Source organism: Camellia sinensis, chromosome 5, assembly GCF_055761805.1.
Source record: "Camellia sinensis isolate YWXY chromosome 5, ASM5576180v1, whole genome shotgun sequence".
Lineage (NCBI taxonomy): Eukaryota > Viridiplantae > Streptophyta > Magnoliopsida > Ericales > Theaceae > Camellia > Camellia sinensis.
Genome location: NC_138965.1, coordinates 157275214 through 157347302, shown reverse-complemented (window position 1 = coordinate 157347302; position 72089 = coordinate 157275214). Strand labels below are relative to the sequence as shown.

The 72089-nt window shown below is 35.7% G+C and overlaps 3 protein-coding genes across 4 annotated transcripts; 1 reads left to right on the top strand and 2 right to left on the bottom strand.

Annotated features, from left to right (window-relative positions):
- Positions 1 to 15623: 15623 nt before the first annotated feature.
- On the top strand, positions 15624 to 40879 carry PHT4;5 (phosphate transporter 4;5). The gene is made up of 15 exons (XM_028255817.2): positions 15624 to 16278; positions 17178 to 17323; positions 18577 to 18676; positions 18994 to 19046; positions 19643 to 19717; positions 34609 to 34689; positions 35110 to 35162; positions 35432 to 35499; positions 36860 to 36975; positions 37246 to 37282; positions 38139 to 38234; positions 39150 to 39291; positions 39381 to 39433; positions 40187 to 40273; positions 40481 to 40879. The coding sequence occupies exons 1-15, from the start codon at positions 15856 to 15858 to the stop codon at positions 40580 to 40582; spliced, it is 1632 nt and encodes a 543-aa protein (XP_028111618.2). The 5' UTR covers positions 15624 to 15855; the 3' UTR covers positions 40583 to 40879.
- A 482-nt stretch (positions 40880 to 41361) lies between these two features.
- On the bottom strand, positions 41362 to 47052 carry LOC114309939 (heparanase-like protein 3). The gene is made up of 9 exons (XM_028255818.2): positions 46411 to 47052; positions 45249 to 45285; positions 44940 to 45123; positions 44718 to 44866; positions 43744 to 43974; positions 43061 to 43250; positions 42845 to 42970; positions 41994 to 42093; positions 41362 to 41903 (listed from the first exon to the last, which is right to left on the bottom strand). The coding sequence occupies exons 1-9, from the start codon at positions 46654 to 46656 to the stop codon at positions 41535 to 41537; spliced, it is 1632 nt and encodes a 543-aa protein (XP_028111619.1). The 5' UTR covers positions 46657 to 47052; the 3' UTR covers positions 41362 to 41534.
- Positions 47053 to 56407: 9355 nt separating this feature from the next.
- LOC114309940 (heparanase-like protein 3) lies at positions 56408 to 62645 on the bottom strand. Of its 2 annotated transcripts, none has more exons than XM_028255820.2 (9): positions 61684 to 62645; positions 60204 to 60240; positions 59884 to 60067; positions 59643 to 59791; positions 58691 to 58921; positions 57910 to 58099; positions 57694 to 57819; positions 56935 to 57034; positions 56408 to 56839 (listed from the first exon to the last, which is right to left on the bottom strand). In XM_028255820.2, exons 1-9 carry the CDS (start codon positions 61927 to 61929, stop codon positions 56474 to 56476), a joined length of 1629 nt encoding a protein of 542 aa, XP_028111621.2. In that variant the 5' UTR covers positions 61930 to 62645; the 3' UTR covers positions 56408 to 56473. The 2 variants fall into 2 exon arrangements, with proteins under 2 accessions (XP_028111621.2, XP_028111620.2); XM_028255819.2 differs by having other exon boundaries at positions 56408 to 56842; positions 61684 to 62265.
- Between the last annotated feature and the right edge of the window lie 9444 nt (positions 62646 to 72089).

Here is a 72089-nt window from a genome sequence, read left to right as displayed (position 1 = left end):
TTAGAATAGAAGAGTTACCCTTTTGAAATATTTAAAGAAAAAGAGAATCTACTCACACTTCATATTAATAAGGAATATACTTACAAAGATTATATTACAGACTTTGAAATTCTGAAAGACTTAGTACACTTAGAAGTTTTTTAGAGGGGTTGGAGATTTTTACAAAGCAGAGTGAAGGGTTCATTCTTCTAAACAGGGCGGCTCTTCATCTTCATAGAGATAGGTCCATTGGTAAGCTATGCCGGGGCATTCAACTCTTGCTATGGAGAGGTCCTGAAGAAACTGTTGTATGGTGACTAGCTCACTATTATTGCTTTCTTCAGTTAAGGTGTATATATGGGGTTTGAGGTCCTCTATTTCTTGGCTTTTCTCGCAAAAAGATCGAATGATAGAATGCCTGAAGAAATACATTCTAGCACTCAATTGTTCAAATTCCTCACTGGTGAGTTGTCTGGTTTCTTGTTCAAGAAATGGAGCGGGTGCTTTTTCTGGAGCTAATTTTTTAAGCTGGTTGGTTAGGGTTCGAACGGTTGCTCTCAATTGTTTTTCTTCGTCTCAGAGCTGGTCTAGCTCTTCACTGACCCTTTTGCCTTTATCCATAATTTTCTTGAAATTTCTGGTAAGGCCTTCACAATGCCTGCACATTTGAAGAGGATTTTGAGAATCTATCTGAGGGTTAGGACTACTGCTTCCAGTTATCTGGTTAACTGGAACTCCACTAGTAGCAAGAATGGTTGACCGCATCTTGCTTAATGTGTCCAGGTAATCTTTAGCTATCTAGCTGATAAAGTAACTGGTTCCTATTTGTTTTCGGGCATAGGTACTGGCTGACTCAAAATCATAAAATCCTTTATATTGTGGTGTGGGAAAATTTTTAACTAAGGGTTCAACTTCTGTCTAGTCATAGTAAATACCAGGCTTGGTTCCTTTAGCTACTACATAGAAAGAAAAACTTTTAGACAGAGATTTATTTTGGATTTTAGAAAAATATATACTAAGAGAGTTTAGGGCTGACAGTCGTTTAGCTGGGTGGTTATGATTGTTCCAAAGGTTATCTAGGAGACATTGTTGAACTGGGTCTAACTCAATTCCTGTTAAAGATTTGAACTTGTTTCTGCCTTCATGAATGGGAAGAGAAAATCCCCCAAAGTTTATGGTTTTGCTGTTCTCCATTATCTGCACAAAAATTAAACTGGTTATTTTCTTTTTCTAAATAAATTTTCCTACTTAACCAATCTGTTAACCTATTATCACTCCCTTTAATATGTTCAAACTCTACTTTATATCATTGTCCTACTATACAGTCTAAAAATTTTGCCCATCTTCTAGTACTTAATTTTCGCTCGTTAAGTTTATTATGAAATCTAACTATGGCTTCACAGTCTGTCCTAATTGTAAAAGGTTTGTGCAAAAATAATCTAAATTTTTTTATTGCATATACTACTCCTAATATTTCAAAATCTAGGCTAGTCATGGTTGTGTCTTTTTCTTTAAATTTTCCAGAACTATATCTACAAATGCGTTCTTTATTTTTTCTATTATACTTATTAGGTTTAGCTAATAATATTGTTCCCCATCCTGATAGACGTGTGTCTGTTTCTACGATTACATATTCTGATTCTAAGGGAAGTTGTAGGTCTAGTAAATTTCTGCAAATGTCTTTAATTTTTCTAACTAAAGCTATATCTTGTTGATTGAAATATTTTTATCCTGTGGGTGTGGTCTTACTATATAGGGGTCCTATTATTTTACTAAGGTTAGGAATGTACATTCGTGTATAATTTAAAATTCCTAGAAATGATTGAAGTTGTTTTGTATCTTCCAATTTGTCTGGATAATCTAAAATTTTTTTAACTATGTGAGGTTGTAACCTAATTTTTCCATCTCCTAACTCCATTCCTAAAAATTCTATATGAGGTTTATTTAATACCATCTTTTTCTTGCTAATTATTATTCCATTATTTATGAATTCTTCTAATGTTATATATAAATGATCTATACGACTATTTTTATCTGGACTGAATACTAATATGTCATCTATGTATACCAGTATAAAATTATATTTATTAAATATGCTATCCATCTTACACTGAAATATGGAAGGTGCATTTTTTAGTCCAAAAGGCATAACTAGCCATTCGTAATGTCCTTGTGGGCAACAAAAGGCTGTCCAAGGTACGCTTTCCTTTTCCATTTTTATCTGCCAAAATCCCGACTTGCAGTCAAATTTACTAAATATTTTTGCTGTCTGTATTCTGTTTATGAGCTGATCTTTATCTGGTATATTATATTTATCGTCTTCTGTATTATCATTTAATCTTTTATAATTTATAACCATTCTGGCTTTTCCTCTTTTTATCTCTGCATGATTTCTAACCATAAATGCGGCGCTCCTATGCGGGCTATTACTAGATCTAATTACTCCTAAATCTAGTAATTCCTTAATCTGTGTTCTAAATTCTTCTATGTCTGCCGGTGTATGATCTATTTGTGCTGATGTAATCCTATAATCTTTATTTTTTATATCTAAACTAGCTAAACCTTTATTTCTTTCTCAATATTTCATGGGCTGTTCTCTTAAAATCTCTGTTGTTTCAGCTAATCTTATTATTTCATCTAAATCATTTTTTGTTCTTCTGTATACTGGTTTTTTCTTTAATTTCCCTATTTTTGCAAAAATTAATTCTAAGTTAATTGTTGCTTGAAAATCTTCTAGGTTCCAATAGTCTCTAAATTCTTCTAAATCTTCTAATTCATAATTTTCTATGTCTAAATTTTCTAAAGAAGTATTTGCTATCTCATCAGGTATATACTTTTGGGCTAACACAGGAAAAATGTTTCTACTAGGAAATAAAAAACTAGCGGGACCTGAATCTACTCCTATGATACCACCACGCTTTGCACGCAACTCTGATGAATGGGCTATGGTGCTAAGGGCATATGCTGTAGGTGTATGTACAGTGCGTTTGAAGAAACTAATGTTGTTTTGGTTGATAAACATGCCTCCCTGTAGGCTAAGTATGAAGTTAAGTCCTAAGATGAAAGGATGATTTTGTCGAGTATTTCCAATCCAAACTTGAGGTAATGAGAACCATTCTATATGTTGATCTTGAGAACCTAGATGATGAAAACTAATCTATGCTCCATTGATGCAATGTGTATATGTCTGTTTAGTGCCATCGGCCATACTGACTAAAGCTGAGGTTGTTAAAGCTGTGCTTCATCCTGGTGGAATGATGTGTTGTTCAATGTAGGATTTACTGGCTCCTGTATCTATCATTGCATCTATACTAAGGGCTTTTTCTATAAATTTAATTACACAAGAGATCTCAACTAAATTTGGCTTGGGTATAACAGGATAATTAAATGGTAAGTATGCATTATCTGGTTATGCTTGAGAGTATTGACTAAAGGGTTGAGAATCAACTAGGTGACTAATTCTATAGAATTCATATGTTCTTCAATCAGTTTACCTTTTAAAGGGTGTTTATTGTGAAATTGTTCTAGTTGCTGTTTAAGCTATCTATTTTCTAGTTCTAAACATTCTATGTCAAAACTAGTCTTAGTTTCTATCTCTCGTATTTGAAGTTTAAGTTCTCTTACTTGTACTTCTAGTTCTCTAATTGTTAGATGTAATTTCTACTTTCTATACTATGATCTTCTAGTATCTCGTTGTTATTACCTAATGTTATCTTGTGTGTCATGTTTAATTTTTCTAGACAAACTACACAATAGGTTATACTGCATAATAAACACTAAGCTCTCTTATTCGTGGCTGGAAACCAATTACAATAACTGTATCTAGTGGTATTAAATTCTAGTCCTATTTGAAAATTATGCTGGCATTCAGTATCGGCATTACATTCCATCATAAAGAAAGTATCATGAGAAGGAGTCGTTCCTATTTCTTGGTTGAGTTGTCCTAAAAGATTATCTACATCTGTATCACTTTCTGAATCACTTTCTAAACTTATGGCTTCTATTTGATATTCATAATCGCTGACTATGCTATAGACTTCTGAATCATCGCTATTTATGCTAACTATATCTTCTTCTAAGTCTTCTATAATATGTAATCTTTCTATTTGTTTATTAGTGTTAGGCCTTTGTCTTTTTGGGCAGTTTTTTGCAAAATGATTGGGTTCTCCACATATAAAACAATTGCATTTTTTACTGTTGGGTTTTCTAACATATCTTTGTTTTCTTTTATCTCTTTTTTCTTTGGGTAGTTGCTTATATTTTATTCTATTAAAAGTTCTACTCTTTCTAATGAATTTCTGTTTTTCCACGGTTTTCTATATTTTTTTCTTCCAATATTTTTCTTTTCTATATTTTGCATATTTTTTGTATTTTTTCCTATTATATTTATCTTCATATTGCTGAGGAATATATATTATATTGATACAAAAATCATAATTTTGTTTTTTCAAATATTTCTGTATTTTAACCTCTATATATTTTTCTCTGAACTTGAAAAACGTATAAACTATTCTAGGTCCTATTCCTAAAATTTCTCTTATTTTTACTTCTCCTGAGGCTATTTTAGCTGGTAAACTTGCATAATAAATTGACCATTTATTTTATATCTCTCTTCCTAGCTCTCTGGGTAGCTTTCTAAAATATTTATTTCCGATTTCTTCATCAAAACTTTTTTCAGTTCTAGCTGCTATGGCTAAGTATTTTTTACTAAATGGTACAATATATTTCCAACTTCCTAACGTTATCTGATCTAACTCGGTTAATGATATGCTTTGAGCGGAATCATTTCTTCTAGAAGGGTCATATCCTATAAGTATTTCTTTTATAAAACTAGTAAAATTTCATGGGTTATCTCCTAATTCTTTAAGCTGTTTAATTGTTTCTTCATATTTTTCTTTAAAAGTTAGATAAATATTATAAGCTGAATCTCCTAAAAGTGTTTCCATATATTCCCACATATCCGTTGATTCAAAGGGATTACTCGTCCATGCCTTTACCGTATCTTTTTCCCATTTTTCTATTACTTCTTGCCATATCTGAGGGTCGAATCTGGCTAAATTTAAAAGGGTTCCTTGATTATTGACTGGTTGTAATTGTATACTCATATCTGGTTGTCTACGCTTTCCATGAAATCTATAACTTTTATTTGGATCTGCTTTACTGCGTCCTGAACTAGCTAATGGTCTTCTTCCTCCTACTGCATAATGCATTGGTTCTACGAGATCTTCTATAGTTGGTTGTGTGTTACTAGTTCCTGTGCTTTCTGTATTTATGTAAAAAGTATCTTCTAAATTAGATTGTTTTGGCATTCTAAATATTTTGCTAAGATGTATTTTATCTTCTATGATATCATCTACATATTATGTATGGAATTCTTGGTCTAAAAATGACACTGCTTCGTCTTGGGTATCTGTCACGACCCAAACCCGGCCCTATGGGTTTAGCACCGTAACTGGCCAGTAATCCGAGATTACCGAAGGCCTGCTGAACAGTAATACAGTAAAACAGAGTACAGGGCCTGGCGGAAGCCAATACAGTAAATAAATAGTGTCCATTGAGCTGTGACAGTCTGTATGCGAAAAGGCTTTTCATGCATTCATACATAAACAGTACAGAACAGTATGTACAATATTGACATCCATGCAAACTAGGGACTCAACCCTACACAACAGTACAGAAAACATCCCGTCTGTACAAAACAGTACGGTCTATACAGAATTTACAGTCACACAGTACAGGGACCTAATCCCTTGGTAACAGTACAGTAAACCGTCAGTCTATACAGAACAGTTAGACAGTACAGAAGACAGGCGGGGGAAAACAAACAAAACACCCCCAAGCCAAAGCATGGCAACTCGGAACCTCGCAGTGAGGCACAAAGGCTGGCTTGACAAAACTGGAGTTACCCTGACGCTCCTAGCTCCGATCTGGTGCCTGTACACCTACATATATATATGAGCAGTGAGCTAAAGCCCAGTGAATAACATAAAGCGTAAAGGGGTTTAGAATGAATGTCCTTACAGTAATGAAAACAGTTCAATTCAATCAGTATTTCAGTTGTTCAGTACAGTAAACAGTCATATGTGGTACATCCATTAGCATAACAGTAACAGTAGGTCTTAAAAGACCGAACAGTAATGATGGCCATCAGTCAGTAAACAGTAGTGGTTCCACGAGGGAACCGACAGAGATCTCTGTAACAGTAACAGTAACAGTAAACCGTAGGTACTAAGGATGCCACAGTACAGTTCAGAAATAAAGGACATACATTCATTCAGTAATACCAGTTCAGTAAACAGTTCAGTTTAGTATTCAAAAGATATCAGTTGAACATATCTTTACACAATCATTACTCACAGAGTTCTGGGCTACAGTATGCTAGAGCGTGTCTCCCCAGTTGCCAACCCTACACAGTTCACAGGTGGAACACACACTAAGCTATACAGTTGGGAAATATAATAACTTAATCCCTAATTCCTCGGTGTGTTCTACATCTATATCCTCAACAAGATGCCTTAAACTAGGCCTAAGAATGCCTAGAATGGGATGAGGATGCACAGATGTACATTTAAAAGCATGTTCAGGATTTTCAGAAAAACAGAGTCCCGCTCGAGCTCAGGTTTCCCCGCTCGAGCGTACAGGCAAACAAAGGTACACGCTCGAGCGCAAACTTTCCCGCTCGAGCGTACTGTAAAAGTACTGGATGGGTGAAATCTCCGCTCGACGCCCGCTCGAGCTTGAGACATGACTCCGCTCGAGCGCCCAATACTCCGCTCGAGCGGACTGCAAAACAGTGCAGAGAGATGCTGGAAGCTCGATTTTCCCGCTCGAGCGGCATTTCCCCCGCTCGAGCGGACGACTGAAATCTGGAAATCCCAGATTCGAGCTCCAGGTTCAAAACCAAGCTCAAAAGCATCAAAGCCAATCCTCTTGGGCCCATTTTCTGGAAAACATTTATAAACACATAGAATATCATGTTTCAAAGCTCAATTTTTAAGAAATCAAAGCCCAAGGGTGTTTAATTCAAACTCAATTTAAACCATTTTTCCAAGGACAATCTTCAAACATGACATGCATGATCTTTAAATCATTTTCAAAGCTTTAATGCTGTTTCAAAAGAACTCAAGCCTTCAAAAACAAGATGAACTCATGGAGTATGACCAAAAGATGGACATGCATGTGAGGTATGATGAACCACAACCTCAAAACTTCAATAATACTAACATGCATGCAAAGATTGAGCTTCAATCCACCATTAATGAACCAAATCATGACTTAGCTCTACAAATGAGGCATGAACCATGCATGAATCAACTTAAGGACAAAATCAAAAGATGAAATTCATACCTAGGTTCCTCGAATGCAAGTCTAGAGGTTCAATATAGCAATCTACACTTCAATTCCAAGCAATTCAAGCCAAATCAACAAGAACAATTCTCTCTCTCTCTAACTCTCCTCTCAAGGTCGGCTAAGCTCGGGAGAAATGGCTGATGGAAATGTGTTTTTGATACAAGGTGTAATGAGGCTCAAACATGTATGTTGAGTGGGCCACTAAGGGTGGCAATATGGTAAATAAACCAAACTCTTTAATTAGCTTATTTTATCTAATTTAATCATACCTAATCAATTTTCAGATAAATATACCATAAAATCACATTAATTATGTGGATCATAAAACATCAATCAATTTCTAATTCGGCTGCCGATATGGCCTTCAATTAGTAGTTTAAACATATAAACATGAACAGATAATCAGACAATCAAACAGATAGAATGCAATTTAACTAACCTATACTCAATCAATTCAGTTTCAATTTCAGTCAGTCAGTTATCAGTCATTATCCGTTTCGTTTAACAGTAATCGGTGATTATCGGTAATCGGTCAGTCATTAATCAGTAAACAAACCCGGCCCTATGGGTTTAGCACCGTAACCGGCCAGTAATCCGAGATTACCGAAGGCCTGCTGAACAGTAATACAGTAAAACAGAGTACAGGGCCTGGCGGAAGCCAATACAGTAAATAAATAGTGTCCATTGAGCTGTGACAGTCTGTATGCGAAAAGGCTTTTCATGCATTCATACATAAACAGTACAGAACAGTATGTACAATATTGACATCCATGCAAACTAGGGACTCAACCCTACACAACAGTACAGAAAACATCCCGTCTGTACAAAACAGTACGGTCTATACAGAATTTACAGTCACACAGTACAGGGACCTAATCCCTTGGTAACAGTACAGTAAACCGTCAGTCTATACAGAACAGTTAGACAGTACAGAAGACAGGCGGGGGAAAACAAACAAAACACCCCCAAGCCAAAGCATGGCAACTCGGAACCTCGCAGTGAGGCACAAAGGCTGGCTTGACAAAACTGGAGTTACCCTGACGCTCCTAGCTCCGATCTGGTGCCTGTACACCTACATATATATATGAGCAGTGAGCTAAAGCCCAGTGAATAACATAAAGCGTAAAGGGGTTTAGAATGAATGTCCTTACAGTAATGAAAACAGTTCAATTCAATCAGTATTTCAGTTGTTCAGTACAGTAAACAGTCATATGTGGTACATCCATTAGCATAACAGTAACAGTAGGTCTTAAAAGACCGAACAGTAATGATGGCCATCAGTCAGTAAACAGTAGTGGTTCCACGAGGGAACCGACAGAGATCTCTGTAACAGTAACAGTAACAGTAAACCGTAGGTACTAAGGATGCCACAGTACAGTTCAGAAATAAAGGACATACATTCATTCAGTAATACCAGTTCAGTAAACAGTTCAGTTTAGTATTCAAAAGATATCAGTTGAACATATCTTTACACAATCATTACTCACAGAGTTCTGGGCTACAGTATGCTAGAGCGTGTCTCCCCAGTTGCCAACCCTACACAGTTCACAGGTGGAACACACACTAAGCTATACAGTTGGGAAATATAATAACTTAATCCCTAATTCCTCGGTGTGTTCTACATCTATATCCTCAACAAGATGCCTTAAACTAGGCCTAAGAATGCCTAGAATGGGATGAGGATGCACAGATGTACATTTAAAAGCATGTTCAGGATTTTCAGAAAAACAGAGTCCCGCTCGAGCTCAGGTTTCCCCGCTCGAGCGTACAGGCAAACAAAGGTACACGCTCGAGCGCAAACTTTCCCGCTCGAGCGTACTGTAAAAGTACTGGATGGGTGAAATCTCCGCTCGACGCCCGCTCGAGCTTGAGACATGACTCCGCTCGAGCGCCCAATACTCCGCTCGAGCGGACTGCAAAACAGTGCAGAGAGATGCTGGAAGCTCGATTTTCCCGCTCGAGCGGCATTTCCCCCGCTCGAGCGGACGACTGAAATCTGGAAATCCCAGATTCGAGCTCCAGGTTCAAAACCAAGCTCAAAAGCATCAAAGCCAATCCTCTTGGGCCCATTTTCTGGAAAACATTTATAAACACATAGAATATCATGTTTCAAAGCTCAATTTTTAAGAAATCAAAGCCCAAGGGTGTTTAATTCAAACTCAATTTAAACCATTTTTCCAAGGACAATCTTCAAACATGACATGCATGATCTTTAAATCATTTTCAAAGCTTTAATGCTGTTTCAAAAGAACTCAAGCCTTCAAAAACAAGATGAACTCATGGAGTATGACCAAAAGATGGACATGCATGTGAGGTATGATGAACCACAACCTCAAAACTTCAATAATACTAACATGCATGCAAAGATTGAGCTTCAATCCACCATTAATGAACCAAATCATGACTTAGCTCTACAAATGAGGCATGAACCATGCATGAATCAACTTAAGGACAAAATCAAAAGATGAAATTCATACCTAGGTTCCTCGAATGCAAGTCTAGAGGTTCAATATAGCAATCTACACTTCAATTCCAAGCAATTCAAGCCAAATCAACAAGAACAATTCTCTCTCTCTCTAACTCTCCTCTCAAGGTCGGCTAAGCTCGGGAGAAATGGCTGATGGAAATGTGTTTTTGATACAAGGTGTAATGAGGCTCAAACATGTATGTTGAGTGGGCCACTAAGGGTGGCAATATGGTAAATAAACCAAACTCTTTAATTAGCTTATTTTATCTAATTTAATCATACCTAATCAATTTTCAGATAAATATACCATAAAATCACATTAATTATGTGGATCATAAAACATCAATCAATTTCTAATTCGGCTGCCGATATGGCCTTCAATTAGTAGTTTAAACATATAAACATGAACAGATAATCAGACAATCAAACAGATAGAATGCAATTTAACTAACCTATACTCAATCAATTCAGTTTCAATTTCAGTCAGTCAGTTATCAGTCATTATCCGTTTCGTTTAACAGTAATCGGTGATTATCGGTAATCGGTCAGTCATTAATCAGTAAACAAACCCGGCCCTATGGGTTTAGCACCGTAACCGGCCAGTAATCCGAGATTACCGAAGGCCTGCTGAACAGTAATACAGTAAAACAGAGTACAGGGCCTGGCGGAAGCCAATACAGTAAATAAATAGTGTCCATTGAGCTGTGACAGTCTGTATGCGAAAAGGCTTTTCATGCATTCATACATAAACAGTACAGAACAGTATGTACAATATTGACATCCATGCAAACTAGGGACTCAACCCTACACAACAGTACAGAAAACATCCCGTCTGTACAAAACAGTACGGTCTATACAGAATTTACAGTCACACAGTACAGGGACCTAATCCCTTGGTAACAGTACAGTAAACCGTCAGTCTATACAGAACAGTTAGACAGTACAGAAGACAGGCGGGGGAAAACAAACAAAACACCCCCAAGCCAAAGCATGGCAACTCGGAACCTCGCAGTGAGGCACAAAGGCTGGCTTGACAAAACTGGAGTTACCCTGACGCTCCTAGCTCCGATCTGGTGCCTGTACACCTACATATATATATGAGCAGTGAGCTAAAGCCCAGTGAATAACATAAAGCGTAAAGGGGTTTAGAATGAATGTCCTTACAGTAATGAAAACAGTTCAATTCAATCAGTATTTCAGTTGTTCAGTACAGTAAACAGTCATATGTGGTACATCCATTAGCATAACAGTAACAGTAGGTCTTAAAAGACCGAACAGTAATGATGGCCATCAGTCAGTAAACAGTAGTGGTTCCACGAGGGAACCGACAGAGATCTCTGTAACAGTAACAGTAACAGTAAACCGTAGGTACTAAGGATGCCACAGTACAGTTCAGAAATAAAGGACATACATTCATTCAGTAATACCAGTTCAGTAAACAGTTCAGTTTAGTATTCAAAAGATATCAGTTGAACATATCTTTACACAATCATTACTCACAGAGTTCTGGGCTACAGTATGCTAGAGCGTGTCTCCCCAGTTGCCAACCCTACACAGTTCACCCATTTTCTGGAAAACATTTATAAACACATAGAATATCATGTTTCAAAGCTCAATTTTTAAGAAATCAAAGCCCAAGGGTGTTTAATTCAAACTCAATTTAAACCATTTTTCCAAGGACAATCTTCAAACATGACATGCATGATCTTTAAATCATTTTCAAAGCTTTAATGCTGTTTCAAAAGAACTCAAGCCTTCAAAAACAAGATGAACTCATGGAGTATGACCAAAAGATGGACATGCATGTGAGGTATGATGAACCACAACCTCAAAACTTCAATAATACTAACATGCATGCAAAGATTGAGCTTCAATCCACCATTAATGAACCAAATCATGACTTAGCTCTACAAATGAGGCATGAACCATGCATGAATCAACTTAAGGACAAAATCAAAAGATGAAATTCATACCTAGGTTCCTCGAATGCAAGTCTAGAGGTTCAATATAGCAATCTACACTTCAATTCCAAGCAATTCAAGCCAAATCAACAAGAACAATTCTCTCTCTCTCTAACTCTCCTCTCAAGGTCGGCTAAGCTCGGGAGAAATGGCTGATGGAAATGTGTTTTTGATACAAGGTGTAATGAGGCTCAAACATGTATGTTGAGTGGGCCACTAAGGGTGGCAATATGGTAAATAAACCAAACTCTTTAATTAGCTTATTTTATCTAATTTAATCATACCTAATCAGTTTTCAGATAAATATACCATAAAATCACATTAATTATGTGGATCATAAAACATCAATCAATTTCTAATTCGGCTGCCGATATGGCCTTCAATTAGTAGTTTAAACATATAAACATGAACAGATAATCAGACAATCAAACAGATAGAATGCAATTTAACTAACCTATACTCAATCAATTCAGTTTCAATTTCAGTCAGTCAGTTATCAGTCATTATCCGTTTCGTTTAACAGTAATCGGTGATTATCGGTAATCGGTCAGTCATTAATCAGTAAACAGTATGAGGGTTGTTACAGTATCTCCGCTGGCTAAATATTCATAATATCTTGTATCTAATATTTTATTCATATCAGTTAGGGTGAAATTTTCTAAATCTATCTCATCAATATTATATATCTTATTTTGTGATATTATTTTTTCTTCTGTCATTACATAAAGTTGATTTATGTCACTACGGTTATCTTGATTTTCTTCCCTATCTATACTATTAAATTCATCATCTTCTGATTTTTCTAGTGCTACATATGTATATTAAGTGAATCTTACTGCATAATTTCTATCTGCTCTTTGATATAATAAGTTATCTTGAGGGGCTAACCTTTTTTGTCCTAGAAAATCTCCTAAATTCCAATCTAGTTCTGCATTATCTTCGGAATTAAATTTTTTAGCTGGTAGTGCCTTTATTCCTTTTGCTCCCAATAACTTAACTATCTGATCATTTGTAAGTCTATAATGAGTATTACTTTATGAGACTGCTAAGCCTAAAAATCCTGTGTAGACTAATAAATTATTTTCTCTCCTTTTCAATTTGTATCCCCTACTTTCTATTCCTATTTTTATCTTTTTATGAAAGGTCGATGTTGGTAATAGGAAATTTGGTGTAAAATAAACTATTCATCCTTTTGAATTCATATCTAATTCATAGCTGTCTAAAATACTTTGTCCTACATCATCAAACCTATCATCATAAAGACATTCAAAAACTTTAGTTTCTAAATTTTCTCTGGTTAAAGGCTTAACTCATCCTACAATTAATCCTAAGTGGGTCATTTTAAGGTGTTCATTTACTGCATATTTATAGCTTTCTTTGTCTATTAAATTTAGCTCTATTTTTTCGTCTTCATGAGTTACACTAATCATCTGTTCGCCATAGTGTTTAAATAGATATTGTTTTTTTATGAACCTTTCCTAGCTTATATACATATTTAGCTGGAATTAATTCTAATTTTTTTTCTTAAATTTTTCTATTTGTTATTCTACGTCTATAAATTCTTCCATTTTAATATCTTCATCTTCATTACGTTTTTTGCTACTACTACCTTTTACTAGATGTTTAAACATTTTTATTTTCTGTAAATTCTAAAATGGGTTTCTTCGGTAATTTAAGCTTTTCGAAATATCTTGCTATAGCTTCTTCGTTTATCTGAGATTGGGGTTTGTTTACTGATCCTTCTATTTCTTTTTCTTTTTGAAGTATTATTCTTTTTAAAGAAGCTAAACAATTTTCTAAACTGTGTAATTGTTCTGATAGTTCTTCAAATTTTTCACACAATCTGATTAGAAATAAAATTTATATATTATTTTGTCTTACTGATATTTTATCTGACTGATTTATTCTTTGATAGTTACTGATTCCTTCTAGGTTATTATGAAAATCTTCTGCTTGTTTTAAAATAATCTGGTAGTCCCTATTTGCTTTTTTTATCACTACGAAGATCTTATTAGTTGTTCTAAAATTTTTAATTTCTGTTTTAAATTATCTTGAATTTGGTGAATTTGTTCTGTTTGTTTAGCTATTTGATTTATCTGGCTATGAATTTTTTTAATTAATTGTTTAAATTCTAACTCTATTTGTTTTGAGCTGCTAGCATTTATAACTGAGATTAGAGTTTATATTTCTAGCTTAGTAGGAAATTTTTCTAAATTTATATTTGTTTGTTTTTTGTATAATTGAATTGCACTAGTCTTGGATATAATCTAATTTTTTATCTTGATCTTTAATTATACTGCGAGTATTACGAAGATAGTTTATAGATGAAGTCAAAAGACTACTAATTTTATCTACGTCCTTTTTAATATTTTCTGCAAAATTAATCTGATAATCTACAAAACTATTTAACTGAGGATTATGTTCACTATGAAGCTAATGTGTAAAAGTACTTTCAAAATTACAATGAAATTTATTTTTACTTATGTTAAGATGATGGTTATGATTGCTAAGTTCTAAATCTAAATATTCTACTCTTTTCATACACAAAATTAACTCCTATTTTAAAATTATTAAAAGCTACTATAACATGAAATTTATAACTAAATTGTCCGAAAATAAAAACTACTCTATCACCATAGGCAAAGTGCATAAACTAACTTAAACTGTCCTAAAACTGAACAATATAATTGTATGGAGAGAGGATAAGGAGAAATTCTGTATTATTGATCATAATCTTATGATACAAGAGAGAGCCATAGAGTAGGTAAAGAAAAAGAAAGTTCTAAACAGGAAAGCAATAGAATAGTAATCTTAGGCCATGTTTGTTTGGGTGGACATGAGCTTGGGATTAGACTAATAGTCCAATAAAATTATTAATCCGATATTTGGTTAAACAATTGAAGTACGGACTAATTATTTTAAACTTGACTATTAGTTAAGATAGGATACATAATCCAACGGATTCGCAGTCCTAGGAGTATTAGTCATGGGAATGCTAATCCAGTCCGCCCAAACAAACATGGCCTTAGAGTGTGTTTGTTTGGACGGACTGGATAAGGGGGGATTGCAATTCATTGGGCTGTTAGTCTCGGGATATATTGCCCCCGGACTATTTGGTTGGATTGGATTTGTATCCTATGTTTGTTTAGTCATGGGATTAGATGTCTGGATTGGACTATTTTTAGTGAATCCAATGTTTGGTTAGACGGACTGGATAAGGATAAATGTTCAAAGACTATTTTATCCTTGTAATTTATAATTTTTATTTAATATATAATTTTAAATTTGTAATCTATAATTTATAATTTAACAACACTAAAAAAAAATTTATTTAATATGTAAATTTAATTTTTTAACAACACTAAAAAATTTAATTTATAAGACCATAATTTTTAATTTATTATTTTTAATTAAATTAAATTTATAATTTAAATTTTTTATTTAATATATAATTTTAAATTAACAACACTAAAAAAATAATTTATAAATATTTAAAAGACTATTTTACCCTTTTCTAATTGTTTGCCAAGTAATAGCATGAGGGTAAAATAGATATTTCAGAGCCTAATTCTATGGAATATCAATCTACCCTCTCATGTGATAAGATAGTCCCACAAATATGAGACTAATAGTTCGAGAAGATTATTAATCCAGAGCAAAAAAAATTGAAACAAACAATGGACTATTAATTTGGTAAAACTAATAATCCAATCTTACACTCTAATCCTTCAAAACAAACACACCCCAGGGCTAGCCGAGTACCAAATGAGACCTTAAGATATGTTTGGGCATGTTCGATCCGACCCGATCCGAACTTGTGGGTTCCACAAACAAAACTGATGAATCCAAAACCAAGTATTACATCATTACAATCCCCCGTTCAATCGGAGCCACAAGCAACTACCTTCCGTGGCAACCTCAGATCCTCTTACCACTCTCTTCAACTCTGTATATGGACTCTCTCTCTCTCTCTCGCCTTCCTGGTCAGCCTTGCACACACACGAAACAAAGCGTAACACGCCACATTTCAACACCCATTTATTAGTACCTACTTCCTCCTCCTTCAACCCAACAACAATAAAACAGAGCAACACAACAATGGCGAAATTCACATTCACAGCAGACCATAACTTGTTCTGTCTTTCACACCAAACCCCATCATCGTCATCATCATCTCACACCTCTATCTTTAACCCTTCTTCTCTCAAACGCCATCACTTGCGTGTTGTGTTCCCCTCAAAACCCATCTCCAAATTCGCAGTTTCTTGCAGTATCAAAGAGAAGGAAAATGTTAAAGACAGCAAGGAAGAATCCACTGGACTAGTACTGAAGAAGGGGCTTCAAGTCGATGATGAATTGGAATTGGAATTGGAGCAGACTTCTGTGGGTCGATTGGGGGATGAAAGTAGCTCTCACAAATTGGGTTTTGATTGGACTTGGCCGCCATGGAAGAACGTTCCTCTAAGATATAAAATCATTGGCACAACCTCGCTGGCCTTCGTTATTTGTAACATGGATAAGGTATAGTCTATTTTTGTGCATTTCTTCATACAGTTTGTTGTCTTTGGGAAATTGGGTTTTATTAATAGTTCTATTTTTTGATTGGATTGTTAGATTGTAAGGTCATCTCCAATCCTTTTACTTTAATTGAGTACAAGTTTGAGTGTAAAAAAAACTTCATTTGATATCAAGCACTCTAATGGATAAAACTCAAATTCGAGTAAAGTTGTCAAAAGTGTTTAGTTTGAGTGGAAGGTTGGACTTAAGGAGATTAGTGGAAAGTTTGGGTGAAAATGATCCATAGCTTCTGTTTCCACTCACAGCTTTCTCTCAATTCATACACCAGTTTTCATTCGGAAGTTAATTTCCGAACAAAGTTTCATGGTTCAGAAATCAACTTCCAAATGTAAACCAATGGTTCAGAAATTAACTTTGGAATCATAAGGTTTTGTTTGGAAGTTGATATCAGAACCAAAAAAATGTGAACTGAGGAAATTTGTTGTGTGAAAATGAAGGCTCCCACAATGCCCAAGTGTCAAGTTTGGATTGGATAGAAATTTGAGAAAAGGAAATGGATTCCCTTGATTTGAGTAAAAGTTTTGAGTGAAACTCAATTTGGTATAGGTTTGAGTGAAGGAGGGGATTTTAATGTCTTTTTACTCAAATTTAATTTTGAATCTAGATTTCAGTAAGGGTTGGAGATGCCCTAAGTGCATTTTGGGAAAAGTGAAGAAGAGTTGTGTAATGATAACATTGATTATTGAATAATTTGTGTTGTGATTGGTTTAAATTTGTTGAGAGACATGATAGCAAAAATTTATGGCAAAAATATATGTAAAGGATTGCTTGTTGGGTTATTTATTTATGTATTTTCAATTTCAGATTGAGTTAATTTGTTTGTATCAATGTCTGATGGGTAGGTGAACTTGAGTATTGCAATAATTCCAATGTCACACCAGTTTGGATGGAGTTCATCTGTTGCCGGATTGGTGCAATCGTCTTTCTTTTGGGGTTACGCATTAAGTCAGTTGCCTGGGGGGTGGCTTGCAAAGACATTTGGTGGGAGGTTAGTTATTCAAGTTCCAAGTTATTTGTAATTTGATTACATGTATTGGATGTCTAGCTTGACTACTGTGAATTTTGCTTGCCAGCTGTTGTTGAGGACCTTTCTCGGATTATCAGATATTATCTGTTGAAAATACTGATACACACACGTTATGAGTTCTTTCCATTATAGAAATTTAATGAACTCAATGAAGCTGAGTTATTGCCACTATACGTGTAGTGAACTCAAAGAAGCTCATGCATTCTATGCAATGTATTACTTAACATAGGTACACATATTATCAAAGCAAAGTGAGAGAAAACAATAGTTTGTGTAGGAGTGAAAATGGCAAAACTATGTCACTACATCCTGTTAAAAATTGTGTGTGTGTGTGAGAGAGAGAGAGAGAGAGAGAAATTTCATGATGGGTGAAACTTTCCTTTTCTGTTTTTTTTTTTTTTTTTTTTTTTGGTTCTCATACTGGCTGCATAGGGGTAATGCTACTTATCAACAACAATCAAATACTAATCCAGAAGTTTACTTACTGTCAGTTGATGGATTCAAAGGCTACAGAAATTTAATTTAGATTTTCCTAGTTATGCTTAAATTGATTAGCTAAAAAGGCTAGTATTCACTTCAATGGACAAGCATCAGTGACAATCTGCAATTTTTTATGTGGTTCAATGTAACATAAAAACATTTATCAGAAGCGGCCAAGAAAAACAAAAAAAAAAAAAACCTGAGAACTCTCTTCATGTTCAATCTTTTTCATCCATCCATCAAATTCCACTCTTGCTTAATTTCTTTTGTCACCAAATAGTTGCCTAGGTTATGCTAGTAGAGACAAATGTTGCATACTCATCATCACTCATAGATATTGTGCTTATTGAGCTTTCTTTTTGCCTGAACTCTCATTTTTGTCACTTTTTTTTTTCCGCCTCAACTATCCAATGTTAAGGTATTTGTTCAGATTGCACAAGTGGTTGGTCCACAGGAATCAGATCCTCTTATAGTCAATTCCCACATCTCGATTCTGATAAATCACAAGGATTTCCCACATATATTTATATGGGATTAAGCAGACAATCACACAACTTAAGTAACTCAAGTTTGTTGGGGAGTTATTTCCTGAACCTAGTTTTGTAAAGAGTCAGAAATGACTGCAACAACAGTACATGCACAGACATACTTGAAGCATTCTGTCTTTGTTTTTTTGGGTTAATTTTGGTAGTGTGATCTAGATATTAGATTAACTAGTTTTCTTCTTGTTGCAGAAAAGTTCTTGAGATTGGAGTCTTGATCTGGTCACTAGCTACAGCACTTGTTCCTGTTCTTGCTGGATTTATGCCTGGACTAGTTTTGTCAAGGATATTGGTAAGTTGGAATTTAAGTCCTTTTCATCAACTTACGCTATTCTGGTCCGACATCCCTAGTACCCTACGCATTTTTCATAGATTGAATTTTTTTAAACTGCCACTGATATCATCCTTGCACAGACGTGTAACTGATTTCATTGACTGGTTCAGTTTTGTTTCATCCATGCTCACATTACCTCATGTATGACTACTTGGTAAATCTTAATTTTTTTAGATATGAATGATGCCGCATTCAAATTTTTTATGTTCTATAGTTCAGCCTAACATTTGGACCCTAACCATCTTATTCATTATTTCTCTTTTGTACAAACATAGGTTGGAATAGGAGAAGGTGTTTCCCCATCAGCTGCAACCGATCTGATTGCCAGGCATGTTTGACATTGAAAAGTAATTTAGAGGCATGTTTTTCAATGAACTGTGTCAACTGATATTTGACTAAGATCTTGGATATACTTTTCTCTAATGTGGTTCATGTATTAGATCATTGGTTGGCATTTGTGTTTTTCAGGTGTTCTAATCTTGTCATTTGTGAAATTTTCCTTGAAATTATTTTGGAGTTGAGATTACTTTTTTTCGATTGGCTACTGTAACATTTGTGTGTGCCAAACATGTATACATGTTTCCTATTATAAAAAAAGATAATAATAATAAATATATAAAAACGGAAAACGTTACCAAAAGCAAGTATTCTTCATTATTTCTTGGAAGTATTCTAGGAATTTTTCAAGACCATTTCCATGAATTTTGCAGAGGTTCATGCTTTGATTGCAGTGTCTTTATTGGAACTTGGAAGGATCTTTTACTATTACTGCTGCTATATGCTCTCTTGATCATACTCGTGATAGACATTTTTTGTTTCTGGTCTTCTGAAATGCTAAACCCCTTTTTTTTTAATCTCTGTTTTACTTCATTAATTTGTTTTGCGTTCTGTTGACATTTTTGGTATTATCTACCCTGTATGCAGGACAATACCATTGGAAGAGCGCTCACGAGCAGTATCATTTGTCTTTGGTGGTTTAAGTGTTGGAAGTGTCGCAGGGTATGTTTCCATCAGAATGTAGCAAGCATTCTGCCTAATAACTTCTCTTTTGGCATTGTAGTTATTACTGTATAGTGCATACTTCAGCAGATTTATGTTCAATAAAAAATTCCAGGCATGGAAATCTAATTACAAGGAGTCTCCCCATTCTTATTGTTAGATGCATAATATTTGATTAGGAATAGAGATAACTTTTTGAAGCTTGGGTAACCAGCTTGGGGAATGATAGAATATCACCCCTTATTTATAGATGAAGATTAGGGTTTACAAGGAAGGCAATTTACAAGATGATCCCTGAGTGCTATCCCTGAGTGCAAAAAATGATTACAGACAAACCCTAGTGTACCTTTCGGCTAATATAATATGCTAACACTCCCCCTCAAGCTGGTGCGAAGATATCTCTCATGCCCAGCTTGCCTAATATGTCATGAAATGGTTTATTCCCAATCCCCTTGGTGAGAATGTCAGCAAGTTGTTCACCAGACTGGACAAAGGGAGTACAAATGATACCACTAGTGAGTTTCGCCTTAATGAAGTGGCGATCAATCTCAACATGTTTTGTCCTGTCATGTTGCACTGGATTGTGAGCGATGTTGATGGCGGCCTTATTATCACAGTATAACCGCATGGAGTCTGTCTGAGCAATACCTAGATCATGCAACAATAATTTGATCCATAAAAGTTCACACACACCTTGTGCCATAGCTCTAAACTCAGCTTCTGCGCTTGACCTGGCAACCACATTCTGTTTCTTACTCCTCCAAGTAACTAGGTTGCCGCCAACAAATGTGCAATACCCTGAAGTTGATCTCCTGTCAGTTACTGACCCAGCCCAGTCAGCATCTGTATAGGCTTCTACACGAAGATGATCATACTTTGAAAAATACAGACCCTTACCAGGAGCAGACTTCAAATACCTCAAGATTCTCATGACAGCCTCAAGGTGAATCTGATGAGGAGCATGCATAAACTGACTAACTATACTGACAGCAACAGCAATATCAGGACGGGAGTGAGATAGGTAAATGAGCTTACCCACTAATCGTTGATAGCTCCCCTTATCCACAACTTCTCCTCCTTCATCATCTCCTAATTTCTGATTGGGTTCCAGGGGGGTGGCACATGCCTTGCAGCCAAGCATCCCAGTTTCCTTCAATAGGTCAAGCACATATTTTCTCTGTGAGATAAATATCCCATCCTTAGAGCGAGCAACTTCAATTCCCAGAAAATACTTCAAGCTGCCCAAGTCTTTGATTTCAAACTCTTTAGCTAAATATTTCTTCAACAGAGGTATTTCCCCACTATCATTGCCTGTAAGAACTATGTCATCTACATAAACAATAAGTGCTGTAGTTTTACCATGTGAGGAATGTTTCACAAACAATGTGTGATCTGCCTGACTTTGTTTGAAGCCATATTTAAACATAGCCTGAGTGAATCTCTCAAACCAAGCCCTTGGAGACTGTTTGAGACCATATAATGACTTCCGAAGTTTGCATACTTTGCCTTCTGTTTGATGATCCTCAAAACCCGGAGGAATGTCCATATATACTTCTTCTTCGAGGTCACCATGGAGAAAAGCATTCTTGACATCAAACTGATAAAGCGGCCAATCTAGATTAGCTGCTAGAGAGAGAAGTACTCTGACTGAATTCATTTTAGCCACGGGTGCGAAGGTCTCCTGATAATCAATGCCATATGTCTGAGTAAACCCTTTTGTCACAAGTCTTGCCTTGTAACGCTCAATAGACCCATCTGCTTTGTGTTTCACAGTATATACCCATTTACATCCCACAGGTCGTTTGCCCGGAGGTAATTCAGTCAATTCCTAAGTGCCATTCTTCCTAAGTGCTTTCATTTCCTCAATCATGGCTAGTTTCCATTCAGAGGTAGCAAGGGCATCCTGAAAATGGTTAGGAATGCTAACAGAGGAAATATTGGACACAAACGCTCTATATGAGGATGACAAATGAGAGTATGATACAAACTGTGAGATAGGATGTTGAGTACAAGATCTCACACCCTTCCTCTTGGCAATAGGAACATCAAGATCAATGGACTCGAGAGATTCAAAGTTACCTCGACTCTCATCAGAAGCAGGAGATGGCAGTGGGGTAGCAGAAACGGTCCCGTGTATCCAGTTAACTTGTTTTCTGTCTATGTCCCGGACATAAACATGCCCGTCCGTATTCTTGGTGACAGTGGGTTCTATAGTCCCAGTAGAAGAGGGGGGTTCAAGAACAACTGGTTCCACCATAGGAGGCACAGAGGGTGGTGCAAGAATAACTGGTTCCACCATAGGAGGCACAGGACTCACTTCACACCAAGGCTCCCCCGGAAATGAGGACGGTGACACCGGAGAGGACAAGAAAAAGGACTGGGATTCAAAGAAAGTTACATCCATGGACACAAACCACTGACGAGAAGAAGGGTGGTAACATTTATACCCCTTTTGAGTAGGAGAGTAACCAAGGAAAACACACTTAAGGGAGCGAGGGTCCAACTTACCACGAGAGGGGGAGTGATTATGGACAAAACAGACACAACCAAATATTTTGGGAGGAATAGAAAACAAGGACGGAGAACCGAGGAGGACATGAAGCGGAGCCTGTTTGTCCAAGACCTGGGTAGGGAGACGATTAATAAGATGGGCAGCGGTGAGAACAGCGTCGCCCCAATAGGGCCGAGGCACATTCATAAAAAAACACATGCACCGAGCCATGTCAAGAAGGTGCCGATTCTTGCGTTCGGCCACCCCATTTTGTTGAGGGGTATTGGTGCAAGAGGTCTGATGGATAATGCCATGAGTAGAGAAATATTGCCCTAACCCTGAATCGATGTATTCCCCGCCATTATCAGAACGAAATATTTTGATAGTGGCCCCAAACTGAGTACAAATCATCTTATGAAAAGTGCGAAACACAGAGAAAACCTCACTCTTATCTTTCATGAGATACACCCAAGTAGCACGAGAAAAATCATCAATAAATGTAACAAACCAGCGATGACCTTTTACAGACAGAACACGAGAGGGACCCCAAACATCAGAATGTATTAATGAAAAAGGAACGGAGCTTTTATTCAAACTGGGAGCAAAAGAAGCTCTATGTTGTTTTCCAAGTTGACAAGACTCACAAAGAAAGTCAGACACATGATGATTTGCGAAACTAGAAGGAAATAAATGCTTAAGTAAATGAAATGAGGGGTGCCCAAGACGCCGATGCCACAGCCATAAATCAGCGGGGGTAGTAGAAGATGTGGTGGAAGAATAAGCAAGTGTGTCCGGTTGATCTAGGAAGTAGAGACCATTTTCGGCACTACCACTGCCAATCGTCCTCCCCGTGACAAGGTCCTGAAAAAGACAATGATCAGGAAAAAACGTCACACTACAATTCAAATCTTGGGTAAGACGACTTAAGGATAACAGATTAACAGAAAACTTGGGAACATGGAGAACAGAAGATAGATGTATGGTAGGAGTGACTTGGACTAAACCTTTTCCAGAAATGGAAGAAACAGTACCATCGGCAATCCTAACTTTGTCCTGACCTGAAGAGGGCTTATAGACAGAGAAAAGATCAGAGGAGCCAGACATATGATCTGAGGCACCAGAATCAATAATCCAAGGCAAGGATGTATGACACAGGAAAGCACAAGGAGAAGATGCTAAGTTACCTGAGCGGGCAAAGGACGAGGAAGCGGTACTGAGAGCAGTAGAAGATCGGCGTTCCAACAATTGGCGCAATGCATCCTCCAGCTCAGTATCAGAAGTTTGGGTAACAGAAGTAGAATTAGAATCAAGGGTATCGACGGCACTAGACTGATGAGCCCGGGAATAGGAACCACGTCCTCTAGATTGGCCTGACCGACCTCCTCGAGAACCAGACCGATCACCTCGACCCCCGGATGGAGTCCCATGAAGCTTCCAACACGTCTCACGAGTATGTCGCGGCTTTTTGCAATAATCACAGAATACAGATTCCTTATGAGCAGACGGAGGAGGCAGGCTGAGGCTATCTCGAGGAGTAGACAGTAATGCGGAACGGTCAGTAGAGACAGGGGACATCATGGCAGACCGGCGACTCTCCTCATTTTGTACATAGGCAAATGCCTCCTGAAGTGAAGGAAGAGTATCCATACTCAGAACTCGACCCCTAACTGGATCATACTCCACATTTAGGCCGGCCAAAAATTTAAAGACCCGTTCCCGTGCGATGAACTTTTTGTACCCGATAGAATCAGTAGGGCAAACGGGCTTATAGTCTTCCAGGTGGTCAAGGCGTTTCCAGCCGTTGGTGAGGAAAGTGAAGTACTGAAGAACAGTTTGCTCCCCCTGAAGTGAGCTCTCAATAGAGCGGCGCAACTCAAATGCCTGTGAAAAATTTCCTTTGCGGGAATAGGTAACAGCCACAGCCTCCCAAACGTCCTGGGCAGTCTCCATAGACAAGTATCCCTCACCAAGTTCTGGAACCATTGAATGGATAAGCCAACTCATAATCAAAGAGTTGGTAATCTCCCATTGGTCATAACCTGAGTCAGTGGTACTAGGTGCCTGTATCCTGCCATCAACATACCCCATCTTTCCTCTGCTTTTCAAAAACAAAGTCAAACTTTGAGACCATGCTAGGTAGTTTTGACCATTAAATAGAGAGGTGGTGATTTTCAGACTAGGATTGGGGTTCTCAGTCATGGTAGTAGGTAGAATGGGACTCTCACTCTTTGGTGTTTGAGAAGAAGGGGAGACACTGGTGGAATCTGTCATGGATACAATACTACCGAACCCGCAACAAAACTAGTGACAATCACAAACCCGGAAGGTGGTAGTGAGATAACAGGCACAATGACTACTATAAAGACATAACAAAAACTTAAGAAACCATTTTTTTTTTTTTTTTTTTTTTTTTTTTTTTTTTTTGTTTGGTTTTTTTGTTTTTTTTTTTGTTTTTTTTTGTTTTTTTTTTTGTTTTTTTTTTATATATATATATATTGAGTTATTTATATATATATAAATATATATATCAGGTTATATTTATATATATATCAGCATATATATCTATATATATATTTATATATTAAGTGTGTGAGATACCAGAGTGACGGGCTGAGGCGAAGCAGGGCGATGTCGACAGAGAGAGGCGAAGACGACAAGGGCGATGGCGGCGGGAGGAGATCGACGGGCTGAGGCAGGAAGACGAAGCAGACGAAGCAGACGACCAGACGAAGATGAAGCAGACGAGCTGAGGGACGAAGACGAAGCAGACGAAGACGATCCAGACGAAGACGAAGACGACAGAGGATGGCTGGAGGAGATCGACCTAGCAGATGATCCAACTAGGTACGTTTTGAACCCTAACCCTAGAGGTGTAGCTCTGATACCATGAAGCTTGGGTAACCAGCTTGGGGAATGATAGAATATCACCCCTTATTTATAGATGAAGATTAGGGTTTACAAGGAAGGCAATTTACAAGATGATCCCTGAGTGCTATCCCTGAGTGCAAAAAATGATTACAGACAAACCCTAGTGTACCTTTCGGCTAATATAATATGCTAACACTTTTTTCTTCTTTACACTTACAGTGTTATACCAAGCAGCAATTGTTAGAAGGCTCAAGTATGGGAAGGATGTAATGAGATGGAAAAATAGTAGAGGGAGATTCTCTGTTAGATCCTTTTATGCTTGCTAGACTGGAAATGGTCAAAATTTATTTTTGTGGATGAGAATTTGGAAAACAGGGGTTCCCACAACCGTGTTTTTTTTTTTTTTTTTTTTGGGATAGCAGCATTAAACTCTATGCTCCCTAATTGGTGTTTTATGTGTTGGAAGGTGGAGGAGTCAGTGGATCATTGATTATCCCACTCTACTGTGGCAGGAGATTTGTTAAAATCCACCTACTCTCCACCTACTTCACCCACTTAAACCTACTCCACTAAACCTAACCCACTACACCACTACCACCTCCACTTCACCTACTCCTTACCTACTACACACTCACCCTCTTCTATATATAGGAATCATGAATCATTGTAATTGATATAACATTACATCAAGCAATAATAATACATACAATTTATTCTCTCTCTTTCTCTATACATTATTTTTTACATGGTATCAGAGCGATAAGATTTAAGCCTGTATTTCTTTCTCATCGGCGGGCAGCCGGCCGACACCTTTGCCTTTGCTGCCCGCTGGAATTTTTCTACACATACCTTCCACTCTCCACAGCCGTAACTCTGCAAGAAGAGAAACTTCGCTCCATCATTTTCTTCCACGAATCTTCTTCGTGGCTTTCGAGCTCGTCTCTCACTATCTCGTGCAATCGATCTTTGCACTTCATCGCCACATGTGAGCAACCGTGGCCGTCGTAAACGCCGAAAAAGTGCAAATCCGCCGGATTCTGACTACTCCGGCGGCAAAGCAAGGGGTGAATGGCCACAGCGTCTTCCATATCTCTCCTCCTTCCACGCACAGAAGTCATGCCTAACTTAGGGCATTTCTGAGCCACCTCAGGCTCGTTTGTCACATTTGAAGTCGGAGATGCACACTGTTTCGCAGACGTCGTCTCTGATTCACCGTTCTCCACCAAACGACCTTCACTAATCACGCAATTCTCAACTGCTTTTCCGCACTCAGACAGCTTCGAATCTGCCACCAAAACATCCAATTTCTGACGTTTTCTACCGTGCTCTTCCAGATTCTTCTCAGCTTGGTGATAGATTTTTCATAATGGTTGCTACCGCCGCTACTTCTGCATTTTTTCCAGTTGCATCTCCTCCACCCGATTCTGGTGCCAAGACATCCAGCAAGCTTGGAGGACCTCCAGCAAATGTGGATGCACGAGGGATTAAATCAAAATCTGCTGCCACTGGGGGTTTGCAGGTTAAGGCCAATGCACAAGCCCCTTCCAAGGTAAACGGTACCAAAGTTGGTGTAATGGAAGGGCTCAAGAGTGAGGATGATTTGCCATCACTTCACCAAAGGACTTTTATCAACCAACTGTTCACCCACGTTGGGCAGTGTTACAGCTGCAAATTTGTCTTCTTATCACGTGAGGTGATGATGAGATTTGTGAATTATTTGAAGTGGTTTGAGCTGGAATGCATATCTTCAGAAAAGGAATGTGCCGGTAAACCTAAGATAAACTATGTTAATATGTTACGGTGTGTCTCTCTCTCACTTTACTTTTTCCACCACCCACAACACATTATCATCGCCATTCCCTAACCCACATGGACTTGTTCCCATCGTTTCATACAACTCATCATTCATCCCACTAGAATATATAGAATATATATATATATTTAAAAAAAAAAAAAAATACAAATTTGCACACCAAACCTTCCCTTATTTTATTCATGTTGGGGCTCACCCCGATCACCATTTTACACCAAAAAAAAAAAAAAAAAAAACAACAACAACAACCACAAGATTTGTTTTCTTTTCTGCAGACGGCCACCCACCGATCTCACTTTTTCGCCTATTCCGCCGGTCTTTTCTTCTTGCCTCCGTCCTGGGCGGCCCTTGACGGTGTTGCCTCCGTGTTTCCCACTCCACTGGGCACGATCACTCCACCCTGCTCCTCCACTGCAGCATATGGCGGACCTCCAAAACGGAACATCACGGTGGCCTTCCGCTTCAGCTCCTTGTTTTCCGCCTTTAGCACACTTATCTCTGCTCGCGCATCCTTATACATGCGTTGGAGCAGAGCAAGCTGGGAGTTTAACTGCTGCACCTCATTTGCCCTACTCTGCAGCCGGTTCGACAAGTTTGTAACCGCAGTCATGGTTTCCACACATGACTTCAAGGTATACTGATTGGCCTCCACATCTGACTGCACTGCCATTCTTTGCTCCACCGACCGCATCGGAAAGTTCAACGGAGCAAACTCCGGGGCGTTTGGTTGAGGTTCACAGGCCACCGCACCAGTTATCTCTCTTGTTGACTCGTTGAGGTCGGGAAAGAGAGTGAGCAGACCACGGGAAGAAGAGTCTATGTTCTGGGTAGCTGAACGGGAAGAAGAAGCCATGTTTTTGGGTTGCTCAGTGTTTCAGAGAAGGGTTGGTTACAGAATGTTACAGAGAACGAAGAGGTTTCAACTGGTTTGTTATGCTTCCAAGCCTCAGACTTCGCTTTGGTTTATAAAGACAGAGACGACGAGGCCGACACGCGCTCTGTCAATCACGTGCATCGCCGCGTGTCAGGCGCCCCTTTTGATGGCTCGACGCTTTCTGTCGGGCACGTCTTTTGATGAAGTGGGCGCGCCTTTTGATGGCACGCCTTTTGATGGCACATCTTTTTATGAATTGGGCACGCCTTTTGATGGCACGCCTTTTTATGGATTGGGCACACCTTTTGAGGGTGCGACTTTTTATGGGTCCGACAAGACTCTGTAAACTGTCCCGACATTGATTCCGGTTAGTTTCTACAAGGGTCCGACAAGACTCTGTAAACTGTCCCGACATTGATTCCGGTTAGTTTCTACAAGGGTCCAGCAAGACTCCGTAAACTGTCACAACAACTGTCACAGCATTATCTGCTACAACGGTCCGACATGACCCCATAAACTGTCTTCTACATCGGTCTGACACCGCCATCCAGTGTCCTCTACACCGTTATGACACCACCATACAGTGTCCTCTACAACGTTATGACACCCCCATACAGTGTCCTCTACAACGTTATGACACCACCATCCAGTGTCTTCACCAATGGTCTGACACGACCATACAGTGTCACCTATCCTCTTTTATTTTTATGTATTTTCTTATTTTGTTACTCTCTCCAAACTCAAGTTGGTTAGTTCCTATCCCCCTTGAGTTTGCGGGGGGCTGTTAAAATCCACCTACTCTCCACCTACTTCACCCACTTAAACCTACTCCACTAAACCTAACCCACTACACCACTACCACCTCCACTTCACCTACTCCTTACCTACTACACACTCACCCTCTTCTATATATAGGAATCATGAATCATTGTAATTGATATAACATTACATCAAGCAATAATAATACATACAATTTATTCTCTCTCTTTCTCTATACATTATTTTTTACACAAGATTTATGGAGCTTTCATTTTTCTATTTTTGGGGTTCAGTGGGTTATGTCTTATTCTGAATTTCAATTTAGTGTTGGGTAGGAGTTTGCTACTGGAAGAAGGTGGCGAAGACCTAGATAATTTCATCTTTATGCTTGTGGTAGGGCATCTGGGGGGAGCAAAATCGGCACACTTTCAAGGGTGTAGATATGATTATATACAATTTAAAACCGTCATTATTTCATACTTTTCACTTTTGGTTGAAAGAAAACATTTGTGAATCCTCTTTCTCTCTTTTAAATTTTGTAGAGGAGCTCAATTTGTTGATAATCTTTTGTTTTGACCCCTTTGGCGCCATTGTTGGATTTTATCTACTACCCAAAAAAAAAAAAAATTAAGAATACTTTTGTTCTATGTTACATGGACTTGGATACGGTACGAGTTTCAGTTGTGGGTGTGTCGTATTGTCAAACCTCCCTAAACACTAAATATAGGATTACAAGGATATGTACCCAAAAGTTGGGTATGGGTACGCGGACACGTCTTGAACATGTAAATATGTTGTATAGGGTTTAATAGTATCGCATAAGATGATGTTATTACTTAGGAATGTACTTGAAATTAAATGGGATTTAAGAAAAAATGAGATTTCTATCTCCCATTCATGTGAGAGGTTAGAAACTTTTATTCTTTATTAAATGTGAGCTGCTTCTTCTTGAAAAACCGTGAGAAAGATCCAAGCATGTAATTTGGGTTAGGGATTGGACAGACATCTCACACTCTTACATTTATCATAGCCTATGAAGCACGGATACTCCGAAGTACGTATCAGATATAGCAAAGAAGTATCCTATTTATTTATTTTTTTTTGAATTTCGGATATGTTTGGGATACGCGAGGATACTTTAGGGGATCCTTTCGGGATATGGCGGGGCAAAAAAAATAATTTTAAAAACTTATAATGGGGGTTAAACTGTAAAATAACAAAAGTAACATAAAATAAAACAAAAAAATCAACGAACAAAGCCCTAGGTTCGCGAACAGCAGCAGCAAAGGAGGAGGAGGAGTCGTCTCTATCAACCAACCAAGCCCTAGGTTCGCGAACAGCAGCAAGGAGGAGGAGTCGTCGTCGTCGTCATCGATCAGGGTTGTCCCTCTCTCTCTCTCTCTCTCTCTGTGGACAGATCTCGCTTAATCTCACTCACTCTCGCTCTCTCTCTCTCTCTCTCTCTCTCTCTCTCTCTCTCTCTCGCTTTCGCTCTCAATCAACCTCTCCCTGTCCTTCTATCGTCTCGCTCTCCCTTTTGATCTCTTGTTTTTATAGTACACAATTTTTTTTTTTCTTTTTCTTTTAAATATATTCTTTAAGATCTATAAAGTGAAATCAATATTAAATTTGAGATTATAGGGGAAATTTTTTCTCAATTTCTCAAGCAAAATTTACAGATTCTGAAAACTATGAAATTTCATGGTTTTCACATTGGCTCCATTTGAAATCATTTATATGTTAGCTTTTGTACTTATAAAATTTTAGATTATTAGTTTAAAAGAATTAAAATAAGTTGTAAATGTGTTTGGTTATGAAAAAAGTTGAACCTATATGGCTAAATAAATTGTCACATTTTTTATTTTTTTTGCAAAAAATATAAAAAATGTCCTCAAAAGTTATAATTAAAACAAATATATGTCACTTTATTTCTTCATACATATTTAAGGATTTCAATTATGCTAAAAAAACCCCACATAATATAGTTCAAAAAAATACATCGTCTTTTTTGGGCCAAATTACCTGAAAAATCAAATAAATTATAATTTACAATTGCAACTAAACACCATAAATTAATTTCTTATAAGCAAATAAATAAACTTATTAATAAATAAATGAACTTTGTAAATTCCTGTTAAAATCCACCTACTCTCCACCTACTTCACCCACTTAAACCTACTCCACTAAACCTAACCCACTACACCACTACCACCTCACCTACTCCACTAAACCTAACCCACTACACCACTACCACCTCCACTTAACCTACTCCTTACCTACTACACACTCACCCTCTTCTATATATAGGAATCATGAATCATTGTAATATATATCAATACATGAATCAATAATACAATTCTTTATTTCTCTTTATACATTAAATTTCTACATGGTATCAGAGCCATAAGATTTAGGCCCGTATTTTGTTTTCTCACCGGCGGGCAGCCGGCCGGCAACCTTGCCTTCGCTGCCCGCTGGAATTTTGTACACATACCTTCACTTTCCTGCCTCTTCCAACTTTCTTACAACTGTTGTCCCATAGATGTGCTTCATATCTACCGGTCCATCTATGCCTTGTGACACCTCTATACTGTGAAGTCCTCTGTCCAAATGCATCAATGGACTTCCTATGGACAACCTGCTTCTGATCAAGCTTCTCAGACCCTCTTTTCTTCCCCTCCTTGAATGGTGTTTGGTACACCTCATGGCCTCTAAATGCATAGTAATCTGAGTATTGCTGGGCTAATAACGAAGGCCTCTCGAGCAACTGAGATGGGGCTTCATATTCCCTTGCCCATCCAGCATCCATAACCATCACTTTGTCACAGTCCATAACTGTGGGTATTCTGTGAGCTATGCTGATTATTGTAAAAGACACAAAGTCCTCGCGAATGGTTTTCTGAATGACAGCATCGGTCTGGGAGTCGACAGAAGCCGTTGCTTCGTCCATAAACAGAATCTTGCTGTGTTTTAGCATGACTCTCCCCAAGCACAGAAGCTGTCTCTGTCCCACACTCCAATTGTCTCCGCCATCAACCACTGATGCATTGAGTTTTTCAGGCTTTGCAGCCACAACATCTTTTAGTGGTACTGTTTTTGTGCGAAGGGACAGAAATCATCACATTTCTCACCTTTTTTTCTTTTATTTTGTCCTCCACTTTACACCTCACATGCCTTCTCTCTGTCTAAAGAATAATTTTCCACCATCTCCCTCTTTTTCTACACAATATTTTTGTACCACCGCCCACTCCATGATACCAATATCAAAAAAAAAAAAAAAAATTTCATTCCAGTTAATTTTTCTGCATTACCACACCTACCATTCGAGTTTGCCAAACACACTTGCTTTATTCATATCGGGACTCACCCCGATCACCATTTTACATCCAAAAAAAAAAAAAAAAAAAAAAACAAACAAACCAACAAAAAACAAAACACCCACACCCCCAGTGGGATTTTTCTTCTCTACTCTACTGCGGGTCTCTTCTTCTTGCTTTTCTCTTGATTGTCCCGTGACTGCCCAGCCTCCATGCTTCCTAGACCACCAAGCAAGTTGCCTCCTCCCTGCTCCTCCACTACAGCATATGGCGGCCCTCCAAATCGGAACATAACGGTGGCCTTCCGCTTCAGCTCCTTGTTTTCTGCCTTTAGCACACTTATCTCTGCTCGCGCATCCTTATACATGCGTTGGAGCAGAGCTAGTTGGGCGTTTAACTGCTGCACCTCATTTGTCCTACTCTGCAGCCGGTGCGACAAGTTTGTGACCGCAGTCATAGTTTCAACACAGGACTTCAATGTATACTGATTAGCCTCAATATCAGTTTGCACCGCCATTTTTTGCTCCACCGACCGCATCGGAAAGTTCAACGGAGCAAACACAGAGGTGTTTGGTTGAGGTTCACTGGCCACCGCACCAGTTCTCTCTCTTGTTGACTCATTGAGGTCGGGAAAGAGAGTGAGCAGACCACGGGAAGAAGAGGCTATGTTTTGGGTAGCTGAACGGGAAGAAGAAGCCATGTTTTTGGGTTGCTGAGTGTTTCAGAGAAGGGTTGGTTACAGAATGTTACAGAGAACGAAGAGGTTTCAACTGGTTTGTTATGCTTCCAAGCCTCAAACTTCGCTTTGGTTTATAAAGACAGAGACGACGAGGCCGACACGCGCTCTGTCAATCACGTGCATCGCCGCGTGTCAGGCGCCCCTTTTGATGGCTCGACGCTTTCTGTCGGGCACGTCTTTTGATGAAGTGGGCGCGCCTTTTGATGGCACGCCTTTTGATGGCACGCCTTTTTATGGATTGGGCACGCCTTTTGATGGCACGCCTTTTGAAAGATTGGGCACACCTTTTGAGGGTGCGACTTTTTAAGGGTCTGACAAGACTCTGTAAACTGTCCCGACATTGATTCCGGTTAGCTCCTTCATGGGTCCGACAAGACTCTGTAAACTGTCCCGACATTGATTCCGGTTAGCTCCTTCATGGGTCCGACAAGACTCTGTAAACTGTCCCGACATTGATTCCGGTTAGTTTCTACAAGGGTCCAGCAAGACTCCGTAAACTGTCACCACAACTGTCACAACATTGTCTGCTACAACGGTCCGACATGACCCCATAAACTGTCTTCTACATCGGTCTGACACCGCCATCCAGTGTCCTCTACACCGTTATGACACCACCATACAGTGTCCTCTACATGGTTATGACACCCCCATACAGTGTCCTCTACAACGTTATGACACCACCATCCAGTGTCTTCACCAATGGTCTGACACGACCATACAGTGTCTCTTATCCTCTTTTATTTTTATATATTTTCTTGTTTTGTTACTCTCTCCAAACTCAAGTTGGTTAGTTCCTATCCCCCTTGAGTTTGCGGGGGCTGTTAAAATCCACCTACTCTCCACCTACTTCACCCACTTAAACCTACTCCACTAAACCTAACCCACTACACCACTACCACCTCACCTACTCCACTAAACCTAACCCACTACACCACTACCACCTCCACTTAACCTACTCCTTACCTACTACACACTCACCCTCTTCTATATATAGGAATCATGAATCATTGTAATATATATCAATACATGAATCAATAATACAATTCTTTATTTCTCTTTATACATTAAATTTCTACAATTCCCTCCCCACTGGGTGATGCTATATTGTTGGAATTGATGAAATTTAATTGAATTGCTGAATTTTTTTTGATGTTAATGCCAAAAGATAACTACATTAATGTTTTGCTTTAAGTTTTATTTTTATGCATGCTACATTACTAAAAATTGTAAAAGTAATATTTTTTACGAACGTATCTCCGCCGTACCCGTATTCTAATTTTTCAAATTTTGTCGTGTCGCCGTATCTGTTTCTGTATCAGTATCGTATCGTACCTGTATCTCGTATCTGTATCCGTATCCGTGCTTCCTAGATCATAGCCAGTAGATACGGGTACAGTAGGGTAAATAGAAGTGTCCATGTAACACTGATATTAATTTTTACTCTCGTTACTTGAGGTAAGATTGCTTTGAATGTAAGGCCTAGTTGTTCTGTTATGCATCTCTTTAGTATAAAATGATCTTCCACTGCTGTTTTGTACCACCGGTTGAATTTTCATCTTTTCAAATTCATTTGACTTGTATACAAAACAACATTGAATTCTGGAAAATTATTTGTGGAATTAGTGCTTCCTTTTGGTCCTTTTAGTAGTCATGGATGGGATGTTTTGATTCTGAAAAACTCATGCAAGCAATTTGTTATGTTATCTTTAATGTTTTCATTCATGACTATTTCAAGCTTGAACTATGTGTGGTGGAGATGAGAATTGGTGCAAAAGGCCGTAAAAGGTTATAGCTTCAAGTAAATTGTCATTATTGGTTGCTCTCTTTTGTTCTTGAAGTTTTTCTCAGAAGATGATTACTGCAATGCCAAATTTCTCATTATTAGTGATGTAATCCATGAATCAATATCTCCTGTTGTATGAGTCTTTTGGGTCTTAGTATAAGCGCTGTCGGCCAAGTTTAGTGCATAAATTTATTTGTGGTGCTCGCTGTTTATTTGTTAGCCACTTCTGACTTGGAGAAATTTGCAGGTTTCTTTTGGCTCCTCCCCTGATCCAAAATTTTGGTTGGGAATCTGTATTCTACCTATTTGGCCTTTTGGGGATAGCCTGGTGAGTAGTTGTTATTAGAACTGTTTATTGTATCACATCCTTCCTTCTCTTCAAACTAAGATAATTATTTTCCATGAGTAGCACCCTTTGTACTGATAGATAATTGCCCCTTCTTCCTTTTGTTTGGACGACTTGTTCTAAAAGATGCTAAGAATTTGTAGTTAGATTTTTCACTAAAGCAATCAGTTTAGAAGTGAAGGAACTTTTTTAATTTGTGTGATACATCTAGCATTTTTTTTTTTTTTTTGAGCTAAATGGAAGAAAATATTTTCTTGGTTTCACAGCTACCAATCTTTTTCAATTCTCTCTTTTAAAGAAATTCTTCAGTCAATTTGAAACCAAGAAGGATTTTGATTTGCCAATATGAGCGTCTGACCAATTTATGACTTTTTACTCATGTCATTGCCCCAAAATTTGAAGGTTTTCGGGATTTCAGTTTCTTGAAGAAGGAAAACCTTCAGCAACCATGTCATGTAAGCTCATGTTTTTCTTTCTTGTCAATTATTCTTTATTTTTTAAAAATTTGTCATAGCCAACCTGTTTACTACTTATCTAGGAGTTTATTCAATATCAACGACATTTATGGTTTGCATCATGGTCAATAATGCAGTTTGTAGAGCAGAATCCTTTTGAGATTACCAGTCTTGTAACCCCTTTTGTGGCTTGGTCATGAATGATTTTAATGACAGATTATTATTTCATAGCTGGCTTGTATTTTACTAGAAATCCTCTCCCTCCACAGGGCCCCAGTCCGTCTCTGGGAAGAAATCATGGAATAATTCTTTGCAAGAGTTGGGTGGCTCACTCAAGGTATGCTACATTTTTTTCTTTTTAATTTGTGTTTCTTTATATATATATAGAGAGAGAGGATATTTTTCTGTGTCAGAAATGTGTTGAACAGTTTAGGTTAGATTATTAATGTGAACCAAGTTTGTGAATTGTAAATGGATGCTCATTATCATCATTGGTCTTGGAGCTATGTCAGTTTGGTTGTATATGAACATAGATATCAGTTATGCAGTTCCTCAAGTAGCTGATAGCACAAATGCTGGTCAGAGTCCTGTATATTGAGAGATACAATATCAGTTGGGCATGCCCAGCCTCACTCGAGCACCAATCAATAATATTTTCCAGACCTAGATGTTGGGTTTTGTCTTTAATTGTACCACATAACAACGAACATTCTTAGTTTAATGGAATTTTGAATTCTATATGTTGGGATATATTAATGATTGGCATAAAAAAAAAAAAAAAAACCATCACTAATACATCCAAATTTTTGTCTGACTTGTGCACCATCATTAGTGAGGCATTGCCTCGGCAATGAGTTTCTGAAAAACAACATTTCAATTAACAGTAGTCTATGGCTCCATGCCATTCTTTCACTTACTACATTGAAAACATAAAAGCATTTGCATTCACTTCACCCCCCTTTTGCCAATTTATGGACATAGCAACACTTAAGAAGCACACAAGCTGATAAAAATTGGTCTCATCAACTGTCAACATTTTAGGCACGGAGAAAGTAGTGAGTGCACCATCCAAATTTCTTAATGGACTTGATTATTATAATTCATTCCTGAATTACTTATTTCTCTCTCACTAAATGCTGATCCCAAAGTGCAAAAGTTTTCCCGTGAATGAAGTGGGGCATTGTGTGTGAATTGGAGTTCATAACTAATCTCAGTTTGGGACACAATATGAGCTATCTTACATAGACTTGTATGTGGTGTCTGGTGAGGATATGTGTCGGATTAACCTGATTCTCTTATCCAAGGACACTGGAACTCAGCTATTTTCCATATTTCTTAAATTTTTCTTTTTTTGTTTCAAGCGTGAAATAGTGTTTATATGACAAACTTTGACTACCTAGACATACTCATTGGGTGCACGTCCAACTAGACATGTTGTACGCATATCCCACACACTTGTCCACGTGTCAAGTGTCCAACTTGGGTACTTCACAAATTTAGAATTGTCTAAATTTGTTTATTTTTATTTCTATTATCTATTTATTTATTGCTTATCCCCTTTTGTGTCAGTAAGTTGTGATAATTGTTTTTAATGCAATCAAAGAGTACTTCTGTGCCATTGGAAGTTCCAAAAATCTATTTTGATGGACTTTTAGTTTACTAGCCTTTTGTATTTTAACTGATTTTTTTGTTCATAGGATGTGCCATGGAAGGCTTTTTTCAGAAGTGAAGCTGTATGGGCGATGATATATGTTCATTTTTGTGGTAGTTGGGGTCACTACACTTGTCTGTCTTGGCTGCCTACTTATTTCAGGTATCTTTGTGACTTTAAGATATTTCAACTTTTCCAATCTTTGAATGAATTAATGTAGTACTGCACTTTCAGAAAGTCTTGTTGCATCAAACAAACAACTAAGTCATTCATTCATTGGAATGCCCTCTTGCATGCACATGCAAATATATATATTTTTTTCATTTTGCTTTTAGTCAACAACATTAAGCCTCCATGATAAATACATCTTTGTGTTCCTTGTTACATATTTTTATAGCAAAGTAATGATTTTTCAACTTATATTCCGTGTAGTGAGGAGCTGAACCTTAATTTGACGGAAGCTGCTTGGGTAAGTTTATAATATCATAGCTTGTTTGGTTCCAGTTTTCAGAAAATTCTACTTTTTTATTTTCTATTTTAATGTTTTCAATGAATTTTTTACTATTTTAAGCAATTTTTTTTAAAAAAATTTTTAGACACACCTAACGTAAATACATTTAAATATATGGCTTGTTTGGTTTGTGTTTGTCGAGTAATTTTTGAGATAAAAAGTACGAAAACTTGTTTGGTTTGCCTTTTTTCAGAAATGGTTTTGGAAAATTGTTTTGGAGAGAGAGTTTTAAAAATAGTGATTGATTTGATGTGTATGAGAGAGAGAGTGATTTTGGAAAGAAGCAAACCAAACAAAGTTTTGAGATTTTTTTTGAAAAAATTTGTTTAGTTTGATTACTTTTGAAAATTTGTTTGTAGAGAATTTTTCTCAAAATTTTTTCCCAAAAACAAACCAAACAAGCCCATAATATTTGTGAAAAAAATCTTTAAAAAATACATTAAATACCAAAAAATACAAAAAAAAAAACTAAAATTCAGTACATTTTTTTGTATTTATTAATTTTTAAAATATTTTTTTACAAATATTTTACTATTTAGATACATTTAAGTAAGGTGCATCTAAAAAAGTAAAAAAATTACTTAAAATTTAAAAAAATATTCACTAAAAACAAAAAAACACGAAAAACAAAAAACTCAGTTTTCAGAAAATTGAATTCAGAAAACTAAAACCAAACACACTGATTGGTTTTCTATTCCTATGTCACATTCTTTTAATCGAGGAAAAATGAATTTTCCATGGCTCAAGGTCCTACATGAAGAAGACTTCCACTGTAATTAATTTGTACTTCTTTATTTGTATTTTTCTATTTCAGGTTTCTGTGCTACCTCCATTGGCTTCTATTTTTGTTACGAGCATTGCAGCACAATTTGCCGACAATTTAATTGTCAATGGAGTTGAAACCACTACGGTATGGAAAACTTGCCTAATTTTTTCATATTTCAAATGCCAGAAGGGTTATAGAACCCTCCAATAAATGTTGGTCTTCTAACCTGATTATAAATGTCAAAACAAGAATGGATTAAATATTTGTTAACAGCTCTGTGTGTGTGTGTGCGTGTGTTTATGAAAATAAAATAAAAATCACTGCAAGTATACATAGTCTTCACTACAAAGAAAAAGAGGAGAAGCTGAAATTGAGGTCTTCTGGTTGTTGACATATAATATGAATTTTAAAATGATTTTAAGTGCTAAATGGATTCATTTTCATAAGGGATCCGAGCGGCCTTTTTACGTGTTGGCTGTCGGCTATCTAACACACAACCCTTCTCCTTAACCCGGGCTTGGGACTGGCGGAGTTGTTAACAACCCCGGCGGAGTTAAGTGCCAAATATTCACTATAAATCAAAATTAATGGTCACCTTTGTTTAATGACTGCATCTCTGTTCCTAGTCTAATTGTGAATGCTATTAGGAAAGGTCAAATGTGTCACCTAAATTATGTCCTGTTTGGTGCAACTTATAATTTTTATATTTATTTTTTGGAAATTTGTGTTACTTCTACTTACAACTTATGGGACAGAAATAGCATAAAAAAACTGATTATTGAAAAGTAGAGAAATGAGTGTTTTTTACTTATGCTTTCTATTCTAATTATCAACTTTCAACTTGCTAGAAGCTGCACCAAACAGGCCCTATAAGCATTGTGTTAAACTGGCTGGCTACCTTCAATTTTATTGCATCATTCTTTTTGTCATTGCTTCTATAGAACGTTTACTGTCTCAAGTGTCGTGCCTTGGCTTACAAGTATAACATAAAACTATAACTTAAATCTGGTTTTCCAAGTTGGAATTTTAACATTCATTTCTCATTTTATGCACATGAAGGTGCGGAAAATTTGCCAAACAATTGCCTTTTTGTCTCCCGCAACTTGCATGATTCTCTCCTCTTTGAATTTAGGATTGCCACCTTGGGAAGTTGTGGCGATCCTTACCGGTGGTTTAGCACTCTCGAGCTTTGCCTTGTCAGGTACTGAACAAAAGAAATTTGGTACTCAGATCATAGTTGATATTTTATCATTCTCTGGAGACCCCTTAATATCATGAACTGTGATGCAGGATTGTATTGTACCCATCAAGATATATCACCTGAATATGCAAGCATACTCTTGGTACGGAAGCTTACAAACTCGAAATTCGTAGTTGTTTTTCCATAAATGCAACCTTGATATGATCCTCAGACTATAATAGATAGTGTGAAGCCTTCTCTCATTTCAATTTCGTTGATTTAGTTTCTTTAGTAGTTTCAGCACTCCAATCTTAGCTCTAGGTCAAATCATTTGTTAATGTAAACAAAAGATGAGTATACAAAATATTTTAAGCAAAAGCATATAGCACATAAGCCTGAATCATTGCTTGGATTACGAGCCTCCACAAACAATCACAAAACCATGAACCGTCCATAACAGCACCTTCAATTCAATGGGTTAGCTACTAGAGTTAGAGATAGAATCCTGCATATATGGAATGATGAAGGTTTTTTTTTTTTTTAAACCACCTTATCTACAACGTGTCCCATATTAGGATTCAAATACATAGTTTTATCAGATAACCCATGGGGACATTCCATTGGTTATCGATCGAGTTGGATCCGATCTAATTTCCAGCAGTTTAAATACAAAGTGGTCGCCAACCATCTAGTGGTGTGGGTGAAAAACAGTCGTGACAAATGCATGATGGTACCTTTATTCCTTGGTTCAGGTGGTGAGGTAGGGTCAGATTGGCATGAGTATTATGTTCCAATCCAAATAAAAGATAAAAAATGTTATATACCTTTCTTGTCTGTCTTGTCGAAGAAAATTGCAGTCAATGCTTTTTTGTTAAGGGTTTATATGGTTTTTTTTCTCTTAAATTTGTCCACTCAGGGTATTACCAATACAGTGGGGGCTGTACCAGGAATTGTAGGTGTTGCTCTCACCGGTTATCTTCTTGATTCAACTCATTCATGGAGTGTAAGTTCCCTCCTTATTCCCTCGTTTAAGTATCATTGTTTTGTCAAAGAATGCTACATACACCGCATAAAACACCACCTACCCACAAGGTTGGTGGTGGCCACACCATCGGTGGCATGTCACTGGACTTGTGCCTACTTTGTTGGGTATCCATATTCTTACATTTCTTGCGACTTATAATCTTAAACATCTTTTTCTTCTATGTAGGTATCACTATTTGCACCGTCGATCTTCTTCTACCTTACAGGTACAATTGTATGGTTGGCTTTTGCAAGCAGCAAGCCTCAAAGCTTTTCGGAGAGCGATTGACGTCACTGCCGCCGAGCTCTTGATTAATTATCCTCAGTTAAGCATCAAATCAAAGGAAATTTCATCTACTACATTTTTACTAACTTGATCTTTTACAGCAGGTTGAGTAGGAGTTTGACCACATTCACTAACCACTTTTTTTTTTTGTGGATGTATCATATCATTGTTTCACAACTCAATGTAATTTGATGGATAGTGTATAAATGTGTTGTATACTTTTGATGATATAATTTCTGGGTAATAATTAATGTTGTATATGGTTGGTCACCAAAACCATCAAAACCATATAGTTTTTCATATGAAAAAGCTTTTTTAGGGTCCACAATGAGTAGCATTATTTTTATTTATTTATTTATTTTTTAGTGTACGATTAGTGAAAGTTTCTAGTCACAAAAAAAATTATCTTTCTAGTCCGTTTGGTGACCAGTATAAAAAGATTAAAAAATGTAATGTTTTAAATTTTTTTTAAAAGAAAGTTCTTTTAAGACAAAAATTAAAAATTAAAAATTAAAAAAAAAATTAAAGCAAACCTCTTTATTTTTTTTAATTTTTTTTTTTGTGTGTTGATTAGAGGACTTAATAATTTTTTTTCTTATTTTTTAAGTCCTAGTCTAGTAAGTCACTTAAAAAGTTTTAAAAAGTTAAAAAAACTTAAAATTCACTAAAAAAAAAAAAAATTGTTAAAAATGTATGTCAAACAAAACCTCTGAAAAAAAGATGGCGACATTTACAAAGATGTTTCTACTAAAAAAAATTGCATTGTAGTATTCAGCAAGAAATTTTCAAAATAAAAAATGCATCATATTCTATTTTTATTTGATCAACATTTACAAAGATGTTTCTACTAAAACAAATTGCATTGTAGTATTCAGCAAGAAATTTTCAAAGAAAGAATGCATCATATTCTATTTTTATTTGATCAAATCACTAAACATGGATCTGAGACTCCATCCTACCTACAAGCGGGGACAACAACATTGGGTATGTGAGCAAACACAATCGAAAAAGGAGCAACGGTTATAGGCTCCGATGAATTTACGCTTACAGGCTCCATCGGAGGCATCTCCCCAGATGAATTTACCGTCAAAATGTGCCCATTAAGCAACATAATCTGACTATGCAAATTCCCATCCTTCGCAGTCAAATGGTACTCCTCTCTTTCCATTTCGCTCATCTTAATTCCCCAATGCATTCGCATGATCCTTGTTTCATGACCACGAGACTCGTGTTTGTGTCGCAATGTGAAAGTGCCATTGAAGACTACTCGAGCTTGAACAGTGGTGGCATTGTCTAGGTTGATCAATAGCAATGTGATTCCTTGCTGCAATGCGAAGAAGACTCTTAATTGGATTGTAACTACGAAAAATCTTTAACTGTGTGATCAATCTTTGAAGTTTGGATTATAACTTACTGATTGCTTTGCGCAATGAGCGTATGCGCGTATCTTCTTTGTCCCTGAAAAGCTTGTCGATAGAACGTTTCTTCCCATTAGTCGGTTCCAAAGTAGAGCACTACAAAGAAGAAAGTAGAATATCAAGAACGATTTAATAGGACTCAACGGTGATGAATCTAAAGAAGGGATCTCTCTCGATCTCAAATGAGACCTGACACTGAGGAAGGTTCGGGCTGCACAGGCTTTCGGGCTGGGCCTGGCATGCACATGAACCAAGCCACACAATTGTGCGCATTCATGACTATAGAAAGTGTTGCCCACAACCGAACAACCCATGCAATCCATAACGCCCATGTCTTGGTCCACAACCACAAGTGCCACAGCTACATAAGTTGTCCAACCGTGTGCTAGCAAAATGAACTTTGTAACCTAAAATTTTTGGATTTCAAGCTTCTTTCCTTTTGGGAGTTAGATAAAAAAACTAGTTTATTGGCTAAAAATAAACTTGTAAAAAAGCTAAATTTATTTGGCACATTCTTAACTTTTTATTTTTGTTTTTATTTTTCTAATATGGCTTGGGTATTTTGACAAAATATGAGCTCTAGAGTTTTTAGCCAACAAGCTGGCTTTTAAGCCACAACCAAATGAATTGGAAACAAAAATTAAAGGAAAGAAAATGTTTTTGTACAAATAGTACTAGAACATAGAACATGTGGTAGCAGGAGACGTATTAGTATCGGCAATACGGTTATATATTGGCCGATATCGGACACTATTGGTATCGGAAGTCCAAATTCCCAATACACATTGGCCAATATTTAAAACCCTCTTTGGGTCTATGTAATGTAAGAATTTCAAAAATCGATAACCTGTAATAGTCCGGATTTGGCATGAAGGTAGTAGTGTTGAGTAGACCATAATTTCCACCAATCAATGTCTGTCTGCAGTATGTTTTTGTGTCATAAGTTGATGCCATACCAAGCTGATCCAAGTACCTGTTTGTTATGTCAAAGACTAACATCATTCAATGAACAAGCCTCCAAAGAAAAACCAGAAAAATTCATCACAAGACATAGCTAAATTACCAAAAACTAAACACAAAGGCATTGGTGACAAGATTGCGACCGCTGTTGTAAGCCCCTCCCGACTCACCTACCCATGCAGTCGCTGAAGTTGGAGAGCTCTTGAGGGTGCTTTGGAGCTTGCTAAATGTATCAGCCTCACCATCAAGATAAGATGGATTGAGAATCTTTTCAACAAGGTGTTCATCCACTCCTATGAATGAAACAAATAAGCCCCTGGGTAAAACCTAATTTGTGAACCAAACTTTTCGTTGTTTTTTTTTTTTTGAAAACACAAGCAAACAGAACTCAAAACGGCTCATATTCACTTTGCGTAATAAAAGTATTTGGGCCAAGATTGTCTTCTTCGTTTCCTTATTTTGGAAAAATGAAAAACTAGCTTGGCAAACTGTTGCTGAAAACTACTCTAAAACAATCCCACCAAGATTTTATGTTTTCATTTTTCGGAAAGGATGAAAAACTTGCTTAGCAAACTGTTTTCAAGAAAAGTTTCTAAAAACTACCCCACCTAAAGTTGTTTTTGAGTTTTCAACACTGCTTTTGTACAAAAATCAAATGATATGAAAACGTTGAGTGCTTTTGAACTTTTCATTGTTTGTGTCTGAAAACAAAAACAAAAACGCAACCAAACAGGCTATTAGGAACCCAAAACAGCTCATTTCACTTTCTTTGTTTAATTAAAGTACCTGGGCCAAGATTATATATGTGATGAGTGACAACATCTAGGGATTTTGTTGTTTTATCCAAGAATGCTGTGAACCATTTTGCATCAAAGAATCCTCCTGGAGCTAAGATTAGAGGCTTAGATTTGATACTCCTGTAAATGTCTTGCACTAGGTTTTGTAGAGAGATCATGTCCGAGGCATATTGATCTGCTGCAACTCTTACCCCAACTCCATTCCCACTCAATTCATTTCCTGCAAAGTGAAGCAATATCAAACAACCGGTGCAAATATATAGAGACTCTGATTTATTCCATATTGGCAAAGAACAAAAATTCTCGTTTTCATCAAAATGGCCGAAATGTTTATGTTTTCTAGGAATCTGAAACAAAATATTAGTGAACTACCAAAATTCTAAAGTTTCCACCAAAATATATTGCTTTGGTGAACATGCTGAAAAAATGAGTTGTTTTGGGTTCAGCACTAATTAGGAATACCTAATAATGATAATTTTTTATAATACTGGTTAATTTTGTCAAAAGAAAATATTTGAGAACAGAAAAATCTTAAACTTTGAAACGAGAATAGGATAGATTGAGAGGAGAAGACGAAACAAGCTTGGTCAAGTCCCAATTATCTTGCCATTTCTCTTATGTTTCTGAGATGTTCTGTTTCCAAGCTAACAGAAACAACATAGCGAAATGAAATTTTAATCAACGGACATAGGTATTTCTAGACAATAAATTGTTGAAATTTCTACATCATTTTCAAAAGAATATTTCCATCTATACGTAATCACATATGTAGATAATACAAATAACCATAAGGACGAACGCATACAATCCGACTAATATTTTTTGGAAAAGAAAAAATTCTTAGGGCAATGAGTTACATTTTCCAAAAAGAGTTTATAGGACGAACTTATATAATTAGAAAATATTCTTAAATAATACTAATATATTAAGGGGATTTTTTTTTTTAACAAAGTGCATTCTTACCAAGCTCCCATCCATGGATTTGGTAGCCCTTTTTGACAGTATAACGCATTAAAGATTCAGCATTTGTGGAGTCCCAAGCTCCTACAGCAGAACCACCAGACTGCATGGATCTTCCATTGAGAGCGTTTAATCCAAAAATAACTAGAGCCCTGGAACACACAAAATCATTCATTGATGAAGTTTGAGGTAAAAAACATGAAATATGATGGAAATTCAAGTTACCCAGATTTATTAAAGAAGGCGTTTAGTTCATCCCATCTGGACAAGGGAAGGCACCCCTCGGTGAAACCAAACAACTCCGAAGTGTTTTTGGAAAACGGAATGCAGGGTTGTTGGTGATCTTCAGTTTCATACATGATCTTATCTTGCAAAGTTCCGCCTAATCTAATCTTCAGTGGCGAAAACGCTGCAACATTTTCCAGCAAATTAAGGAACTTTCAGGCTACACAGAGGATTAAATATTCATGAAATTTATTAAGAAGAGAAAAAAATGCTGCCAATAATGAAGCATGTTTGTGAATGAATTCAAACCTTTTATGGCGTTTAAGAAAATATTGTTATTGAGGTCCTGCAGAAAGAATGACCAAACAAATTTCAGAAAGTATTGTCTGCTTATTTGAACATTACCTAGTAAAATAAAAGAAAAGCATTTCATTTTTTCCCCGCTAACCTAAATGCTTGAGAAGCCAAAACTAAATTCTGTATTGCTCAAGAAAAACTAGAAGATTGTGTTTGGATTTATGGATTTGAAATGGAAGGATTGGACACTAATCATTCGAAGAGAATAGTTCAAATTTAAAAAATGATAGTTTAGGCATGGATTTCAATCTCGAAACGCATCTATCCAAACAGAACCTAAGTGACATAGAAAGAATTGGTCCAATTGTTTAATGACCTCAAATCTTTATATGGACAAATCAATTAATTGACTTTCCAACATCTTGAACAATCAATTAGTTTATAATATTCAAGTAAGAATCACAAAAAGAAACCTTACAATACTTAGGTGAACTCAGAAAAACCCTACTCTTAATGTTGTACAAACCATGAAGAACCAAATTTTTTCTTGCAAAGTGCCTAGAAAGAAAAAAACCCAAAATAGAACTTACATAGTTTAACACAACATATAAACACTGCAATAAACAGAAAAAGGAACCGGAGAGATGGTAACATTAACCCTATTGTTTGCAAGCAACAAACCATAGTTAATTTTCATTTTCACATAAATAGATTACCAATTTATTACATAGCAAATGTTGTTTAGTCACCAATTGTCCCAAAATCTGAAGAAATGGGTCCAACAACGTATATCAAGCTAATACTCGCCCTCACCAATCAGACTGAGAAACAAGGTCCACGAGAACCGATAGAACAGAGTACACAATAAGTAAGATAACGGGGCGACAAGACTTGAACCAGGATTTCCAGTTAAGAAATGGATCCAATCATGTACATCAAGCTAACACTCTCTCTCATGCATGAGACAACACGTGGAGAGACAAACAGACTGAAAAAAACAAGATACACAAAAACATACAGAACAGAGTTCATAATGACAGAGATAACCAGAATCACAAAACTTAAAAAGCTCTGATATGATGTTAAGTCACCAATTATCTCAAAAACTTTTAACAGTTAAGAAATGAATCTAATAATGTATATCAAGCTATGTGTTCTACAAAGAAGCATATACCAGATTGAGCAGAGAAGCATGTTCCCAACTACAAGTCCCATAATCACATTTCTCAGGAGGCCACCAATCCAAAGTTGTGCAAATGAAATCACTGTCTGTCCTTCCAATGACACTCTTCCCATCTATGAACACAGACCCACCAACAGTTTCAGCTCTTCCCCCAATCTGTGAGCTCCCAGACATGAAAGTGAAACTAAAGAAACAAACCCACGTACAAAAACCCATTATCAAAACCAGAGAACCCATCTTGAAAATTCAATCCAGGGTTCAAGATCTGTGATTCTCCCTTCAATGGAGGAGTTGGGTTACTGAAATTACTGTGGAAGTTGGCATTGAAGGCTATAATACCAATAAAAAAAAAAGAAAAAAGAAAAAAGAACAAGAAGAAAAAAGATGGGATTTGAGAATAGCGAGGGTACAAATGTTTATGTGGAGAAAAATATATATAATATTTTGGGTTGTTTTTTATTTTCTTGGAAGAAAACAAAAAACAATTGGGCCATTGATATGCTTTACTTGAGGAAAACTGAAAAAGGATTGATGAAAGAGAAGGAAGGAATGAGTTCAATGATATCATGTGACTCGGTACTGTGGCGAGTGTGACAGTGGGCCTGAAAACCCATGGATGGTACAAAAACATTTGGATACCAAATCCGAAAACCACCCTAACAGTTGGATTTTGGATAAGGAAAGTGTCCAACCTTTGATTGTTCAGTTTATTTTACTTATTTATTTATGTATGGGACTTGGGTTTTCTTCCCGTGGGATGGAGAGTGTTGTTGGGTTTCAGTGTGTCCATCACAAAGGTCTCATTGATAATCTGAACCGTTAATATGTAGAATTCATCGAATACTTTATTCTTGCAAAAAAATCATACTGATCGGATATTGATAGCTACTTGATCAGTCCAAATTTGTGTCAACAATTTATTTTTTAAATTATATTTACCGTTGACACAAATATAACTGATCAAGTGATTATTAATATCCGATTAATATGATTTTTTACAAGAATAAAGTGCTCGATGAGTTTTATATATTTAAAGGTCCGGGTTATCGATGCGGGCTCCATGGTAAACTTACAGATGTCTAACAATTCTCTCCAATTCAATATGGACTTGAGAAAGCCTCTCCGGGAGGCTCTCCCCGTATGTATATGTTATATTATCTTGGGATAAAATGTACTCATGATGCATAACTAGTTTTGTTTGGCATTAGTTAATATAATTAATTTTTTTTGTATTGAGATTTGTTTAGTCTCATTTAGTTTGGATTTTTGGATTTTTTGATTTTTTTAACTTTTGTGAGAAAAAAAATGTAATGATTATGTGTTGGATGTGATATTTTATCTTATTAACTTATTTAGTCTATTTTGTCATTTTGTGGTTTTTTTTTAAGCCGCAAAATGATAGCCAAACAGGGCTAATGTGTTTGTTTTATTTCACTTTCATAATTTAAGTTTTTGAAAAATTCTACTGTATACATCCTTTGAAAGGGATATATTATGTGTACTCTTATTTATGCCATTTTATTTTTTTAGTTATGATTTATGAGATTTTTTAATATGTCTCATTTGATTTTGGTTATAACTTTTTTTTTTTTAAATTATGATTCAGAAAATATGAAATTATACTATTTTATTATTTAATTATATGGTAAATTTTAACTTTAACAAGTATAAAGTTTATAATTTGACTCACATTCATCAACTTTTGAATTGATAATCTAAAACATTCACAAAATGATAATAATATACATCTTTAGTCCAAAAAATATTTATATTTCTAATCCTCAAAATATTTATATTTCTACTTTTGATTTTGTTAATTTTATCTCAAAATAGTAGTATAATTTTTTTTTAGTATATTAGAGGCTATAATCTGGGGGAAAAAAAGAGTAGTTACATGTGATTGGGCCTATGGTATACTAGCGAGATGCATAAATTCTAACCAATTAAACTAGTCAATCTCATTTTTCCAAAAGTGATTACTCTGTTTAGTTTTTAATTTTTAAATATAACATTTGAATTTTTAAGTTTTTTGTTTTCATATTTTTGTGTCTTTAGTGAATTTTTTTTAAAATTTTTTTTAATTACTTTTTAAAAAAAATATTTAAAAATTTTACTAAATACAACAAAAAAAATCAGTACATCTTTGTATTTTTTGTATTTATTATTATTTTAAAAAAATTTCCACCAATATTTTCGTTTTCAGGTGATTGCATCTAAAGAAAATTATTAAAATATGAAAAAAATTCATTAAAAACTGCAAAACATGAAAAATAAAAAATTCAAAAATTATTTTTTAAAATTCAAAACCAAATAGAGTGTAATATTCTTCACACAACACTTGTGCTTTTTTTTTTTTTTTGACATAAAAAAAAAGAAAAAGAGTTCAAATCTTTTAGTTTTGATGAGGTAAAAAGTTTGTAAATAAAAATGAAATATGTCACACTCTTGTGATAATTATATGATGGGCAATACACTATACTTCCAAACCTTGCATAAAATTATACTCCTATTAGATTAACTACAAAATTGATGAGTCTGAAAATTATGATCCATGTACATTTGTCAATTTTTTCTGATAATATGGTTAACCGACTCATTGGACCAACTAATCTAAGAAACTAATTTCACCAGTCATATGCAAAAAAAGAAAAAGAAAAAAGAAGACCCTCTGTACATTTGTCAATGGCAAGACCCCACGAATTAGATACTCTTTCTCTCTCTCGGGTGGGCTTGAGTGAAAAATAAGTTTATTTTTTTCCCCACTTGATTTGGTCTATTTATTTATTATTGAGTGTAGTAAAAGTATCTCTCTTGTCCTCTTGGTTTGGTTAGTTTTGACATTTTAAGCAACATCCCTTATCTTGATTTTAGGAGACCAGTTGAGTCTCTCTTTGGTGGAATTTAGCTCAGTCCAACCTAAATTTGATTTTACTGTTATGTTTGAATTTTCAATTTGTAAGAGAAAAAAAAAAAAGAATAAAGAGTAAATGAAATAAAAGTTTTTATTTTATTTTATATAAATTTAAAATTCAAATCCAACTTAAATAAGAAGAAATGTTTGTAATTTATGAATGTGAAGGTTATTTAAAAGACAACATTGGTTCATTGGTTAGGGATTAGCTTGTATGATTAGAGTAGAAATTTTCAAAATTAAAAATTTTCAGAATTAAAAATTAAAAATTAAAAAATAAATTTAAAAAAAAGGCATAATAGTTATATTGCTTTAATCACAATTGTAAATGTTTTGTTATGATCCCCTAATTCATTTTGTCATATGACTTTGCAATCACTCTCTCATGTATGACAAATTTTCCACTTTAAAGTAATATGGCATCTTTATATAAAGTAAAGAGGTAATACCACCTTTCCTTTCTTGTCTTGTATCAAATGAGTAAGTGAGATGTATCATTCACTGAAAGTTCCATCATGGGGACCAAAATTTTCATTGCTAAAACTGAAATTTTTTTTAGTGAAATGCTAGTTTTTTTTCTTTTTTAGTCTATTTAAATAAAATTTTTGGTTGCTACTAATATGTAATTAATTGATTAATATATAATTAAGGCATTATGTGACATCACCAATAAAAGTGCACTTTTTTTTTTATCTTTTTATATTTTTTAGGTCATACTGCCTCTTTATTTTTTTATACATATTTTTATAAAAAGTCAAAAGTATATTTATTTAAGTCATTCAAAATACTTTTAAAATAAAAATTTATATATATAGTAGAAGAAAGAGAGAGAGAAGATGGTATAGGGAGATTAAGTTTATTTTTCACCGATCGTCGTCAACGTTGTATTTTAGTTAAAATTACATGGATTTCTTTGATTGTTTTTGAATGACAAGCGTTAAAGTGTTCCAAAACTATATCACAAGGGGAAAAAAAGAAAAAGAGTTTTGCCTGAAATTTTTTTTTTCTATATAATTCTATAATAATAGATACTTGAAATAACAAATGTTACTTATCTAAAAAATTATACTAATAGATTATATTTATTTTGAATGTGACTCATATCAAATCAATTCTAAATTTACATTATACGCCTCATTTTTAAAATAATTTTTACAATGATTCTAGGTGCATAACATTTTTTTGCTTGAAGTGGTCCTCTAATTAGAAATCAATTCATCTTTCATATGACGTTGCAACACTTCATAGTCCTAACTAATGGCATATTTTAAGTAAGGAGGGGATCCCACCTTTTCTTTCCTATCTCAATTAATGAGAAAATGAAATGTATCGTTCACAGGTCTCCATCATGGGGATGTAGCGGACAATGGGAAAGACAACTTAGGGCTTCTAAAATTGGATGGTCATGATTTTTTTGATCATGTGATTTGGTGGATTAACCTTATCATATCTTGGTCTTATTTGACAAAGGCTAAAATTTGACTTTTTAAGTTAAAATTCATAAAAATATAAAATAGACTAAAATAAAATAGCACATCAAATTCATAATTATTTCACTTTTTTCTTCACAAATATCACATCTAATTATAAAAAAATCTAATTATTTTTTTAAATATAAAAATTTTAACCTATTAAAATAGTCTATTAAAATAGCTAACTTTCGTAGGCGTATTTGTTACTTCTTATTTGTCCTTCATATTACTCATCTTCCACCTAGCCTATTTGTTGAGAATATGTACGAGTAGAAAGCATAAGAGATTTATTATGTACAACTAGAAAGCATAAGAGATGAACTTGGAGATAGTGCTGTGCTTGACAGGCATAATACTCTATTGTGACCCGTGAGAACATATTTCAAATTTATTTTAATGATTTAAATTATTCATAATGTAAGATTTGTTGACTTTATATTTAAGAAAAATAAATGATTAGCATAATTTTGCTAAATTCTTATAGTTATTATTGATTATGGGTTATATCTGTCCGATTAATTTCATTTTATATATATAAGATATGCTCAATAATTCTTATTGTTAAAATATGTTAGTATTCTATGTTAGTATTGCTAGTGTTATCATTATGTTTAGCACAGCATTATGTTAGCTTTAATAATTATCCTTTGCTTTATGCCACCCTATGTATCTTTTCCTCTCTATAAAAGAGAGTGCACATCTCCTTGTAATATACACAATCAATCAATACATAATTCATTCTCTCTGTATCTCTCTCTATCAATTTATCTTACATGGTATCAGAGCTATAAGATTTAGGCCTATATTTCTTTCTCCCCGGCGGGCAGTCGGCCGGCAATCTTGCCTTCGCTGCCCGCTGGAGTTTTCTACACATACTCACTTGACGATCTGCGTTGATTCATGATCAGACAGTCCAATTTTGTTGCCGCCCCTTTGTTTCTGCCACCACCGAGCTCGCCGAAGAACTCCGCCGTGCTGCTCTCGCTCAGTCACCAGAGAACTCTTCTGCTCAATCCTTGATGGTGTTGTCATAGCTACACGAGACCAACACATCCATTGACGGATGCCACTAGACCATTTCAACATCTTGTGTTGCCCTTGCAACACTGACATGCACTCAAACTCATCCCCACACCCGCTGGATCTCCACCCCTTTTCAGAGCTGTTCTACAACAGGAGGTCGTGTTTCATCGGCCGAAATGATCCATACCAACAACATCATAGCAACTCTCGTCATGATCGTCACGATCTGGACGGCTTTGATCCTCTCCCTCTTGCTTTGATCCTCTCCCTCGGTCTCCACACCTCATCAGACCATTGTCTCATCATCGCTCTTCTCATCCTGAGCGTGCTCGCGACCAACCAGCTCGCGTGGCCGACGCACCTTACGTCCGTCACCTGCAACCTCACCACTGCTTCCAGTTGTGACGGACCAATGCCGACCATGTCGCCTATGCAACGCGGCGTCGGTCTACCCAGCAGTTTTGCCGATTTCCGAGGACATTGAGGTTACCGTCGACAACTGTTATGCCTGCACCTACTGTCATTTTTTTGTTGTCTTTTTGGAGAGCTCGAATGCTCAACAACAATGGCAGATCTTGCAAGTAAACCAGACACGGAAGGAAGTGAGAGAGACCAAATAGTACAATGATAATATTATGATATAAAATAGAATAGAATATTATCAATGGAGATCCACCAACCCAATATTTTATATTTTAATAATATTATAATATATTATCATATATTACACCACACACACCCAGCAGACATGCATACACAATACACATGCACTTTATGATTCCTTATTCCACCCACCAGCGCATGCTTTCCCATTAATACCTTTTTCTTATTATTATTATTTTTTTTTTATTCTTATTCTTCTTCCCACCAAAAAAAAAAAAAAAAAAAAAAACAAAACAAAACAAACAAATACATCATCCACCGCCCAACCTTTATTTTTTATTATAACTTTATTTTTTTACTATCACGCTTATTTGGTGCTCTTGATTCACCCTGTTCCCCACTCCCACCTTTCTTATTTTTATTCATCATTATCTATTCATCATCACCATGCTCACAAAAAAAAACAAAAAAACAAAAAAACAAAAAAAACAAAAAAACAAAATACAAACATTTCAAATTTGCACAACAACCCATTTTTTATTCATCTCAGGGATCACCCCGATCACAATTTTACACAAAAAAAAAAACAAAAAAAAAAAACAAACACCCAAAGCTTTGTTTTCTTTTCTGCAGCCGGCCACCCCCCGTCCTCACTTCTTCGCCTATTCCGCCGGTCTTTTCTTTTTGCCTCCGTCCTGAGAGGCCCTTGACGGTGCTACCTCCGTGTTTTCCACTCCACTGGGCACGATCACTACTCCCTGCTCCTCCACTGCAGCATATGGCGGCCCTCCAAATCGGAACATCACGTTGGCCTTCCGCTTCAGCTCCTTGTTTTCTGCCCTTAGCACGCTTATCTCTGCTCGCGCATCCTTATACATGCGTTGGAGCAGAGCCAGCTGGGAGTTTAATTGCTGCACCTCATTTGTCCTACTCTGCAGCCGGTGCGACAAGTTTGTGACCGCCGTCATGGACTCCACACATGCCTTCAAAGTATACTGATTAGCCTCCACATCCGTTTGCACTGCCATTTTTTGCTCCACCGACTGCATCGGAAAGTTCAACGGAGCAAACCCAGTGGTGTTTGGTTGAGGTTCACGGGCCACCGCCCCAGTTGTCTCTCTTGTTGACTCGTTGAGATCGGGAAAGAGAGTGAGCAGCCCACGGGAAGACGAGGCCATTTTCTGGGCAACAGAGTGTTACAGAATATCTCTCGCAACAGAGTGTTACAGACTATCTCTCTCAGCAAAACGACCTCTCTTTCTCAGCAAAACGAAGAATTTTTCAGAGGTTTCTCTCAGTTTTTCTGTCTCAGCTTCTGCCTCCTCCGCTTCGGTTTATAAAGACCATGACACAGAGGCAGCCACGCGCATCGCGCGCCTCTTGACGCCAGACAAACGGGCACGCCAGTCAAAGCACTCACGTGCCTCGCCATCATATCTGGCACGCCTTTTGATGCATCGGGCACGCCTTTTGATGGCACGCCTTTTGAGGGTGCGGACACACCTTTTGAGGGCACGACTTTTGAGGGCTCGATATCTACATCCATGTATATTTTTTGGGCAGCCTATATCCACACTCATACAGTGTCTTCTACACCGGTCAGCTTTATCAATCCCTTTGTTTCAACCTCAAATAGGTTTCTATCTTTACACCTATTTGAGTTTGAGGGGGGGTTATACACAGTATCATGTATAAGTCGCTCATGGCGCACTCCCTAAGTCGCCCCCTTGGTGCACCACCACAACCTCTGCTACATCGGTCCGACATGACCCCATAAACTGTCCCGACATTGATTCCGGTCAGCTTCTACAACGGTCCGACATGACCCCGTAAACTGTCTTCTACATCGGTCCAACATGACCTCGTAAACTGTCTGCTACAACGGTCCGACATGACCCCGTAAACTGTCTTCTACAACGGTCCGACATGACCCCATAAACTGTATTCTACATCGGTCTGACACGACCACACAGTGTCTGTTACATCGGTCCGGCATGACCTCGTAAACTGTCCTGCTACATCGGTCCGACATGACCCCGTAAACTGTCTTTTACAACGGTCCGACATGACCCCGTAAACTGTCTGCTACATCGGTCCGACATGACCCCGTAAACTGTCGTGCTACATCGGTCCGACATGACCTCGTAAACTGTCTTCTACAACGGTCCGACATGACCCCGTAAACTGTCTGCTACAACGGTCCGACACGACCATACCGTGTCTTCTACAACGGTCTGACACAACCATACAGTGTCTCCTATCCCATTTTTTAATTGTCAGCCTATTTTTCTGTTACTCTCTCCAAACTCAAGTTGGTTAGTTTATATCCTCCTTGAGTTTGCGGGGGGCTGTTAAAATATGTTAGTATTCTATGTTAGTATTGCTAGTGTTATCATTATGTTTAGCACAGCATTATGTTAGCTTTAATAATTATCCTTTGCTTTATGCCACCCTATGTATCTTTTCCTCTCTATAAAAGAGAGTGCACATCTCCTTGTAATATACACAATCAATCAATACATAATTCATTCTCTCTGTATCTCTCTCTATCAATTTATCTTACACTTATAATATGCAATTCAGATTATCAAAATATGAGTAGAATAAACCTCATGAGTTGAGATAGCGCGAGTGCTATCACAACATTCACCCCCACATCCCTAATTTTACGTTTGTTTCCCTATCAACATTTTGAATAATCAATATAAGAGATTCTAAGGGCTGGTTTGACATCCTTTAAAAAAGTCAAAAAGTTAAAAAAATTATTACTATTAACGAAAATAATATAAAAAAATTAATTTTATACAAAAAAAAGTACAACTCACTTCTCACGTGAGTTGTACTCTAGCTGACTTTGGTTGGACAAAGGGAACAGGCGGGTTTATAAACAAGACAGTGTTGTTTGGCCCGTGGGGACCCATCACGGATTCCATTTTGATAATATGAACCGTTTAATATGTAAAACTCGTCGAGTACTATATATTTGTAAAAAATCATGTTGATCGGATATCGCTAACTATATGATCAAATCAGTTTTGTATATAAAAAAAATGGATGGTGTTACAGTTAACAGCTGACAAAAAAAACTAATCCGATCATATAGCTATCGATATCCGATCAACGTGATTTTTTTTATCATATAGTACTCGACGATTTCTGCACATTTAACGGTTTCGATTAGAAAAACGGGACCCATGGTGGGCCCCACGAACTGAACATCACTGTTCAATTCAATTCCCGAAAAGGAGGTAAGCATCTTTTATACACTATTCTGCAAAATGCTGCCACCATGCTGCCCACTTACCAAAAAACTTCTCCTATACACTAATTTATATAATTTTTTAATACACATTTTTTCGTAAAAAGTCAAAAAATTATCACAAACAACTATTTTTTTATCAACTTTTTAGTCAAAAAAGTCAAAAAGTACACTTATTTAGGACATTCCAAACAATTCTTAATATTCCAAATGATTTTATGAGGGGCCATTTGCAATTCTATAGAATACGGGTTTAGTAGTCCTTTGACAATAACTTTTTTAGTTGATTTTTTGGCTGTTTTAATTTTTTTAGTTGTTTGGTATTCTTGTTTGACTTTTTAGACTTTTTAACTTTAAAATGACATTTTTGACATTTTAGTATAGTATGATGTTTTTTTGTATATGGGGTAGTTTGATATTTTTGTAATTTTTTTTTGTCTTTTTGGGATTTTAAAACTTTTTTTTTTTTTTTAATCTTTCTGTGACTATATAGCCAAAGACGAAAACCAAACCAAGGCTAGTATTATTTTCGTTTTTGTGTTTTTAGAAGCTAAAACAATGAAAGCTTAAAAGTATTCCCCCCAAAAAAAAATAAAAAATAAAAATTGCTAAAAAGGTATTTGTCAAACCAAACCTCTGAAAAATAAAATGGCAACATTTACAAAGATGTTTCTACAACAGCCCCCCCCCCCCCCCCCCCCCCCAAAAGAAGAAAAAAAAAAAAAAAAACGAATTCTATCTTTATTTGATCAAATCACTAAAAATGGATCCGATTTGGAGCCCATCCTACCTACAAGCAGGGAGAACAACATTGGGTATGTGAGCAAACACAATCGAAAAAGGAGCAACGGTTACAGATTCCGATGAATTTACACGTACAGGCTCCATCGGAGGTATCTCCCCATATGAATTTACTGTCAAAATCTTCCCATTAAGCAACATAATCTGACTATGCAAATTCCCATCCTTCGCGGTCAAATGGTACTCCTCTCTTTCCATTTTGCTCATCTTAATTACCCGAGGTATTCGCATGATCTTTGTTTCATGACCACGAGACTCGTGTTTGTGTCGCACCGTCGAAGTGTCATTCAAGGCTACTTGAGCTTGCACAGTGGTAGCATTGTCTAGGTTGATCAATAGCAATGTGATTCCCTGCTGCAATGCCAAGAAGACTCTTAATAGGATTGTAACATGTGAACAACTCTTTAACCATGTGACTAATCTTTCAAGTTTGGATTATAACTTACGGATTGCTTTGCACAATGCGCGTATGCGCGGATCTTCTTTGTCCCTGAAAAGCTTGTCGATAGAACGTTTCTTCCCATTAGTCGGTTCCAAAGAAGAGCACTACAAACAAGAACGTAGAATATCAAGAACGGTTTGACAGTAGCAGGGGTAGTTTGTATGGGTGGTTGTATGGGTGCGAGTAGTAGTAGAGGTAGTTTGTACTTTCTGAATCTTTCTCGATGGATGTCATCTTTCTGTATCTTTAATTTCATATTTTTAATAAAATTTTTACTTTGTTAATAAAAAAAAATAATAATAAAAAAACAGTTTGATAGACTCAACGGTGACATTCAAAGGTTTTTTGATTTTTTTATATGGCTTGTGGTTTTTGACAAAAAATGAGCTATAGTTTTTGGGCTATTTGAAGATAGGCTATTTAAGCTTAAAAACTAGAACGTCATTACAAATTGTCACATTATTCTCTTTATTTTTTTACACATGTTTTTGTAAAAAATAAAATAATCAATTCTCAAAATATTGACTTTTTAGCAACAACCAAACGAATTGGAAACAAAAATTAACGGAAAGAACATGTAATTGCACAAATAGTACTAGACCATATGGTATCAGGAGGAGACGTATTAGTATTGGCAATACCGTTATATTTGCGCCGATATCGAACAATATTGGTGTCGGAAGTCTAAACTCCCGTTATGTATTGACCAATATTTAAAACCCTTTTGGATCTATGTAATGTAAGAATTTCAAAAATCGATTACCTGTAATAGTCTGGATTTGGCACGAAGGTAGTAGTGTTGAGTAGACCATAATTTCCGCCGATCAATGTCTGTCTGCAGTATGTTTTTGTGTCATAAGTTGATGCCATACCTAGAATATCCAAGTACCTGTTTGTCATATCAAAAACTATATCATTCAATAAACAAGCCTCCAAAGAAAAACCAGAGAATTTTCATCACAAGACATAGCTAAATTACCAAAAACTAAACACAAAGGCATTGGTGACAAGATTGCGACCGCTGTTGTAAGCCCCTCCCGACTCACCTACCCACGCAATCGCTGAAGTTGCAGAGTTCTTGAGGGTGCTTTGGAGCCCTCTAAATGTATTGGCCTCACCGTCAAGATAAGACGAATTGAGAATCTTTTCAACAAGGTGTTCATCCTTTCCTGCGAATGAAACAAATGAGTCTCCGGGGAGAACCTAATTTGGGAAACGAACTTTTCATTGAATTTTTGTTTTCGAAAACACAAGCAAACAGAACTCAAAACAGCTCATATTCACTTTGGATAATAAAAAATACTTGGGCCAAGATTGTCTTTTTCGTTTTTCGTTTTTATTTTTTGGAAAACACGAAAAACTTGCTTGGCAAACTATTTTCAAGATTTTTTTTTTTTTAAAAGAAAAGAACCCACCAAAAGTTGCTTGGCAAACTGTTGTTGAAAACTATTCTAAAAACAACCCCACCAAGATTGTGTTTTTCGTTTTTTTATGTTTTCCTTTTTTGGAAAGCACGAAATACTTGCTTGCAATCTGTTTTCGAAAACTATTTTCAATAAAATTTTCTGAAAATAATCCCACCTAAAGTTGTATTTAAATTTTCAAAACTGTTTTTGCACAAAAATGAAAATGATACGATAACAATCAGTGCTTTTGAACTTTTCATTGTTTGTGTCTGAAAACAAAAACAAAAACGCAACCAAACAGGCTATTAGGAACTGTAAACAGCTCATATCACTTTCTTTGTATAACTAAAGTACCTGGGCCAAGATTATATATGTGATGAGTGATAACATCTAAGGATTTTGTTGTTTTATCCAAGAATGTTGAGAACCATTTTGGATCGAAGGTTCCTGCTGGAGCTAGGATTAGCGGCTTAGATTCAATACCCTTGTAAATGTCTTGCACTAGCTTTTGCAGAGAGATCGTGTCCGAGGCATATTGATCTGCTGCAACTCTTACCCCAACTCCATTCCCACTCAATTCATTTCCTGGAAAGCGAAGAGATATCAAACAACTGGGCCAAATATAGAGGCTCTGACTTATGCCATATTAGGCAAAGAACAAAATTTCGTTTCGTTGTCATCAAAATGACTGAAATGTTTTCTGTTTTCTATGAAACTGAAACAAAATGTTAATGAAGTACTAAAATTCTGAAGTTTCCGTCAAAATATAGTGCTTCGGAGAACATGCTGAAAAATGAGTTGTTTTGGGTTCATCACTTTTAAGGAATACCTAATAATGATCATTTTTATAATACTGGTTAATTTTGTCAAAAGAAAATATTTGAGAACAAAATAATCTTAAACCTATTAAAGGATTTGAGAAACTAGAAAGAAGAGTGGGATAGATTGAGAGGAGAAGATGAAACAAGCTAACCGAAACAACATAGCGAAATGAATTTTTTATCATTGGACATAGGAACTTCTAGATAATGAATTGTTGAAGTTTTCAAAAGAATATTTACTTTTATACAAATAACCATTAGGACGAATGCAGGATTCTAATCTCAAGGGGGCCGAATACATTAAGGCCTAAAATACCAATAATATTTTTCACAAAATAAAATAAAAATAAAAATAAAAATTAGGATCAACAGGTATTACATTTTTCTAGAAAAAGCTTATGTAGCGAACTTATATAATTAGAAAAAATTCTTAAATAATACTACTAATATATTGAGGGGGTTTTCGAACAAAAGAGTGTTCTTACCAAGCTCCCATCCATGGATTGTGTAACCCTTTTTGACAGTATAACGCATTAAAGATTCAGCATTTGTGGAGTCCCAATCTCCTACAGCAGAACCACCGGACTGTATGGTTCTTCCAGTGAGAGCATTTAATCCAAAAACAACTTGAGCCCTGGAATACACCAAATTATTCATTGTTCAACTCGAAGAATTATGAAGTTTAAGGTTAAAAAAACATGGGAATATGATGGAAATTCAAGTTACCCAGATTTATTAAAGAAGGAGTTTAGTTGATCCCATCTGGACAACGGCAGGCATCCCTTGGTGAAACCAAACAACTCCGAAGTGTTTTTGGAAAATGGAATGCAGGGTTTCCGGTGATCTTCAGTTTCATACATGACCTTATCTTGCAAAGTTCCGCCTAATCTAATCTTCAGTGGCGAAAATGCTGCAACATTTTACAGCAAATTAAGGAACTTTCAGGCTACATAGAGGATTAAATACAACATTCATGAAGGTAATAAATTAATTAAGAAGAGAAAAGTGCTGCAAATAATGAAGCATGTTTGTGAATGAATGCAAACCTTTTACAGCGTTTAACAAAATATTGTTATTGAGGTCCTGCAGAAAAGAATGACCAAACAAATTTCAGAAAGTATTGTCCACTTATTTGAACATTACCTAGCAAAATAAAAGAAAAGCATTTCATTTTTTTGTCGGCAAACATAAATTGCCTGAGAACCCAAAACTAAATTCTGTATTCCTCAAGTAAAACTATAAGACTGTGTTTCGATTTATGGATTTGAAATGGAAGAATTGGGCACTAATCTCAAATTTAAATGTTGATAGTTTAGGTATGGATTTCAATCTCGAAACGCATCTATCTAAACAGAACCTAAGTGACAGAAAGAATTGGTCCAATTGTTTAGTAACCTCAAATTTTTGTCTGGACAAATCAATTAATTGACTTTCCAATCTGTTGAACAATCAATTAGTTTATAATATTCAAACAAGAATCACAAAAAGAAACCTTACAATACTTAAGTGAACTCATAAAAACCCTACTCTTATGCTGTGTTTGGTTGGAAGATTTGGAGAGAGATTTAGAAAGAGAAGGAGAAAAAATGTGAAATTATGTGAAATATAGGTATATTTTATTCACATTTCACCTATATTTTCTATTCCCCTTTCTAAATCCCTTCTCAAATTCCCTCAAACAAACACAATAGTAATGTTACACAAACCATGAAGAACCAAATTCTCTCTTGCAAAATGCTTGGAAAGAAAACCCCAAAATAGAACTTGCATTGTTTAACACAACATACAAACACTACTGCTGTGTTTGGTTGGAGGATTTGAGGAGTGATTTGAAAATGGAAAGGAAAAAGGCATGTGAAACTAGGTGAAATATAAGTATATTTTATTTTTATTTCACCTACCTTTTCTCTTTTCCTTTTCAAATCCCCTCCCAAATCTTCTAACAAAACACAGCATACAAGAAACAGAAAAAAAACCAGAGAGATGGTAACATTAAACCTTATCATTTGCGAGCAACACATCACAATTAATTTTCATTTCTACATAAACAAATACCAATTTATTACATAGCAAACATTGTCAAGTCGCTAGTTGTCTAAAAAATCTTAAGAAATGGGTCCCACAACGTATATCAAGCTAATACTCGACCTCACCAAAGACTGAGAAACAAGGTCCACAAGAACAGATAGAACATAGTACACAATAACTAAGATAACCGGGCGACAAGACTTGAACTAGGATTTCTGATTAAGAAATGGATCAAACAATGTAATCAAGCTAACACTCCCTCTCACACACAAGATATCGCATGTGGAAAGACAAACAAATTGAAAAAAACAAGATACACGAAAATAGACAGAACAAAGTACGTAATGACAGAGATAACAAGAATAACAAAACTATGTTAGCTTAGTTATGGTGTATTAAACAAATCCTGTTAAGTCACCAATTATCTTATAAACTCAAACAGGTGAAATAAATCCAATGATATATATCAAGCTATGTGTTCTACAAAGAAGCATATACCAGATTGAGCAGAGAAGCATGGTCCCAACTACAAGTCCCATAATCACACTTCTCAGGAGGCCACCAATCCAAAGTTGTGCAAATGAAATCACTGTCTGTCCTTCCAATGGCACTCTTCCCATCTATGAACACAGACCCACCAACAGTTTCAGCTCTTCCCCCAATCTGTGAGCTCCCAGATATGAAACCGAAACTAAAGAAACAAACCCACATACAAAAACCCATTGCCAAAAACAGAGAACCCATCTTGAAAATTCAAGCCAGAGTTCAAGATCTGAGTGACTCTCTATTCAATAGAGGAGTTGGGTTACTGAAATTACTGTGGAAGTTGCCATTGGAGGCTATAATGCCAATAAAAAAAATGGGATTTGAGAATAACGTGGCAGTGTTTAGTTTACTGGAATGCATGAAATAGTTAATTTATTAAAATATTTATTGTCATAGTTGATTAAAAAAGAAAAAATAAATGTATTATAAATAAAATCATTTTATACTATTTTAAAAGAATAACTATTTCATAGAAAAATTGAAGAAATAGTTATTCTATTTCGTCTATCACATTCCAATCAACAAAATAGAGCTTGAGGTATAAATGTTTCTGTGGAAAAATATATATAAAAAATTTTGAGATTTTTTTTTTGAAGAAAACAAAAAACAAGTGGGCCATTGATATACACACATATATATATATATATATATATTTACAGGAAAATCTGTACATCCACTCACAAGTTTAAGATAGCGTCGTATGGAGAACACTATGTCTCCTTTTATTCGTTCTGAATAGAAGATTATAACCTAAAAATTTATATCAATCCCACAACATAATTTCTAATTAAATTAAGACACACAATAAGAGAGAATCAAATCCACACCAAATACATTAACAGCAACTTGAGACCCCTCCTAACCATCTACGCTGCGCTCAGGGTACCATTGATATACTTTGTTTGAGGAAAACTGAAAAAGGATTAATGAAAGAGAACGGAGGAATGAATCGATGATGTGAGTACTATGGAGAGTGTGACAGTGGGATGAACGGTTAGGATTTTCTGTGGTACAAAATCATCATTTTTGGATACCAAATCCAAAAAACGACTCTAACCGTTGGATAACGAAAATGTCCAACTGTTGATTGTTCGGTTTAATTTACTTATTGGGTTCGGCTTTGGTCCATTCTGAGATCGGACTGGATAGTGCTGTTGGGTCTGTGGGGGCCACCACGGGTCCCGTTTTGATAATCCAAACTGTCAATGTGTAGAACTCATTGTGTACTATACGCCTGTAAAAAATCAAGTTTATCGAATATCGATAACTATGTGATCAAATCAGTTTTATATATAAAAAAATAGATGGTGAAAAAATTAACGGTTGACAAATAACTGTTTTGATCACATAGCTATCGATATCTGATCAACTTGATTGTTTACAAACATATAGTATTCGACGAGTTCTACACATTGAACGGTTCGGATTATCAAAACGAGACTCATGGTAGACTCTCATAGATCCAACAGCAGTGTCCAATCCGATCTTGAACTGGACTAAAGCCGAACCCTTATTTATGTATGCTATATGGGAAAGGCAATTCTTTAAGGGATGTGTATCGTGCAAAACTTGTAATTATAAAATAAAAAAAAATGGCATAATTTTACACCTCTTGAGTTATAATTAAACAAATAAATGAATATTATAACCAAGCACTACATAAGACATAACTAAATATATAAAAATGATGACAAAATTAAAGAAAAAAATTAATTATAATTAAATAATAAAATGACATACCTAATAATGCATATAGTAAAAGGTGTGTATTGTAGAATTTTCCATGTTATATTTTCTAGGGATAAAATATACTTATAATGCTGTTTGCACCACATTTTATTTTTTTGTCGATTGTGGCCTATTAACACTACATTTTATTTTTTTGCTGATTGTGACCTATTAATTATGGTCAAGTTCGACTATGATCTGTCGATTGAAATCATAAATTATTTTCAAAACATAACCTTGACCACATTTGTTTTTGTTATTATTATTTCTGTTGACAGACATGCTAACGTGGCATGATGACATGTTAAATGGAGGACCTGAAAGTTAACAATTATAGCAATTTGAAAGTTAGTTGTTGAGATCAAGGAACCAAGATTAAATCAAGTACCAAATTTATAAAATGGTTCTTATCAAACATGAGATATAGATAATGTTGAGGAAATGGACTTGTAGAGGAAATCATAGACTTAGGTTATCTCTTTCTCTCATATGGTTGAGCCTAGGCCAAGAGAGATACAAGGATCAATCATCAACCATCAAACACACTCGTGTAGAGTTATTAAGGAGTAGTTCTAAATTAGCAATTTTAGAAGTAGATTAAACAAATAGCTTTTCCAACCCCCTCCCAAATTTCTCTTCTTTTTGTCAAATGCTATATTTATTCAACTTTTTGTTCTTGTTTAGGTTTTTGTAACTAGTGACAAGTGACAATTTATTCGAATTAATACATACTTAATTACCTCCAGGGAAGTCCTTAATTTGCTTAAGGCATAGGACTCAACCACAAAACCTAATCTTTTTGTGTTTATTAAAATTTTGTTTAAGCCTGTCGATCAATCATTGTCGATTGGGCCTAAATTGAATTTTTGTTAACAAATGCATAAACTGTGTTTGTTTTATTTCACTTTCATCATTTAGGTTTTAATTTTAACAAATATAATTTTATAATTTGACTCAAATTTTGATCTAATTTTAAATTGATAATCTAAATCATTCACAAAATGATAATGATATACATCTTCAAAAAATATTTATAATTCTAAGAGAAAGTTAGTGAAATATCTCTCTCCAACTTTGTGTAGTAGGAGATGTCAAAAATATTTTTTATTGTTAGCTAAGGTTTCTTAATGAAATTTCTTTCTAATCATATCAGAGAAATTCAAATAAATTTCTCTGTAAAAATTAAAATTTCTCTGTGTCGGGGCCGAAATTTCTCTGAATCTAATTTTTTATATGAAAATATTGAGAGACCTTAACTACTATAAAAATATTGTATGTCATTTATCTTATAAAATCTTAATATCAAAGACCTTAATTTTTTTTTTCTTAATTCTAGTACTCAAAATTTTGATTTTGTTAATTTTATCTCTAAATAATAGTATAATTTTTTTTTAGTACATTAGAAGCTATGATGCAAAAAATAGTTTTACATGTGATCGTACTTGAACCTATGATATACTAGTAAGATGGAGAGATCCTAAACAATTAAACTAATCAATCTCGTTTTTCCAAAGTAATCACTTTATTTGGTTTTAAGTTTTCGAGTACAGCTTTTGAATTTTTAATTTTTTTTTTAATTTTCGTGTTTTTGTGTCTTTAGTGAATTTTAAAAAAAATAATAGTTAATTTTCTACTTTTTGAATACACCTAACCTAGATATATTTAAAATATAAAATATTTGTAAAAAAAATATTTAAAAATTGTACTAAATACACAAAAAAAAGTATATATATTTTTTGTATTTATTATTATTATTATTATTATTTCAATTTCTCCACAAATATTTTAGTTTTTAAGTGATGACACTTAAACAAATTTGATTAAATATGAAAAAATTTCACTAAAAGTAACAAAACACATTAAAATAAAAAGCTCAAAAATTGTTTTTAAAAACGCAAAACTAAACAGAGTGATAACATTCTTCCTACAACACTTGTGCTCTTTTTTGACGTTAAAAAAGAAGAAGAAGAAGAAGTTGTTCAAACCTTTTAGTTTAGATGAGCTAAAAAACTAGTAAATAAAAATGAAATATATATATATATATATGTGTGTGTGTGTGTGTGTTTGTGTGTCACTTTTGTGATAACTATGTGATGGGCAATGTACTATACTTCCAAACCTTGTATACTCCTATTGGAGCAACTACAAAATTGATGAGTCTCAAAATTAGGGCCTATGTACATTTGTCTATTTTTTTTTTTTTTCTTCTTCATAACTTGGTATTTGGTCTATTGAATCGACTAATCTGAGAGACCAAACTTACGATTCACTTGTAAGAATCCTAATTAAAATCAAGACAAAAGTTTTATATGAACTAATTTTAAAAAATTATTCACAAGAATCTCGATTAAAATCAGGACAAATACCCTATGTACAGTTGTCAATGGCAGGATTCACTAATGTTTTTTTTTTTTTTTTCATTTAGACACTCTCTTTCTCTCTCGGGCAGGCATGTTTTAGTTTGTTTAAGCATCTTTTTTTCCCCATTGGATTTGGTCCATTTACTTGTTATTGAGTGTATTAAAAGTATCTCTCTTGTCTTCTTTGGTTTGTTTTTTTATTTTTATTTTTTATCAGACCTCTTTGGTTTGGTTACTTATTAGTTTTAACATTCTAAGCAACCTCCCTTATTTTGATTTTAGGGGACCAGTTGAGTCTCTCGTTGGTGGAATTTAGCTCAATCCAACCTAAATTTATGTTTGAATTTTAAATTTATAAAAATAAAAAGAATAAAAAGTAAATGAAATGAAAGTTTTTTTTTTATAAATTTAAAATCTAAACACTAATGAGGGGACTAGCAATCCCATGCGGGAGGTGGTACCTAATCCCATGGGATCATAAGTCCCTCATTTTACAAAAATAGTTTTTAATATTAAAATATAATACTATAATAATGTATTTCTATCCAAAAAAAAATATAATATATTAAAATAATATAGTACTTAAAATAATATATATAGATTATATTTATAAAATATATTTTTTAATATTAAAATATAATACTATAATAATGTATTTCTATCAATATATATATATATATATAATATTAAAATAATATAGTACCCAAAATAATATATATAGATTATATTTACAAAATATAATTTTTAATATTAAAATATATAAAAAATACCAAGAATATTTATAGAATTTCAAATAGTTAATCCTATCATATAATGACAAAGTAAATAAAAATTCTTGTTAATCCGGTAGTCATCAAACAATTACTATTTTTTTTAATCCCCTCACTCAATCTCAGGCTTCGTTTGAGAACAGACTAATTTAGTAACTTTTTAGCTATTTAGCTAAAATATGAGCTAAAAAAAACTAGTATGTTTGGGATGACTTTTTGACTTTTTACGAAAAGATGTGCAAATAATAGAGAGAAAAGAGAATCTTTGACTTTTTTGTATGGGTTATTGACTTTTTGACTAATTTAGTAACTTTTTGACTAAAAAGTTCAGTTGCCAAACCAGGCCCACTAAACTAATAATTTCCTCACTATCTTAGAGCATTTTTATCAAAGTAGTTACTTATTTTCATTGTTTAGTTAAAATAGTGAGCAAATTTCTAAATTGCACTTCCATCAAACTAGCTATCAAATTAGTCATTTTAGCTTTGGTGGTTTTAGCTCAACAAATGTAGCTAGTGATTTTACTTAGTCAAACATTAAAAAAATATTACTTTTCATATTTTGAAATTAATTGTATTCAGTTTATAAAAAATAATTCTAAAATAAAATGAATACACATAATATTTAAATAATAAAGAAAAAGAATAGAGAGTTTGTTGTCAAAATAAATTTTTTTTTTAAAAAAAATAACTTTTAAATCAAAATATAACAAATTTTCAATTAATTTAATAAAAATGCTCTAACAATTACCACACTAATAATCTCATCTTACCTAACTCTAGAAACAAACCGCACTTATAGTCTTGTCTCAAATGAGTAGGTGAGATGTATTATTCACTGAAAGTTCCATCAGGGGGACCAAAATTTTCATTGCTAAAACTGATTTTATTTTAAAGTGAAAATCTAATTTGTTTTTCTTTTAGTTTATTTTGATATTTTTTTTTTTGATTTTTTCCCTGACCTTGATACTAATATGTAATTTAATTGATTAATATAAAATTAAATAAAAATTTAGGTATATAGTAGAAGAAAGAAAAAGAGAAGATAGTTTAAGGGTATTAAGATTATTTTTCACCTACCATCAATGTTGTATTTTAGTTAAAATTACATAAAAAAGAAAGGACAAAAAAAAAAAAAGGAGTTTTGCCCAGGAAAAAAAATCTTTATAATTCTATAATACTAGATGCCTGAAATAACAAATATTACCTGTACAAAAAATTACACCGATAGACTTTATTCATTCTGAGTGTAACTCACATCAAACCAATTTTAAATTTACATTATGTGCATAACATTTTTTTTGCTTGAAATGATCCTCTAATTAGAAATCAATTCATCTTGCATATGACTTTGCAACATTTCACAGCCCTAACTAATGGCATCTTTTAAGTAAGGAGGCAATCCCACCTTTTCTTTCTTGTCTCAAATTAATGAGAAAATGAAATGTATCATTCACTAAAAGTCCCCATCATGGCGATGTAGCCCCTTAAGGACAACGGGAAAGACAAGTTAGGGCTTCTAAAAGTGGATGGTCATGATTGTTTTGATCATGTGATTAGGTGGATTAACCTTATCATATCTTCTTTGTTACTTTATATTTGTCCTTCTCGTTATTCATCTTCTACCTAACCTATTTGTTGAGAATATATACAAGTAGAAAGCATAAAGGATTAAACACTAATTTTATCTTTGTTTCCCTTTCAACATTTTGAATAGTCAATATAAAAGATTATACTATTTGAAATGATTTTATGAGGGTCCGTTTGTAATTCCATTGGTTATAGTTTTTTAGTACTTATTAGTATTGTTTTTGTTTTTGTGTTTTTAGAAGCTAAAACAATAAAAAGTTTGAAAGTACTTGATTAAGGCCGAAATGTACATCATTGAGGCCGTTAATTAGAATCTCTTAACTTCATTTGTTGGTCAAACTGTATACTTTATGTGTGTTGAGTGTCAATCAGGTTGTACATCGTCGGAGCATAAAATGAGCAAAAAGACAGAATTTGGGCAGAGTTGACTTTTTTGCACGTGCGTTGACTTTTTCCGCACGTGCGTTGACTTTCCCGCACGTGTGTTGACTTTTTCTGGGAAAGTCAAACTGATGTTTTAAACCTGTTTGGACGAGATTGGAAGGATAAAAAGGCAAGTAAAAGGCTGGATTAGGATTCGGAAGTTGTTTTGACCTAAAGGGAGAGGCTAGGGTTTGGAAAGGAAGAGAAACAAAAGCTCCAAAATGTCTCCCATGGTGGTTCCTTCTCCTTCTACCTCCTTCCACTCCTCCATGAGTGGCTAGTCGTCTTTTCTAGGGTTTTGATGAAACCCTAGCCATGTAATTATTTTGTTTTCTTTTTGATCTTTAATTATGTAAAGGTTTGAACATTTGTATGATGATTTAGAAGTTTCTTTATTATATTTTTCATTATCTCTTCGAATATTTGACTTTCTGTGATTGTTGAATATTATCTATACATGAGTTTTCTATTCCTTCACATTCAAGGTATGAGACGAACCATGCTACGAGGAACGAGTTGTATCACTATCTTAGTTTAGAGTGAACGATTCGTATTACTTGAGATGGTTCGTGCTCGTACATTGAATGTGATGATCTTCTTGTTAAATGCTTTGAGTTTGTAGTTGTGAAGCATTAATCTATTCAAACCATAGCATAATTGATTGCAATTGGAAACCTTAATTATGTGGTTAGTGGTGAATTCTCTACCCTAGGATTTTTCCCCCAATTCAGTAAACCCAATTTCATCTATTATTGATAATTTAATTCCTTAGTTTAATTTATTCGTTATTAAATTAGGTTATAAATAACCAATCTTTTTATCAAAATTAATTTAGGAATTTGACAATTAAATTAGTTTAATTTCACAATAGTCCCTGTGGATCGATACCTGGACTTGCCATTATTTTGATTGAATTTGGTATAGTTTAGTATTTAATTTTGGTGTGTTCAACGACCCATCAAATTTTGGCGCCGTTGCCGGGGACTTCTGGCGAAATTAGTTAATTTAAAGTTACATTCTTATTTTAATTTTTAGTTTAGGATTTTATGCTTTTGGTGTTGCTAAGTGTGCAGAGCGTTTGAAATTAGAGCTATCATTGAAGTGCAAGCGGAGCGCAGCCGAGCTTAAAAAAAAAAAAAAACCGCAGCACTAAAGTGCGTAAACAGAAGCAAACACTTACAAGCAAAGAACCAAAGTGCTAAAACGAAAGTCAAAGCTCAATTGGGGGTTGGAGACAACGTCTACACGCCAAGAACCCGCAAGACGAGTAAAGCGTTTTCGTTAAACCGCTATGAATATTTCCCTTTTAGCATTCCGCTTTCGTAACTTAGTGCACCGAGTCGAACTTTTTGTGTGTGTGTGGGTAGTGTATGCACGGGCGTTGTTCTTGTCACCCTGAATTGTAGAGTTTAGACCTTGAACTAGAAAGGACTCTTAGGAGACTTAGGGCCTCTGCCCGTGTTCCTAGGCTTGAGTATTCGTATTCATACATTGAGCCATTAGAGATGGCAGATCCTAATGTCCTGAATGTGGCCAACCGGACACTTAAGGATTATTTTACATCCATTGCATATACATCACCATCATGCATCCAATTACCCAACACCACTGTTGCTTATTATGAGATTAAGTCCAGTACCATACAAATGCTCCCATCATTCCATGGACTAACTCATGATGATCCTTATAAGCATTTGAATGAATTTCTGGAAATTTGCTCGACAGTGAGGATCCAGAATTTCATAAATGAAGCCTTAATGTTGCGATTGTTTCCATTCTCGTTAAAGGATAAAGCCAAACACTAGCTAAATTCTTTACCTCCTAATTCAATCACAACTTGGGACCAATTACAACAACGGTTTTTGGAGAAGTACTTTCCCATAGGTAAAACCAACTAACTTAGACGAGCCATCACAAACTTTGCTCAAATGGATGGCGAGCAATTCCATGAGACGTGGGAAAGACTTAGAGACCTTCTCCAACAGTGTCCCCACCACCAAGTGCCTAATTGGCAACTTGTTCAAACATTTTATTATGACTTAACTGAGCCACACCGCCAAATGGTAGATTCGTCCTGTGGTGGGACATTTATGTCTAAAAATGATGTCGAGGCATCGCAATTGTTTGAGAACTTAAGTGATAATTTCCTTCACCATGCCTCCGCAGCTCGGCAAGTCTGGCAACCCGTAGTTAGACCCCCGAAAAGGGGGGGCATTTATGAGGTCGGGCAAAACCTAGAGTTAGCCCAACAAGTAGAGGTACTGTCCCGTAAGATGGACCAATTATTAGCTACGGGACATGCCCCTACCCAACAAGTTCAGTTTCAATTTCACGAGGCATGTGTTATTTGTGCGAGCCCTGCTCATGACTTGAGTGAGTGCCCTTCGGCATCACAATTTTCGGAGTTAGTCCAAGAGCATGTAAATGCAGCTCAAGGATTCTCCAACCCGGGTAATGATCCATACTCCAACACATACAATCCGGGATGGAAGAATCACCCTAATTTCTCATGGAGGCCCCTTTCACAAGGCACTTCTTACAATCCTCCACCACCAAGGCAGAATTTCAATAATTTTGCCAACCAATCATCTTACCGACCACCGCAACCTTATAGACCCCCACAACCATACCGGCAACCACAACCACAACCCCCGCCTGTTCTTCATGGCAACTCTGCCTTTGAGACTTAGGTGTTGGAAGTTCTCTCAGAACTTAAAGGGTTAGCACCAATAGTTCACTCCCACACTCACTCTATTGCCAAGATAGAGACCCAATTGGGTCAAATGGCTAACAACATGAATCGGAGAGAGGAGGGAAAATTACCGAGTCAAACTGTGGCTAGCCCTAAGGGACAATACGGGGCAGAGAGTTCGGGTGGGAATGGTAAGCAATATGAGCAAGTGCAAGCGGTGGTTGCTTTGAGAAGTGGTAGGGAGTTAGAGCCTCAGTCAGTTGCGTCTGATGTAACTAGAGTTAGGAATGGTGACCACGGTGGTTCACCTAGTGAGAGTAAGAGTGAGGGAGAAACACTTAAGAGGGATGACTTAGTCCCTAGCACTTCATTTGAGCCCAAGGCACCATATGTGCCTAAGGCACCCTTTCCCCAGTGCCTTGATACACCGTCCCTTTTTAATAAGAAGACGGCATCTATGGAGGCAATGATGGAGGTCTTTAAACAAGTAAAAATCAACCTCCCCCTGTTGGAGGCGATTAAGCAAGTACCATCATATGCCAAATTTCTGAAGGACCTTTGTACATAAAAGCGTAAATCTAGGACACATGTGTCCCAAAAGGTCTTACTCACGGAGCAAATAAGCTCCATTTTGTTGAATGACACACCTCCAAAGCTTAAGGACCCAGGTGCCCCAACCATTGCATGCATTATAGGGGACCACTTCATTGATAAGGCCTTATTGGATTTAGGAGCTAGTGTTAATTTGTTGCCGTATTCTGTGTACGAGGAATTTGGGCTTGGCGAGTTGAAGCCC

Excerpts from the sequence above, each read along its gene's own strand:
- LOC114309939 (XM_028255818.2), bottom strand. The coding sequence starts at position 46,656 with ATGGGTTCTCTGGTTTTGATAATGGGTTTTTGTACGTGGGTTTGTTTC. Across the intron at positions 43,975-44,717 it reads AATCCATGGATGGGAGCTTG|GAAATGAATTGAGTGGGAAT; the intron begins GTAAGAATGCAC and ends TTCACTTTGCAG. Across the intron at positions 41,904-41,993 it reads CTCATTGCGCAAAGCAATCA|CAAGGAATCACATTGCTATT; the intron begins GTAAGTTATAAT and ends TTCGCATTGCAG.
- LOC114309940 (XM_028255819.2), bottom strand. The coding sequence starts at position 61,929 with ATGGGTTCTCTGTTTTTGGCAATGGGTTTTTGTATGTGGGTTTGTTTC. Across the intron at positions 58,922-59,642 it reads AATCCATGGATGGGAGCTTG|GAAATGAATTGAGTGGGAAT; the intron begins GTAAGAACACTC and ends TTCGCTTTCCAG. Across the intron at positions 58,100-58,690 it reads CATATATAATCTTGGCCCAG|GAAAGGATGAACACCTTGTT; the intron begins GTACTTTAGTTA and ends TTTCATTCGCAG.